The 72089-nt window shown below is 38.6% G+C and overlaps 1 protein-coding gene across 1 annotated transcript; it reads right to left on the bottom strand.

The window, feature by feature from the left end:
* Nucleotides 1-40938: 40938 nt before the first annotated feature.
* SHCBP1 (SHC binding and spindle associated 1) lies at nt 40939-58003 on the bottom strand (the record flags this gene model as incomplete). Its single annotated transcript, XM_082005468.1, has 13 exons — nt 40939-41261; nt 42018-42156; nt 42501-42587; nt 43756-43874; nt 44773-44904; nt 47907-48027; nt 49257-49425; nt 49527-49760; nt 52342-52434; nt 53508-53716; nt 54741-54856; nt 55456-55626; nt 57877-58003. 13 exons carry the CDS (start codon nt 58001-58003, stop codon nt 40939-40941), a joined length of 2040 nt encoding a protein of 679 aa, XP_081861594.1.
* Between the last annotated feature and the right edge of the window lie 14086 nt (nt 58004-72089).

The raw sequence follows: 72089 nt of genomic DNA, 5'->3' as shown, positions 1-72089 counted from the left end.
AAAGATCCTTTGCTATTTCAAGTTATTGTTCAGAAATAATCATGGCTTAAAATTATTCAGTCTTAAAATCATGCATTATTTTGAATGGCTGACAAAGTTGTCTATAGAAAGAACTAATTCAGGAATTAAAACAGTTAGAAGAAAAGAATATTTTGTTTGCCTAAATTTGTGGGAAAAAATACTAAACAAAAAAAGAATACCATGTTCCTAAAGTAATTTAGAACTTGATGTTTACGTGGAATACATGAAGGAAAGAATGGGGGGGGGAAATTACAAAGAAAAAAGGAAAATGCAATGTATGGACCTAAAACAGTTTCCCTTCAATCTGGGGATACACCTGTCATTTGCTACTGGTAGCAGAAGGTAAAAATTCTTCTGCCTTTCTGTTTGTTTTGGGGAGTGGGGGTATTTGTGTACAGGCAATTCTATTTTAAAGCCATTTTCTGATGCAAGTTACATCAAGGAAATCACTATATGCTGCTGAAAAGTTTTGATTCTCATCAGCCCACATTTCTGATAAGGTTTGCTGGGCTTCTGTCACAGTTCCTGCCCAGCTGTCCTGTAAGGATGTGATACAGGAACCCATTCTGTGTTTAGGTCACTGAGAGCAGGAGTCTGCTGCAGTCCTGCAAGTGCATGTGTGCACACAGACACAAAGCCCATGCTGTCCAACAGGCATTTGCCTTCAGCCATGTAGCATTCAAGACTGTAACAGCACTCCTTCTGGTATTTACTCATTGTTATAGCAATATGCCAGAGCATTCTTTATCATTTAAAAAACTAAGGAAGCTCTAACATTATTGCTAGTTAGACTACTCACAAAATTTTACCGTCATTATTCATTTCTGTCTCCATTACAGTATTCCTCTTCCACATTAATCTTGCATATCATACAAATGGAAGTGCTTTCATACCACCTAATGTCTCTGTCACTTGCATCCTTAAAGGTTGACTGTCCTCTGTTTAGGAGTCACTACTTCTCCCTGTGTACTTTATTTCATACCCGTTAAAAGCTGTCAGACCATGAAAACAGAGCAGTTATGTCTACAGGCAACAGGAAAACTTTCTCTCCCATGTCCCCCAGCCAAGAGCTCTTCTATAAGAACTGGTCAGTTACCTCCTCCTTTCTTCTTCTCCCCCATACAGTACTGTTACCCTTATTATTAATAAACTTTAATAAAAACGAGCTTGCTTTTGGACAGGAAAGAAATTCCTTCATACACATTAAAGCCTGGTCTATACACAGATTTTTTTCCACTGTAACCCATATATAGATGAGAATAAGAAAAACCTCAAGCCTTGATACAATGTTATCTTCACTATCTAGCACCAGTGGAAATAGAGAAGAATGTCTAGAGCCTGCATGCAAATATATTTATAGCTGTCATTACATGCACAGGGTGATAGTGCTGCCTAAGGAAGGATGAGATGTACCTCAACCATGTTTGTTCAGTGGAAGTAACAACACAACATGGAGCTACACAGAACTTTATGTTCCTTTTAATTATGAAAACAGCTGCTACTTGAACACATTTGCAATAGCAATTTATGCATTCATCTTGACACAGTAATCTTCAACCAACAGAGAAATATGGTAACTTCCTACTGTCCTAGATTAGGGCTGGTTTCAGAGAGGTTTGCACAGTATTACCTCAATAGAATTCCTTGCGCCTTCAACAAACATTTCTGTCAAGCAAGTTTCTTTCTTGTATTGACATGCATTGTAGAGAAAAGGGAGATAATCTGGCAAGACATCAGCGGTAATGCAAAACTGAATCCGGAAGCAAAGAAACATTTTATTATTTATTATTTGGTACATACTAACAATATTTAGAAAGGAACGGAAGCAGCTCTTTTTATCTGTTATTTTAAAAATAAACTCGGTCTAAAGTATTTAAGTGAAGAAATTGTCTTAAAACAATTTCAAAAGAACATTTCTTAAGGTTCACAAAACAGTTTTGTGATTATATCTATGTGCTATTTCATATGTACTACTTTAAAATAAGTGCACGCTACTTGAAAATTCTTAGTTACTAGTAGCTGTTAAATGTAAACAAACACCACACATCCAAAATAAGAATTCATTATTGTTTTCAGGTTTAAAAATAATTTACCCTAATAAAGTTATCATTTCTGTCTTTCATAATGAGGGAGAGGCCCAGTCTTCTGTAGCCTGTATTTCACTGTTTTTTCTTGTCTGTGCTATGTACCAGTGCAAATATTAGAGAAGAGTTAATGAAAATCCAGCAGCAAGTCTGACCTACTAGTTTATACTCCATATAGGAAGAACTATTGCTAGTTCTTGCCTTCATCCATCTATCCCATCAAAAAGAGCACTGAGCCATGCAATGCCTGTCTCAGATTTTTTCCTTAAACTAAGCACATTTATACTCTCAATACACGCAGAACCTCCAACAAGGGCATGGGCACATGTATACACATGGGCATATTCAGCTGGAGAAAATCTCTGCAGTTCAGAATTCAGAAGTTATGAGACTTTGTCTGGGTGCTACTATGCAAATGTGTTCTTGCTTTACCTCCTGGGCTGCTGCACAACATTTTTTTTTCCTGCGGAGTGCCCCATATACAGTGTTAAGTGTTGCTAAACATACAGGTTTGAACAAACTTAATTAGAAAACTCCGTTACCAGTGATATCTAACACTGGATGGGAAAAGGGAGGAAAGTTGCTCAGGTTGGGTGGAGGGTGGCTTTTTTGTTACCCCTCTCAGGGAGAATTCACTTGCTCTTGGGAAAACACATAACTGCTTAACAAAGTTCAAGATTGCAAAGACAAGGCCCTCCATTCCAGCAAAACAACTTGGCAAAGTTAACTTGTGTATGTCTAACTGTTCTTATGCTTGAGAACAATCCAATGCCCAAGTGCCAGACTGCAACAAGGGTGTTGAGCATCCTGCAGGATCAAGCCTTGAAACCTTGAATATAAATAAAAGCTAGTAATGAGTTTTCCAAGCATTTCATTGCTTTGGTTCTTCAAGGTGGCATAAAAGCAGGGGTTTTTATTTCTTGTCATATACTATACTATTTTATTCCTTGGATTTTATGTCAACTATACTTTACACTTCAGACTTTGGAAAAAAAAGCATATCCTGTGAGGTTTTAATTTTAAATGTCAGTACATTCTAAACAGTCCTGCACTTCCACAAAAGTGTTGATTTCAACTTTATCCCATCTCAGTAAGTGTTCCCTAGGAATTAAATGGAAGCAACAGCATCAGAATTGGTTGTAGATAATGTATTTGGAACCAGATTACGTAAACCAGCATGATATATAATTAATAATGCTTAATTATTAGTCCAAACAGAGAGATCCGCCTTTCTAGATTCAGTTACACAAAGAGAACCCTATGGCATACCTTTGCAAATCTGTTTTCCTAAACTGGGAAAAATTTATGTCTAAAAGCAATGAAATATGACATATTCCTCCAGAGCAAAGATAGCAACTTTATCTGAAACTAAACTGCATAAAGTTAAAAAATTACTATAGGATTAACATTTTTTAAGGCCTCCTAATATGCAAAATTATTTTACTGAAATTGACGGCAGTTAGGTTTGTCTCTTGACATGGTACTAGCTGACATATACTGAATTTCACCAGTCAGGTGATTTCTTCCAATGTGACTGCCTTTTCTGATCAGGATATATAGTCCTGCATATCCTTTCAGTAAATATTGGCAAGTACCAAATGAACTATAAATAATTTCAGAGAACACCCTTCAAAAATGTTGGGACTCAAAACGATCCAATATTGAATTCCAGAGATCTGGGATTTTTTAACCCAATATACAACACTGCAATGTATAGAAATAGAAAATTAGTCAACTACACATGAAGAAACGAAAAAAGAACAAAGTATGTTATATTATATTACATGACATTAGGTTTTTTAAATAGTGTTTTAACTTGAAACCTATTGTTTTCCAAACTACTCACTAAATTGGAAACACCTCAACCTCACAAAACAGAAGCAATTTCCAAGTGCAACCATGCAGCGTACAAAACAATTTAGTGTTACTATAGCAACCTATTCACATTTCTAGACTTGTATGTTTAACTGTGAATCTTAATACTGCATGAGTGTACTTTCACACAAACACACAATGGTGGAGTAACATCACCCTCACAGAAGTCAGAGAGATTCAGTACTGAAAGGTGAAAAATTCCACCTGCTAGCACATCAGCAACGTATTTAGTATACACATGTACAAACCACAGAACATGAGACAAGTTAACCTCTTTCTGGTTTCTGAGTGATACCTGATGAAACAGCAATAATCTACTATGCATACACATGCTTGCAGTATGTGCACATTTGAGCATAAGTTGTGGTGTAGCTGGACAAACAATAATTTGAAGGTTATCATCTCACATAAGAGTGAACACAGCTATCTTTAGAAGGATATTGCTTAAAGCCAGTCATGTCTGTTTGTTTATGTTTCGTCCTTACTTAGATGCAGGTTTTGTAAGCTGTTAAAGAGGAAGTTTTATACCAGAGTGCCTTCTAGTGGCTAAGGAACTACAAACCTCAGTTTGAAATAGAAATCCTAACATTTACCAAATAATTATTCAGCAAATTAATCAACACAAAAATATATTTATAGATGTCTTATTGGAAATATTTGTTGTGTGTCAGAACCACAGTTTTCCATTGTAATGCTGTTTATAAAAATTGAAACATAATTTAGGATTGAAAAGACATTATTTACCAAATGAGTAAGTGGGAAAACAACAGATAATAAATATAATAAATAGACTGCTCAGTTCTGTGAATATACTTGACCTGGATTGCAGGTTTATGCCAGGTGGTAAAAATTAGCAATATCATGAGCTAATTTCATCGAACAATTCTATAAGCAATATTTATCAGGATGACTTTTAACCATACCAGATACATGTCAAAAGTTTATGGAATACTGAACTATTAGAAAAAAAAAGACAACACAGAAGTTTATACTTGAAGCTGCTTAACAGCTTTCAGCCAGCCACCTGTCACCACAGTAATAGACCAACACCGCATTGAGCCCAACCACACAATTTTATTTTTTACATCAGAAAATAAAAACTTGCTGGTGAGTTACACATATAGTAATAGCCCATTTATGTCATCTAAATATCCATCTAAACTCCTGTTTGTTTTGGTCTTTCCTACAAAAAGGAAGCATGAAGTAGTGAATGGATACTGTTGGCTCCTATTTAGGAACCCAGCATGGGGGAGCTAGGCATTGTAAAGGGAATAACCATAGACCACCATCTGATGCTGTAGTTGGTAACCAAGTCCAGGCTGTAATAATTTGATCAGATTACAGAAGAGATTGAGAATCAGACCAGTACAGAATAAAGGCCCAAAAAGTACTTTTGTAACAACTTCCACAGGTATATCAGGCACTATTAAACCTTACAATTGGTCCTTAGGAGTTTACAAAAGTAAGTATTACAAACAACACAGTCACAACTGGAAATTCCCTGAGATATAAAATGGTCTGAAAAGGTGGAAGAGAAATAGTCAGATTGTTCAGGGATCGTTGCATTTTTCTCAGCCTATCAACCTTATCTGTAAAGTGTTTTGCAGAGACTTTGTATTAACTTTATATGCAAAGTGCAGGTGTAGATCCCTGGCTGCTGTGTTTAATGTGCTTTCACTAATGGCAGTAGGCTTTGGAACAACCCTCTAGCCTGACATGCTATAGGAAGAAACAGAAACTACTGGTGAGGGAAAGGAACTGTCTCTTCAAAGAGATCTGTACACCACCTAACCGCTGGGCTAGCTCACCAGCACTATACTGCATTGAAGTCACTACTTCAAGTATCTTTTTCTTTTCTGAGAACATAACAGACGAGTGTACAGAAGCTACTGAGAAACTGTGCCATATCCAAGGAAAATCAAAAGAGGTTATGCACCAAGCTGACTCTAAACTAATTTTAATGTTTTATATGCATTTCAGAAGTGATGCTTAATGGTTACAGGAAATCTAGGGAGAGAGCTTCGTTCAACTTCAGGTTGCATTGTTAAAAGTTAAGAAAGGCTCAAAGCCAATTGCAAATTAATTCCTATAGAAAACAGATTAACAATCCATACTTTCCAAAATCACTTCTCTGACTAACAACCAAGTTATCATACACACATCACTGATAATTATCTTAGCTAAGTTCAAGAGTAAATGCTGCTGCTCCCATAATCCCCAGTGAAGACTTCTCAATTAGGGCAGCTTTATACCAGAGAATTTATTTCTCTCACAAAACTCTGTGATTAACTTACATTTGTTGAAAAACATGACAAGAACTTCTAGTAATTTAGGGAATTGTGCATGTAGACACAAACTGATTAATTCTAACATCAACCGAAGTATAAATCCTACTAGAGTGCCCACGGATGATCTCCAGGCAAACCACCTAGCAGACAAAATTAGTTTATTTTCTTTTTCCCCCGGGGCCACCACTACCAACTGCATCTCGGCGCTCCCCCTCGTGAGGGCGCCTGACGCGGGCTGCTCACCCCTCAGAACAGAAAGCTGCCTTCCGACAGCGGAGTTACCTAAGGCCTCACGGCATCCCCATGCCCAGAGCGTACCTTGGGCATCCCACGGCCGCAGCGCACAGCCCCAGGCTGGAGGACGAGCTCCCAGCCACGGAGCCCGCTCGGGCCGACGGCCGGGAACGTTCTGGAAGCGCGGGCTGCGCGGGCGGGAGCCGTTGGTCGGCCGTTAGCCCCGGCACGCGCCCGCGCCTCGAGCGCTTGGCTGCTCGCGACTAGCCGGCCGCCACGCGGCTGCCCCTCCGCCCCCTGTCATGGCGCTGGGTGAGCCTCCCTCAGCCCGAGCCGGGGCCCGTCCCGGCAGCTCTGCCCCGGCACGCGCCGCTGAGCCCGGCGGGAGGCGCGGCCGCGGCCCGGGCCCCTTAAAGGCTCGGGGGCAGCTGGCAGCGCGGGTGGTACGCGGCTCCGCCGCCCCGGACTGGCGCTGGAACCGCGCTGGGTGCGCCCTCGGGTTTGGGATGCGGGAGCTCTGCTGACTGTATTTATTCTCTGTTGTGATGCCGGTGTTGTTCAGATCTCCGTTGTCAGCAGGACGCGGTAGCCGATGAACCGCAGGCGGGGAGGGTTGATGTGGGTTATCTCCAGCTCTCCGTGTATGCAGAACTCCGCTTGTAGCTTGGTGGTGGAGAGTCCGTGTCACCTCACCACAGCCCATGAGGCTGTAATAAATCACTTGTGTGCTTTGTTGTGCAACGTTCACAGAGCACAACGCAGCCGTTGCACAGGCTTCCTCTGTGAGGAGTCGCTGCCTCAGTCACCTGCATCGTCACAGCAGAATAATTCGGTTTACACCAATGAGCCCAATTCATCCATGCAAAATTAAACACTATGGAAAGTGGAATCTTATGCAAACGATATACTTAGCATATTATTAATTTCACTGAGACTCAATGAAGAAGTCACATAAACTAGTTAACTGCATACAGAGTTTCTTAATAGCTGTCAGGCAACTGAATTTCTTTGAAGAATGTTGCAGTGTAGCTCAGCGTACCTGCATTGGAATTATAAGCCAGGTCAGGTCTTCTACTGTCATCTACTTCGGCAACTGTTGTGTGGATAGGCCTGGGCCTCAGCAACATCTTGCAGGAGCTGAACTGTTTTCATCATCCTGTTCCTTCTCCACAACTGGTCCTTTCTCCTCTAAAAGCACTTTCTAGCAAATTCGTAAACGAAGGAGGTCGTCAGTGCATAAACATTCTGGCATCCCTTCCTGACATCTGTAGTTCTGTGCATATGACAATAATTTCAGGTTAGCTTTGATTAGTATACAAAGCCAAGGGAAATTTCTAATATATGACCACACCTGCAATTCCATGCTCTCCAATCCACTCTGTTCATCAGGAGAATTACTTTTTAATACCCCCACAGGAACTTGTGTACTGGTGATTATATATAGCCCTTCGAGGTAGAGGAATGAGGCCAAGATGAGTTTCCATACCAACACTTGAACCAACACTTTGTAAAAGAAGAATAATTCTCTAATCCCGTTTCAGTTTCTCCTCTTTCAATATATTTGTAATATATAGCGTAATATGTATTTCTTATGCCCAGGAACTATGTAATATGTATTGAATATGAAATATGCATTAGTCAGAGTTGTAAAAGCAGTTCTTAACCAGTGAGCCTCAATGGTTGTATAGAACACAATTTCTAAGACACATTTCTTAAAGCTCCCTGATGAAAGAGGGAAAGGCAGGAGGTGCCCTTCATAAAACTGGTAGTTATGAACTCCTGTATTCCCACCTCTTTGCTGGTGCCGTATAGTTTAATTTTTTTTTTTCTCCTTTCCCTACCTTCAGCTTTACTAGAAACATCTCCTTCTATGTGCTGGTTATGACTTTTAGCTTTTCCAGGAGGTTCTCTGCTAGACTCAGAAGTTCATCTTCTATAACCTTTCTAATCCTCTTGGGACCTCCTACTCTTTAATCTAGATGTGACCGTAGCAGATCCATTCCATTCTACAAACTGCATGTGAATCAGCTATTTTGTAGAAGTGCTAATTCCTTAACAATATATGTTGTATGTGGATCATCAAGAGACGTTTGTGCCCCCTTTCCTAGATTCAGTCTTTTTTTGTTGTTGATGCATTTCATGTCAATAAAGACACCTTTTTACTGATATCAAGTCTTGAGGGTGGGGACTCTTAATTTTAATAGATATGCCGACAGCATATTCTTCAGATTCATTTCTGTTTGACACCTTGTTTTTATATTTCATGCTTACAGCAGGTAAGTGTCACGGTAAAACGTGCAAGAACAAGGCAGTATTGTGACAGATTGCATTCTGGCAGCAATTAGAGAGCTTGAAGAGTGTAGTAGTATTTTGGGAACATTTCATTTCCAATCCAAACATGTTTTCAGAAGGTGTTTCTTTTCTGATTTGTTTCAAATCCATACAGAACTTTGCTGCATCATCATTATACTCTGTACTGCTGCTGGAGTGTTCAAATGCCCGAAGTGCAGCAAACAACCAGTAAAAGCAGCTTTTCAGAGCTAATCTATATCTGTCAGTACAGAGACAATGCCAGCCCTGGGCAACTGAAAACTTAAAGCGCTTGGAAATGAAGAGATTGACTTTCAGACATCAATGCTTTTTAAAATGGTGCATTATGGTTCTTTTGGCTACTTGGTTTTACTACTTTAGAGATGTGAAAGACAGCATCCTTTCCTGTTGTTTGCTTACAGTTAAATTGTCAGGAAGAGCACACCTTCCCTAAGAGCAACACGTATAGCTGGCTCGAAGGGCCTCCTATGATACACACATAGGTGAGCAGGAAACAGCACGGCAGCAAGGAGGGAGCCTGCAGCACAAGGGTAGGCTGGGAGAATCCTGGTATATGCAGGGCGTGGGTACACAAGCAGAGCATTGAAGTGGCGGTAGAAAAAACGCCTTTTCTTAGCTGCTCAAAATATGCATCAATTTTCTTTTTTTTAATGAGAAAACAAGGTGTTAACTAAGAATGGAAAGAGTCCATACTACAAGAACACAGGGGGCAAGGGGAAATAATTGCCAAAATGTTATTTTCACTCAATTCTACCCAAGTGATTTGGTTTTCTTTTAATTTCCAGATAGCTTGTATTCATAAGTGTTTTTTTATATTAGTACATTCATGCAAAATGTTTCTCACTTAACAAAACAGAATTTCCTGACAATGGCTCTTTTAAAAAGTTACTGATAAAGCCTAACAAAGTTTTTCACATACCCCACATATGTGGATAGTACTTCTAGCTGCATGTTGTGATTAATGAGATGACTCCCATCAAAGACAACAAGAAGAGGAGGAGTTTGTTTTTACTGAAGGAAGCAAGCAAATGTTATACAACACTAAAAAAAATTATAAAAAATGCAGAATTATCTATAATTATGGAAATATAAACAGTATTTAACCAAGTGGGAAAGTTTCAACTAGGCAGTGCATGGATTTGGCAAACACTTTCCTAGCACAAATAAATTCTGTCTTTTCAGAGCTTCAGTGAAGAGGAACAGCATTGCTACAGCTGAAGGAACACTCCAAAGATTCTGGACTGGGTGGTGTGTGCATTTCTTATATCAATACAGAAGGAAATGTTTTAGGTCTGTTAAAATGGAAGGAATGTCATGTTGGCCTGCTTTAGTAAAGTACCTGATGAAATCCCAGCTTTACAGTTTTGCTCTCTATCAGCATCTTTTATTAAATTGCTTCATAAATAGTCTTACTTGCCTCTGAAAAGAGCAAAAGCTCATACTACTGCAGGTAGTGAATCGATGGAATGAATATCCATTTCTGATTGCTATCAGGTAGACAGCAGTTTAGTAGAACACTTAAGCTTTAAAGGGCAAGCTTAAATCTTACTGGAGACAATTATGTCCTTTGCTAAATTTAAACTGAAGAAAATGGTTGTAGTACCTTTAATGGGCTCATGGTTATGTTCAGCAGTAAGATAAATAGTATTAGTAAAAGGTGATGATAGAGTACCCTGGACAGAAAAATACATAAGACATATACAAATTACCTACTGAATAGCAACGTGTTATATTAAAAAAAATACATATTTGTTCCTCTAGCTCAAACTTGAAACAGTGGGTCAGACTATGTATTTCAGGAAGGAGTAACATTTTAAAAGTACCCTTTGCTACACAGTAGCCATAATAATGTTGTGGTTTCTGTTTTCCTACCCTAATTTTCATGATCTTTTTTATAACAGGAGTTTTTCCAACAAACACTAGGTCCAGGACAAAATTAATCAGTGTTATTTAGCATTAGATTTCAGTCCATTTTTCAAACTGAAAGAAGGTTAAGTCTCTCTAAGCTTTTATGACATATCAGCCCAGAGAGAAACATGACATTAATAAAGGCCAGACTCTCAACAGGCATCAAGGCTATAAAATACAGTGCTACATAATAGGATCCCAGTCTCACAGGATGTTTCGTCTTGTACTTTGTGATACTGTTACGCCTCTCTGCTTCTTTAACTAGATCAGATGGGATTTGTAGGCATCTAATTTTATTCATGTGCTCTCTGTATGTTGGGTGACAGTTTTGCCACTCGAGTGTCAGTAAGGTTTTTTTATCCTGATGAAAACTTTTGTAAAGGCTTTAAAGAAGCCACAACTGTCTGATCAATTATATCTGCAATAGTGGTATAAGAGTAGGATTTTAGTTTCAAAAAAATAGTATTTCACTGTCAAATTATTAAGAATGTTGATTGAAAAATCACACAAACTGGGATGCTATCAGCAAATCAGAAAACAATTAAAGGGAGTATGGATTTATGTATGCAATATGGAAATACAGAGAAAAGTAGTTTATATTTTTCAAAGTAGTGATGCCACTTTCACACTAACTGCACACACCAAGATGTTTCATTTTACAGGGACATATTCATATTAACATCTTGATCTCCATTCATGTCCAGTTATTCTAAGTGCATGCTTATTTTAAAAAGGTACTTCATAAACCACTAAGTATAATTCATGACAAGGCACCTTCAAAAATATTTTGTGACAGTAGGCCAAATTTGCTACCAATTAATTTCTGGCACTTGATGGATTTAAACTAGAAGTGAATTTAGCCCAATGTGCTTTGTTGTCTTTGGATATTGATTACTTGGCTCCATAACATCCTTTTGTCAGCGCAGTAGCTTTCTATAATGCAACCTCTTCCAACAGCCTTTCAGAATAGCTTCCCATACCACTTCAAAATGCATGCCCTAGTTAAATTTGGATAGAGGCCACTGATAACCAAACAAGACAGGGATCCAAATAAAGCTGCCTAATCTTTTACTGCCAGTTTTCCCCCTGGTTCTATGATAAAAGCTCAGGAGTATGTCAATCAGATGAGCATGCAGCCTAAAACAAGCCTGAACTAGTGCTGTGATATGTTGGCTAACATGCTCACAGAGAGCTGGTCTAGGTTAAGTAGTTTACCATGGAGTTTCTGCCAGCTGTGATTTCCACTGAAAACTGGAAATTGCCCTCCAGTACAACAGATTGTTTTAATCTGTTTGTTTTTCTGGTACAGGTGGAGAGAAGACACAAACTTCTTTTCTAAAACAAAAGGATAAATACTTCCCTCAAATGTCTATTTTCTTCTCTTTTTTTAAAAAATACATGTACTTGAAAGGGAGATGTAAAGGTAATGGAATTCTTTCTGTAGTGTCAGATATCCTTCGTGATTCTTTTATCCCTTCAAAACTCTGGTTTTTATGGTGAAATCTGAAAGCAAGCAGCTACAGCAAAATCTCATTCTACTTTAAAAGCCAAACACAGTTGGAAAGTAAAACAAAACCCAAAGCATTTCCCTCCTGCAGAATTTTTTCTAATGCATTCACACAAGCTTTTGCACCATATTTTGTAAACAGGATTTCACAATGTTAGAAAATACAATCATATATAACTGTCAGGAATAGAAGTTTTCTGCCTTAGCAAAGATTTTACAAAGTAACATATTCAACATTATGAAAACTTCTAAAATACTCTTCTTTCCTTCAGATATTAAAATAGAAGTTAGTATAAGCCCATTATCTGCAAATTACTACTCACCTAAGAAAGAGATTTTGTAGGAACAGAATCACAATCTTGCTTCAGCAGGGTTTTGGCATATGTAAGACTAGAATTTGGCCTATGGGAAGTGTTAAACTAATTTATATTACAGAGAACTAGTGACACAGAAAATGAAAGCAGAGGCAATATCCATAAAAAAGTGCTCTCATGAATATTCAAGCTTTTATTTTAAGTAATAATATACATTATCCCACTCAAAAAAAGATATTCAACATTATCAGCAGATAAGTAGCAGTGGGTCAGAGTGCGAAATTGTGATGTGAGGCAAGGCAGGAGGAAACTGTACTTACAGAGAAATATGTAGATCTTGGGTTTGGGAACATACCTTATTTAAGAGTTTTATAATTCTGCCTGGATATTAATGGCCTAAATGTTTTTATTTGCATCTACAGCAGATGTTGGGCAGGACTTGCAAACCTTCATTTTCCAAAGGTTTAAAAATCAGAAAAGAACTTTTTTTCTACAGATACATACCACACATCCAAACCACAAGAATATATGCACTCAAATATTGAAGAAAATTAGCTGTGAAGCAAATTCCTATTTTGTTAATGTTGCTTATTGTTTGCTAATATTTGCTTTTGACCTTGGAGAGAGATGCCTTCACAGGTGGGAATGAATGTTGTCAGTACTGGCTGTTCACAAAAATATTCAAATTGCATCCCAGATCTGTGAATGTCTGTCCTGTACTGGACAAATTGGGAAAGGGGGAAAATAGCTTTACACGTAAGTAGCCAAGTACCACAGCTGTTATAACTTGGATGACCTTAGAGTACACCTGTGTTGTGCAAGCAGTCACTCAGTCCTACACTCCCCAAACTCACCTCATATTCAAACAGGGGCAAACTCTGGGGTATTGCAGGACAAAGTCCCACGCAACCCCTTTCAGCAGTGTGAACAAGCCAGGGAAAGCCCTGGGTAAGTCCAAATTCTCATCTCCCTTAATTCCCTGTTAAGACCTCACACAATTAAAATATAGATGGCTTCTGAGTCATTTTGATGTCTGGGTTACAGATCAGGGAGTATGTTATACTTGAGCCTATTACTTGGCCCATCCTCTTACAAATAATCTCTAGGTAATGATATGGGCACAGAGAATGTTCTAACACCCTCACATTATCCTGGAAACCTTGTTACTCCACAGAGCTTATTCTATGTCCATTTTCCATGACTGAATCCTGCAAACAGTCCTTTCTCACAATAGGTCCAAAACATTTATCTGTGGGAGCACAAGGGGCCGCATTTCTCCTAGACCTATTTCACATTCATTATTCTACAGTATGGTTTCCTCTTTCCATAGGAACCATGGCTTAGTTTCCTTATTCAAGGCTGTGTGGAGTGGTTCCCCAGAGAATTCCGGACACTGTGACAGATTGACATAGAGGCAACCAGGATAGTCAGCAACAGAGCTGAAGGACAGTATCTTAAACTACAATTGGGAATTCATAATTAATCTCCACTGACCCACATGTCAGAGGGCTGACCACAGCCCTAGCTAGTGTGAGAAAATTTGTAGTGACAGGGAACAAATACAATTAGATAGTCAGCTGTTCATGCCCCTCAAAAAAAGAATGTGAAAACAAACAACAAGCTGTATAGAATTCCACATCATCATGCACTGCTGCAGCTAGATCATTCCAGAAAAACCTCTTTGAATTTTATCACTGCAGCTGTTTATCAAATGTAACAGAAGTAAAAAACAAGGCAAACTAACTCCAAAACAAACAGCTGGCACAGAAAGATTTTGCTAATCCCTTCAAGTGTTCAGTTATTGCTGTTTTCAGAAGGAACACAGAACTCCTGAGGACACTATGGCTTGGCGCATTTCAAGTAAAGCAAATAATTGCCCTTCAAACAGATTTTCAGGTTATGAGATTTCTATCCACACAGCTTTTATGTTTTCCTTTGAGGAGTGGGGGGGATTTTTTTTTCTGGATGAGATTTCACAATCTTTAACCTTTCAACAACCCCTAAAAGTAATAAAATGTTGTTCAGTTCCCAAAGCCCAGGAACAAAGGAGAAAGAAAAGACATTGTCAGAATCGCTTTGCTCTTTATTCATTATTTGAGGGAAGCAGGAACGCATTCCTGGATAAGAAGATAGTATAAAGCACATTTGACCCTTTTACTGCAGAAGTCATCACAACTGGCAGAGAATCCATCTGTTCAGTGTAACACCAACGTATTTGCCATTCTGTCTCTTGATCACTAGAGATGTTATTTATTTATGCTTTCACGGTCCTCTGCACAAAGTATTCATCTGTGTCTTCAGTAATTAACATCACATTACCAAAGGGGAAAGCAGGTTCTCAGTAGAGTGCAGCTAACTCCCACCTTACACATTACATATTATTTCACAGACTTAGTCACGTAACAAAGACCTAGCCATGATGATGATGCATAAAACCAGAGAGCCTTGCCAAACAAGATGCCTGGCAGCCTTCCCTACTTGGGTTGTCCCTGAGGTAAGCAATGCAGGGTAAATCAGAGATATTCCTATTTCCACAGAGGAAATATACTTCACTGATTTATTTTTGCTCTCTCAATCAGTAGACACACGGTTCCAAATTTTAAGCTGGCGAGGTTATTTTCTTAGGAACATGTTATATTTATCTCCATCTCCAGGTTCAAAAAAACTCCCACGCATTGTTCTACTATGGGAATAATGTGTATTTCTCTCTTAAAAAGAGTGTGGTGCAAATATGTGGTGAGTGTACACATTTCACTACATATGTTGAAAACCTATGCTGAGAATTAACAGCCTATTGCGAAAGACGGTCAAGGGCATGGGTTTTCCTTGTAAAAGAAAGCACCTGTGCTTCCTCAAAGAAATCCTTCCAAAGCAGAAAGGCTCTTTAAAAGGGACTTTCCTCAACTAATGCACAAGAATATTGAGTGGATATCAACCTTCCTGCGTCTTTACCCACTGTGGACCAGAACCACGGTGGATAAACTCTATGCATGCACAACACAAACACTATTACAATTTGGTATAACTAAGCGTTCAATAGCTCTTGCTCTGCAGGACATTGTCTCAGCATTTATAAATGAATATTGGCCAAATACAGCTGATAACTAGGAGCAAGGCACGGGATCTCTAAGGCAGAGAAATACACAGGATTCCTTAACCCAAGTGTTCACTTACAGATGAGACAAACCTCAGGGGAGTCACAGAACTTTTGAGGTCTTAGAGTCTTTGCTCAAAGTGAAAACTAATAGGGCTGTCTCCACCAGTGACTTCACAATACACTCCAACACTGGCTGGTTGTGAAAATATGTTGATTTCTAGGTCTGTCTTGTTAAGCCTCATCTCTTTTTCTCTCACACATGAGCAAAAGGCATGCAGGATACAAGCTAAAATTTTAAGTCCTAGCACTGCATCAAAACTTTGCAGTTGCATTGATACTAACTTGCCTTTTATTAAGTGCTCAAATTGTCACATCAGGCATGCATGACAGAGTTATGTTTTTAACTTGCAGAACATCTAAAACTTGAGGTAAAAATCTTGTTCTGTTTGTTTTTAAAGTCAAGACAAAGTATTGATACCAGATAAGGTGAACAGGATATTTTACAAGGCTTCATACATTTCTTCCAGAGCAGGATCAATAATCACTGTATGAAAAAGACCATAAAACAATTGGCAGACACCAGATGTTACCCACAGATGTTTCACCTAGTCATCTTACGATATTATTCCCTCTACAACCCAAAATGTCAAATATAAAACAAAGGTAATGAAATACAAGCAGTAGAAATCTTCACTTGAGGCACGCTTATGTGCACTTTCCAGAAGCCAAGTAACAAGGTCATCCCATATAGTTTCACTTAGAAGTATTTCTGGAATTAAATCTACCTGGCTTGCTTATTGCTTCCTCTTTAGTACACCTCCAGTAACAATTTGCTGAAAGTATGCAGTGGAGCTACATCAGACAGTCACTAGAAAGCTGTAAGCACTTTAAGACTCAGATGGTATCACCTTTGTGATGGCCACAAAACCTGAAACTGATATTTTATGTTGCCTTAAATGTATAAATGTTTAAAAATAGAGTTAGAAACTCAACATCAAAATTCTGTGCACCGAATCTGAACAACTCTTACTGTCACTAGCTACCTAGGAAACTAAGGACCACCAATTCCCTGCAAAAGAAACCTGAGTATGATTTTGATAAGAATAATGAATCAAATTTAAAAAGATCTCATAAGTACTCCTGATATAATTCCACTGATGTCCGGAAGTTTATCTTAACCGTTCTTTTACTTCAAGTTTATTTGAATCTGAAACTGAGAAATAGGCAAACTCCCATAACCAGAGGACAGGCATTCTGCATTTGCAAGCTTCAGGATTCCTTATCCTTTTCCTAAACTGGGCAGGGAGCCTAAACATATTGACCATATAAAAATAAACCATCGACATGGCTCAATACCTGTGCAAACATTTTTCCTAATTACTTAACAATAGTAAATTGATTTAAAAATATTCTAACTTCTTTAGAAGTCCTTCTACTGCACACTGAGGCCTGATCTACAGTTAAAAGGTTTTGTCAGCATAATTATGTAAGGCATATTAAGAACCTACCCCTTATCGCCATAGCCAGCAAGAGCACTTTCCTTAGGAAAATGTTTCATTTGAAAAACAGGGAATGCTCTTGTGAGTATGAGGTCAGTTTCCATTAGACAAGTCTTCCAGTATTCCTTTAATCTAGACCCAAACTTAGTTTAAAACAAGCAAATAAATCCAGAATTACCAACTATTCTAAGCCTAGAGCTGAAGAATTTTCCACAGTATCTTCACTCCATTAGAAATGTGCCTTAAATATCTACATTTACCTTTGAAAATTCATCTTAACCTTTATAAACCTGCAGCTTTTCATTGCTTGTGCCTATGAGCAACTTAAAGTCCTTGTACATATGGGTAAAAGTTAGCCCTTAATTTCATTAGCCTAGAACTAACCAGTTTAAGATCATTATTAGATATTTTATCAATTTACTACTTTGGCATCTGCAAAACACTCTCAGCAAATAATGCTGCCTTCCAAACCATGTAAAGCTTCAGCAGACCATGAACACAGCTATTCGACATCCCAGATTTCTTACATACCCAACAACTTGTATGATGCAATTATACTTCTTTTTCATCGTCTCAATGTAATTGAATATATAGAATATGCTGGAAAAATAGGATGAGATTTAACCGATTGCATTAATTCAACCAGATTAATATGTGCAGTTTGCCAGGGTTGAAGTTGTTTTACAAAGAACAGAAAAGAACGTGTGTGCAGAGTCATTTCACTCCAGACATTCCTGGCACTGATTTTCTAGCTTAACCAACTTTCTTACAGTTCTCAGCTGGAATTGGCAGCTACCCAGATGTTTGTAACTGTGAGAGTTGCTGATGCTGAGCCAGAAGCTGGTGGTGCAATGGAACCCAGGAATCAGCACTTCGTCACAGAAGAGAGAGGATCTAATCTTTTTCTTTCTTTCACATACCACGTCTTAAAGGAGCAGAGATCCACTTCTTGGCATAAATCAGGATGATAGTGATGCATATGTGTTTCTCTGTCAAGGAAAGGGAAAAGATCATCTAAGAGTCCAAGGCAGTAGGAGACTGAGAAGAATTTTCTACCATTACCACTGTAATGTACTATCTTTGGTATGTTATAGCTGTAATGGTACAAATTCCTCCTGTATTCCACCTTTGACACATTACAGCACCAATACAGAAAGGTATGCAGATAGTCCCAGTGACTGCAACAAAACTGCCACAGCTCCAGAGGAAGAGGTGGGAATGTTTGCCAGTTGCTGTGCCACATGGCCAAAATATGCAAAAAACACTGGGCAGTGTTAGTTCTCCAATAAATTTATCAGTTATGTGCTAAGCCTGGCTGGGTATCAGAGCTTTAACCCAAGATTGTTCTTTCTAAATTGTGTTTACATTATATTCTTCTGCAGAAAAGGACATTTGTCTCTGATTTTTTGGTGTTAGCTTTTCTTTCCTTTGTATGTGTGCAGCTCAGATTATGATGGAGCCCTGCCCCCATATGGTGCTCTAAGCTTTACTAAATTGATTACAATTTAAATAGATGGTTCTTTGACTGATCCTCTTTTCTTAAGTAGAGCTAATGCAGATTAACTGTCCATAGAAAGAGGCTTTAAGCATGCGGTGCAAGAGAAATCTTGTATTAGACATTAGCAGTGGCGTCACCATGTATCACTATCGTCGTTTAATATGTTGTGCTGTTTGACAATATAATAAAAATGAGCAACTAAAAATATACTTCCATGCAAAAAGACCCAAGTTTTAACTCTCTCATTTGCATTTCATATGTGCTGTCTCATTGAATGGCAGTTCAAACTACAGCAAGAAGTAATCCTTGGGTGTCTTTCTAGAAATGAACAGAGTTATATATACTGGAAAATTTGTCTGTCCACAGAGCCATAAATTTGAAATTTCTTAACACCTTTTCATTATTAATTTTGTTTCTAAACATATCTAAATACATAAAATGAAGGAGATGTGGAATATTAGAATGACTATTGAGACATGACAAGCTCTCATAGTAGAGCATGACATTTTTGACAACTCATTCCAAGACATAAAAAAAGCCCAAAGCATGAGCATGCATAAATTAATTAAAACACAAGACTTTCAAAAATACATTTCTTAATTTTGAACATGGGGTTTATTCTGCTCTGACAGAAAACTCATGGTCAAGGAAATAATTTCCAGCATAAACAAAACAGAAAAAACACGAAGGTTTGTAGAAGACAAACTGTTTACATAAGAAGCAGATGGATGCAAAGGACTGATTCGGAGGTTACTTTAAGTGAAATAAACAGTAAGCCTGCTTCACTGTGATTAGTCCTTGCAGAACAGATTGATGAGTATCTCACTAGCTGTTGAAGGCACAACAATAAATGACTGTGGAATTTATGCAATTTATAAATCCACACTGCTACAAGCTTTTTTAAATATTCAATTGCTCATCTCCATTTCTCCTCCAGGGACTTACACAGCTTAGACTACAGCTATTTAAGCCCTCCAAAGATATTCCTGGATACAAGCATGAAAGGGATGAATGAAGCCAATGCTAGGGGAAAAGGAGCATGTTTTGATTCTTAATGTTCCCAGACCTGAATACTCGTGAATTACTGAAACATCACAGAAGGGTTATTCAAAGGAACTTAAGCAGCAGAATGTTTGTTAATGCTTCCATAAGAAATGCGCTTGCTTAACTATGATGCAATGTCTAGATGAATAGATGAAGATCTGGCCCAGTTTTGGGAAAGATTCTCGCTCCCAGACAATTTCATCCTGTATATATTTCAGTATATAAAGAAGTCTATTAGTTTTTAAAACTACACAAAAGTATGTCTTAAAAAATGTTTTGCAACCACTACTTTCTTAAGAAAAAGGATCTTTGATGAATAATTCTGCAGAAACATAGGTATTTAATTTGATACATACTTGATACTCCACTGCCTTTCAGGGACAGAGGGATGTTAAGAATGCATTGAAACAAATGCCATCGCTAAACTTAGTCGGACTCATGTCAATATGAGAGAGCAACCATGACTGTCATTACATCAGTAACACAGTACATGCTCACATTGACCTGGAAGGAAACGCTTTTTCAAACTGGTTGTACTTGGAAGATTTAGGTCTGATGACGTTCTATCTCAGCTGAAATTTGGCCAGCAGTGTTAGGTTAGCTATGCTGTGTCAGCAGAAATTACGTTACACCAGTTGTAAAGGTTTTTGGGTGAAGACTTAGACATCCTCCTAAATTGCTTGTCAAAGCATTTTGACAGTACCCTACCTCCTAGAAGAAAGTACTGTACCACCGTGAAAAGCAACCGCAGCATGCAGTGACTTCTAAGTATGCCAGTCTTTTTAGCAGTCGCTATACTGTATCTGTTATTATGCAGCACACATGCCACACACTGTACACTTGGTATTGTAATTTAACTCCCATGCATTGCATGAGTATCATTTTCAAAAAGCCTTTGCATGTGGCAAAGAGTTTTGAGAAGCAAGAACAAGCAAGCCAGCAACTGTTCTTCAGAACATACAAATATTATTACTGCAAACCAAACAGCAGTCCAGAAACCAAGAGCACATCAAGTTATTATACCGTCTGATATTTTTAGAAAGATTTTTATTCAAATTTAAAAATCATATAACCCCTCTGACAAAAAAAAAATCGTACATCATGTTCCTTTTTCCTTAACATAACCTTCTGGCTGAGCAACAAAGTGCCCAGCAATAATACTCTTTCATGCTAATGGTTTAGACTTGATAACATTATAACTGGCAAAGAGTCCCTGCTGAAAGAAAGAATTGTGACAGATGGCATGAGATATTGCAGTAACTTTACTGACAATGCTGTAAGCATGTGATAGAAGTTCAAAATCTATTCAATATATTCCAGTTGAAGCAAGTTTTGCTATTAACTCGGAAGCTTGATAGTAATTTTATTCACAAAAGAGAAGTTCTCTACACCATTGAAAATACATGTATGACTATTTTGTTTGTTTTCTGGATGAAGACTTGAAACTTCAATTTGGGAAACAAACAAAGGGTCAGTTTACAAGTTATCTTCATATGCTAAAATAGGATTAAGAGGCCTGAAGCCAAGCTTTAGAGCACTGAAAGAACAGGTTATTTAAGGTAGTGTAGCTGATAGACATTGTGGATTTGATACGAATGCTTGGATTTGAAGCAAATGCTTCTAATAGTTCATCCATTTAAACCACTGAGAAATCCATACGCTTTTGCTGACAAATCTGAATTCAGCTTAAAAACAAGTAAATGTATCACTAAGTCCACCAAAATTGTTTCATTAACACATTAATTCTTTATGGATAATCAAATGTTCACAGATAAAAGCACTCATGTCATATATTCATACCAAAACACTCTTGTCCAGCAAGTGGGAACTTAATCAAGGATGATTGCATTTGCTCCCAACTCTTCTACAATCCTCTTGTGTGACCTTGGGAAAGCCATTTTATGTCTGTTTATGGCTTGTCATTTACCCTCTCTGCTCCCCTTTGTCAGTCTTATGTATACACAAGTTAGGGATCAAGCTGCAAGGGAAATAATCAAATCCTTAGAATAAAGCTGTATGATTTATTGCAGAAAGAAAACCTAATACAGAAAATTATTGGCATGCTAATAGCTGCATTCAGCAGCATATTACACAATACCAATATTTGTTCTCTTAAGCAAAAGCTTCCACTGTAGCACTTCGGGGGAAAAAAATACATAAACTTTTATAGACATCACAAAGTGAGAAACTAGGCATCAGGACAACAGGAAGGATTTTATTCCAGAATTGTATAATTCTATTTTAATTCTCAGGGCTATAAAATTTATATAGATTTGGGGAGGAGGTTAAATCTCAAAGATCTTTTTCTTGCTCATTCTTATAGAACTGAAATGCACATTCTGCTTACCAACCAACTTTTGTGCGCTACCAGAGCTCTAATCTAGTCTACTGCTTAAAAGAAAAACCCACTGAGGCATGGCAAAAGACACCTAACAGCCTAGAAATAGTTTGATCACATGACCATCAATGATTATTCTTATAAGCCTGTACACTGAGGTTAAGCAATGGTGATTGTTCCTACATAAATTGGAAGAAATACCCAAGTTCTTCCCCACTGGATTCCCTGAGAAATTTTTACTCCCTCTCCATTTTCAAACGATGCTATTAGTTGCTCCCAATATTTTTGTCAAAGACTAGAAAGACTGCAATCGGAATTCTTCACTGTCACTACCATTCCCTTACTTAAATGTTCTGATTTTATGAGACATTTTCTTCCATTCACACAATCCTGTGGTGCTCAGTCACCCTTGGAAGCAGCCACAGACCAAGATGATTGGGTGTTTTTCCCAGTTCTCAGCATACTTAATAAAAGATATCACGTCTTCTTGCAAACCTTATACCCATCAGATTATAATACTTCTACTGCTTTGGCAACCGTATTAAACAACTGGGTGTTAAACTATGTCAGCATAGTTTCAATTGTCAAAGTTCACTCGGGGCTTTTTCTCTTAGTTGCCAGAATTCCTATTCCAGCATATATGGGATATGTCATATATGTCACTGAGATACATTTCCAACGTCTTTTTATTCCAGCTAAGCCAACACAAAAATACAAAGTTTTTTCTACTGTTTTAGCTCATTCTGCCTCCTGTTGCAAACATTCAAGCATATACAATACATGGAAACAAGACTAACTTTATGCCCTTTGCCTATGTGGGAAACTGAAACTGCTCCAAACTAAAGTATACTTTATTCCAAATGCCAGTTGTGTCTTACCAGCTCTCTCATTCCTTTAAGCCCTTTGCTAAATCATTACCAGAAAAGGATGATCAGCAACAAGCCAGAATATTCTGTCTCAAAATTATATTCAAACAAATGTTACTGAAACAAGAATTTCATGTCTGGACTTCCACAGGGTAGAGCTTTACAACAGTTTTAACTTTCTGCAGCTCTATAACTTTCAGAGTAAATCAGGTTGGAAGATTGAAGTGAAAAAACTTTATGTAAATGTAAAATGTTAGGAGTTTACTTTGACCAAACAAAAGTCAGGTCTGTTCTTGCTAAGATTTCACTTCAAGAGATGAGAAATAAAACAGATTTCCTTGTTCATTTGTGGCCCTCATTTTGAAGTTGTCTCATAAAAGGCATTCCCACCTCAAATATTATGGTGCAGTTATAAGCTTGTTACTTATGTTCAAGATCTACAACCCATTCAGATGTAGTCCCCAGAAAGTCAGCTGCCCATGAGCACTGGGGGATGTCTTTGTAACAGGATGTTTCAGCTTTTCAACAGCCAAAGCAGGATATCAGCCTTAGCTGAAGCTGTAAGTGAATACAAAACTAAACAGGTTTTTTTCATATTCAGGTATGTTTTGGATGATTATCCCTCATAGATTAAATTTGTTAAAGAAACAAAAACATCACATTACAACATTGTAATTCTAGCAATGGGCATTCTACTTATGTGCGGGTAATCCAAAGGAACATTTACCCCAGTCCTCCATGTCCCCCATTGCTGCTTCACCTCTACCACCGCCTACACTTCTTAAACTGTACAAATTTTCTTGTGATAAGGATTATCTGAAGCTAGGCTTTTAAGAAACAGTACTTTTACAGGATGCAAAAGTCTTTGCAGATGCAGATCACATACCTGAGAATAACAGAAATATCACTGAAATCAACTGAAAAAGAAAATATAAAATATATAATATTTCTATTATAATATAAATATATAATATTTATATTATAATTATATATTATTATTATAATAAAAGACAAAATCTTTTCCTAGTTACAGCAGCACAGCCGATAGTTTGGTTCCAGAAAACTGAGTAAGAAGCACTAAAAAGATAATACATTAGTTAATGCTGATGTTGATCACAGCTAGTTAGCTGTTTTAGAAATTATAGGAATATTCATCAAAATACAAATAGAAAGGATATTTTTCAAAATTAATAGACATTTAAAAGAAGCAGACAGAGGAAAAAAGTCAACAGGATCATTGAGGAATGTGAATACGCTAATAGATGAGGCTGATGTTGCTGAAGGCCTGAATAACTTATTTGCTTCAACATTCATGAAAGAATTTGGAGGACATCCCTGAGACCAAAATACATTTTCACTGGGGAAGGTGACATGGTAAATGAAATCTGAGACAGTTTTATTATTCCAGAGCTCAGAGAAATGTTCAATAATTACGACAATGAAAAGCTGACATTGCATCTGCTTACAATGAGAATAAGAAAAAACCTGGGTGCTCCTAACTTGTTTTTTCCAACAGCAAAGATGATACAACAGCAAAAACTAAAAAATGACAGTATTGCACTTAGACCCATCAGAAACAAAATGGCTGAACTGTTGGCTAAAAATAGTTCCTCACTTCCTAGCATGGAGGACAGGAATATTGCTTGTGCTATTTCTAGTCTTTTGAGAAGTATCATGGACTTTACTTATCCAGCTTCCAATAAATTGGCTTAAAAACGAAAAACAAAATTATAGTGAGTATCTGCTGATGGACACAAACAGCAGGAAGGAGCCATGCTCCCTGCAGGCCACTGTCAGCCACATGAACTTTATCAGAGTAACTACACAAAAACCATCTGGCAAGGATCTGCTCAGGCTCACAGAAGGCCTGTGACAGAGTTCTTCAACAAAAGTCTGTTAGAAAACCCAAATAACCATATAATAAAAAGCAAAATACTAGCTCAAAACCAGATACAGTACAGGGGATATAAATTAAAGCCGGAGTTATTTGTTTTTCTATCAGTATGGCTAAAGAATAGCAGTAACTATAACTCAAGATTCTGTACAGCACTGTTTGGCAATTTGAGAGAAAACATGAAATTTTCATAATATTTGGACAGCTTATTTAAAAAAACAAAACCAAATGGATCATTTGGAGAAGAGCTGGTAAGCAACATCCAAAGACACAGATCTGTGGTTTCGTTAGGTAGATTTGACCATGTCCTACACAGGGAAAAGTTGTTGGGCCTGTTCCTCAAAAGCGCAACGGACTGTGCTGTGGAGTTACGGCACCATTGCTGAAGAGATTCTGACAAGCTTTCTCCGATTGCCATGGCTAACGTGTCTAATTCCGTTTCCAAGCTGCAAGCTGGCCAACTCAGTCATAGATTTATACAATTTACCTCCTGAATAAAGGAAATGTTCAGTTAAGAATAGCTAGTTTATCATAATCACAAGATGAATTTTAGGCAAACATTAGATTTTTTTTTTTTTAATTGAAGAAAATTACTCCTGTTCTTTTCTGAATTAACAAGGTCATCCAGGAAGCAACTTTCACCTGACAGTCTTCTGAATCACAGTGTTGAGCTGGATTTGTTTGAATCCCACAGGCCATTTTTAATAAAACGAAAAAGCTTTCCATGCACATTTCAGCATGAAAGCCATATGACTCCCTATTCTTTGTACTGATTGCAGCACTTAGAAAAGAGAAACATCTGCTAGAGCACAAATACTGCAGAATAATCTTCTTTGGGTTAACATTCCGTATTGCCATTACGAAATGCACTTTTTTCTAACCAGATAGCCAGAATAAAAATTTTAAATCTAATATACTATGATTAAATGAAGGAGAAAATTAAGTTAAGACCATACAGACCTCAAGGCTTCAGCAGCATCCATTCCCTGTTGTAGGTGCAGAACAAGGGACTTGTTATAGATGGGAAGAAATTGAAACTTTCCACAGACTCTTGAAATATCAGAAAGATCAGATATGACTTCATGTGAAGTAAATGTAGATTTCATTACATAACAGTAAACTATTTTGCATTGCATTGTATGCAGATAAGATCTAAATGAATTATCATTTTTGGTAGTATCTATCGGGTTTTTCAAAGATGCTCACTTCTAGTGGCTGAACAGCAGAATCACATAGAACAAAGAAGGTATGGCTGGTTCTCCCCACATAGAGACTTTAGGTCACTGGGCCATAGGTATGTGGGTCCTTATGCAAAGCTAACTTACACACAAGAAAAATATCTGCATTCATCATGCCTTCCCGTATTTTGTAGGAACTGTTCAGGCTACAACAACTGTCCCATTTACCTGTCCAAAAACTACCACTGTTCTGGTGGAAAGCCCCTAGCAGCTTTGCAAAGTCAGTTGTGAAGTTCTTTCTCTTGCTGTGAACTGGTGTTTTTCAGTAGCTAAACATATTCCAAGGAAGAAGGCTCCATCCAAATCTGCAATGGGTATAGATATCCTTCACTCATTTTCATTCTTCTCTTCCATTGGAACTTGCCGTACGTTTTACTACTTGTCTTTTTCAGTAAAAGTACTATTTCAGCTAATGACATTTGCTCTGCGCAGCGTGCCGGTATGGCTTTCTCTTCTGTGCCATAATTTGAAAGACCTAATTGTGTCTTGATACGTGAAGTTGTCTGGCTTTACAGGTGACTGTACTTCTTATGTCCACCCACTTGTCCTGATGTTTTCACCTTGGTTTAGTGCTTGTTTTTGAAAAAATAGTTTTGTGATATATGTTACAGGAGAGAAGGAGGACAAATACATTACTAGTGCCTATGACATTATCTCCGCAGGTTTGCACACAGAAAAGTGAGGTAACTTAGAGGAATCAGGAAGCGTTATGGCAGACCATTCGCACAGGTACGCGATTTACACAAGCGGAACACGCTGTACTTCCCAGTGGACTGGTTTACATGAGGTTTAAATTGTTTGTGTAGAGAGGTTACACCAGCATGTTTCCCATCCGAAGCAAAATGCCACAAAATAGAAAGCCTCTCCCATAGCAAACTAACATTTAAAGCAGCCTCCTTTGCCTGTTGCTATGGAAACCAGCTGCAGTAAGTGCTGTACAGAAATTTCAGGCACAGGCTATATGAATTGTTTATGTAATGGTATTTTATATGCAGAAATCTCTGCCTGAATAAAAAGAAGTCACTGTATCACAGGAGAGATGTGTGCTTTACTGGCTGCATTAGCAGAACAGATGTAATACATGACTAGTCTTTAGCAAGAGACTGAATTTTCACTATGAATTTTTGGCAGTTATGGCATATCATTAGTCTATGATGTATCTGTTCCGGGACATGACATAGAGCATTCTGTCTTTAGGGCTGTCAGTCAAGCACATCAGCCAGCATTAAATTCACTTGTAAAACATCTGGATTTTGTTTCTCTTATACAGTAAATATTTTCCAAAATTACAGATATTTTTATGTAATGATAGAGTTTAAAGAAAATAAAAGCTTTGTTAGAGGAACAGCTACAATCTGGAGTGAAGCCTTAGGAATGTCCTCAGAATATATAATATTCAGTCAGATATGACCGTTGTGTCTGTGAAGAGAATTTGAAATCTGAAGTCCCCTGTGGATATTTTGTTTCCCATTTTAAAAAGTTGGATTGCTTGTAAAGAGGGATATACTCAAAAGCTTAAATCTAAGCAGATGCAAAATAGGAAAATCATACTTATTTCCCTACATGCAAAATGCAGTTTTAACCTCTTTTCAGCATTGTAAGAGGAGATTCACAACAACACACATTACAAAATAAAACATCTAATGAGAGCCTTATTTACAGAAACGTGTAGCATTTTACCACTTTACACCCAAGATGTGATTAATGCAGTCCAAAATACTATTTTCTTATGGATTTGAAGACATTTAAGCAAGAGAAGTTATGATTTATTTTTTGTTAGTTCTAAGCACGTTACTAACTCATCTAAAAATGTAGTCTCACAAAAAAGAAATGCATGTATAGCACAAAAAGAGAAAAAGCCTGTATAGCATTTTGGTAAGATAGGTCAGAGTAGTTCTGTGGTCATTTTTTCCCCACTGTTGGCTGAAGCATTTCAGAATAAAATTTAGAATAGAAAATTACACATATGAGGCTAAGCTTTATTTTTAACTCTTGACATAATTTGGCATTACAGTAATAGATTTAATATAAATTGTGATCAAACTCCCTTCAGACACTTTGCTTTTGGGACAATTCACCCTCCTATTTTAATCCTCTGCACATTTGGTGGCATAACTTTGTTTCAATGGCTTTTCTTCCACTATTTCTTTTTTTTTCCCACTTACTGACACACTTCCCAGGTTAGAATTTTACTGACTTAATTATTTCAGCATCTATCATTTAATTACTTGTATTTCTTTTTAAAAAATTAGACTACTACACAGGTCAAAAAGTTGACTTGCTGCTTTGGTTAGCAAGAACATGAACTATTCACAATCCACTTGCTGACTCTGAAAGTGTTCTCCTTTTCATTAACCAAATCATACCCAACTTCCCTTGATAAACACAATAGCATGCATCAATTAAGTATGTCCATATTTAAGGAGGCAAATCAGCCTGCTTTCAGATGATTAAAATTTTCCCCAGTTGTTTGTTATTCTGGTCTGACTTTTGCCTGTCTCTTCAATGAAATGCTATGGGAATTCTGTTAAAATCTATTTCTTTCTATTGCATTTGAAAGCACCAATTCTTTTCCCTGATCTATGTCGCTAAGAGGTGGAACATTGCCAGAAAAAAAAAAAGATTTCTATTATATCTCATTGCATTTGTACCTCCTAAAATACTTTTAGAAGCTTTTTGCCTGCATTTGTGTTAAATGACCTGGGGATGGGTTTTCTCCCTTAGTTATTTGATTAGTTAACTTCCACTCTGAATATGCATTTATATATTTACCTGACTGTAAATAAGTTTATCAGAAATAAAATTATCAGAACATGACCCACTTAGGGTATATGAGCTTAAATTTCCCTTTTTTAGGGAAAAAGCTAAAATATTTTAGAGGGAAAAATACAGATAATTTTGAAATCATCTAAGTATACAGTAGTAAACTACTACCCAAGTAGCATAGAGGGAAAATAAAGGAAATAGATGTTGGTGACAAAAATCCCTTCAGTGTGTTCCCAATGGCTTTTTAGTTACTGGAGTAGGAGGAAAAACTCATTGCAAAACATTTTTCATGATTTTTTTTTTTTTCACTTCCTAAAACCATACTAACTAGAAACACTTAACACAAACATCATAACTTTTTGTGAAAACATCATAATGTTTTGTGAAAATGTTGTTGCTTTTGCAGGGCAGGGGTAGTTTGCGTTTGGTACAGCCATTCACAGCACACCTGACTAGCCCTGGCAGTTGGGGGATTATTGGATTGCTGCTCCTCATAAGCAGCCCCAGTGCTTCAAGTGCCCTCCCCACGGTTAGCACCAGCTGCTGCAGAAAACTGGTGTCTGCCAGTGCAGGAGTGAGACGAGTCTTCACTGCAAGCTCCTGAACGTAGCAAATACGAGCAACTGCAAGGCAGTGAACAGTCATTTGTATGAGCCACCGCACGTTATAGCGTGCGACAGTCGATAGCACCTCTTGTTTAAAACTGGAGCTTCATCCTCCATAACAAAACAAAAGCTTTTCAAGTATATATTTTTGCCAGTTCCCTTCCCAGTTCTCTTCCTCCTCCTTACTGCGTATGTGGCTGTTTCTAGTGTCCTGCTGATATGGTATTTTGAAATGATGAGCTAGATATGGATCTGACCTACTTGTGAAAGAAGAAACGGAAGCTGTAAAAACATAAAGACTACATAATTTTTTTAAAAAAGAAAAAAGAAACAGCAACATTTACACTACTTGCAGAATTGTTAATGCATAGCAGGTAGGGAAGAAATACTGAAAAATGCTACTAATCTCACAGCCATGTTCCACCAGAGCTTTCTATGGAAAAGAGCTTGGCACAATGTATTTAAATCAAATCAATGGTTATTCATCAAATGTTGCAACCAATATCGTGTTTCTGATCACATGGCACCACTCTCCACTCAAACTGGTGCATCCTTAGAACTAACTAATAAAGACTGAAGATCACAGATCACATTATTTTAAAACATGCAAGAAATGCTATTTTTTACTCTCGATTTCTGCATACTGCTTTTTCCTGTCCAAAGAAAAACGTTTTCCTTCAATTCCATTATTTTCCTTTTACATTTTGCAACTAATCTAGAAAAAAATATCTTGTCACCCCTTCCTAGTGCTTCTGCTGAATATTTATTGCAAGATCCTTCAACACCTTTAAAGCCCACCCTTTTTTTCCTCATTTTCCTTGTAAAGTAAAATTTGATCTTATTGTGTTCTGAATGGAGGAATCTGACAAATCTTTACTATGGATTTCTTGTAATTTAAACTTCACCTTTAAAGCAAATTTTTTATTTCTAACCTTTATCTTTAAAGTGTCACCTTCCTTTTCAGTTTTTAATTTGTTCCTTTCTGCCTCTTTTGCTAATTCTAATTTAAAACCTGAGATTTTTTTCTCTATGTCACTGAATGAGTTTTTTCCCAGTTATTTGTAAAGTTGCTATAAAAATAAGATAATAATTCATTCTATACTTCAGATGTAACTTCTGAAACACTTTGCTGGCTTTATCTGAAACCTGTGCTCCCAGATAATTCAGGTACTTAACTCTAATGCAATCACATTTAAAAAAGCAACATGATAAAGTATGGCCAGACTGCTATAACCAATAGCAAACACACAGAAAAAACAGAATTATCAATTTTATACAAAGTTTTGTAGAAATAGCATTATTACAGTTGCAAAACTAAGAGAGTATGTTTCCTTGTTTCAAGATACAGCTTAAATTAAGCTGGCTATCCAACCTATGATGAAATTATTTTCTAAGAAGAATCCAAACATCACATGAAACATGTGAATGGAACAAGGTGGATTCTGAGAATACTTTCCACATTAGCTATTTCTGGAATTGTATTGGGAAGAGAAATGGTGAATTTCACCACAATGAAGGGCCTCGATACATACTATTGGTCTCATCAAGGTTCCTGTCACAGCATTTTATGTACTGTAACATACATTTATCAGAGTGAAAGATAATTTCCTCTATGCCTTTACCATAATTTGCCCATAATAGTAGCCTTAGATGAGTTTTCCCACCAATATAACAATACAAAGAAAATTCTATACAGCGCTAACAAAATAATTATTGTTTGTTCAAATTACTCTCAGTCAGTGAAGAAAGATAAACACAGACGATGTTTAAATTGAAAACAGGAAAGTAACATCCTCAAACAGTAGGAATGATCAAAGTTACCTTGCATGGAAATGTTGAAATTGATTTGTCATTAGGAGTAAAAATACAAGTACTTCATATACCTAATAGGAAAAAACAAAATCAATGTTCATCTGTGTGGGTTTTTATGGCAAATGCGCTATTGATTTGAAAGAAATTGCAATTTAAAAAGTCAAAGAAATTAATTTACGGTATCACTTAACTACTGTTCAGCAAATAGCAAGCGTAAGACTGGTGTACATGGCCAAAGAGACAATAAAAATTATCCTAACAGAATGTCCATGCATAAATGCATACACTGAAATAACAACCTAAATATAGTTAATTCAGCTGCTCTTTCTGAATTTAATTATTCTAATTAAAATCATTCAGCACCTATCTGCCACAAGACAATTACAGTCTTGCTTCTTCATATCCAAAAGAAAATACAAAGCTTCACAACTGAAAAGCAATCTATTACTACAGGATACAATACCAAAAAGAAAAACATGATTGTCTATGAAACCTCCCAAGAATGGAAATGGAATCTAAGAAAGATGTATTTGAACAGTATATACGTGAGGCAGTTGTGTGTTGACAGTATGTTTCCACGTAATCAGGTGGCACGAAGGACAGACTTTAAAGACCAAAAAAGCAGTGACATGCACATAAGACAAATGCTTTCACACCCCCTGTCATCCCATTTTAAGGCCAAAAGGTTCTTGATTTTTATTCCTATATTTCAAACAAGTCTAAAAAGGAAGAAATCCTTATGTGCTTAAAAAAAGGATGAAAATCATCAGGAGTTCTGTCTGCCCCCAGAGTCAAATACGGACACCCAGAATGAGGGAAAGGATGGCACACTCTCCTAGGCTGCTTTGTAATTCAAGATCCAATCTTGCAATAGCTTATTCTTTTTCTGCATGTTCAAACTTACTTTCTGTGTCTTGTATCACCGTGAGCATGAGGCAGACTTTTTTAATTCAACAGAGTAACATAATACAAAAGCTATAGCTGTGAGATAGTCATGGAACCCAGCGATGCACAAACATGAGTTTGTAAACAAGTATCAAGACTTGTGAATAGCATTAAAATCATAATCAAAAAGAATTACACAGACAGTGGTATAGCCCCTCAGAGAACTTAAACAAGCAAGTCATATGTCAAGGTCATATCCTTATCATCCACATTTTCATGTTACCTTGCTCTGTCTATATATGAACATGTATGAATTTAAGTAAAGCATGTCTATGCCCCCCATAGAAAATCTTCACTTGGTACAAACAGTTAGGAAACATTAATTGCAAATGCGCTCAAACTTAAAGAATGTGTTTGAGAGATGCTGAAGAAAAAACAGAAGCTGAATCTCATTTCAGTAAGTATTTCTAGAAGGACTTGTCTCAAAATAATCAAGTCCAAAAATCCAGAAGCTTTTAGATAGAGGAATGTTAACTACAGGAAAAGTGGAGATACTAGCACTGCAACATCTTGCACCCCACGCAGGAAAAAAAGTGTATCAAGCTTCCTTTTTAGGTAAGTGCATTGCACTTTGAAATACTAATTTCTTTTTTTTTGCATTTTCATTTCATTTTTTTTTTCACAATTTTCATAAATTACATTTATGTAATCTGCTCCCAGGCCCTGATGACAATAAGAATTATTGTCTGCTACTATTATGAAGTGTAGAAACTAGGATAAACTGAAAAGATGAATAAGGCAACACCACTAGAGCAAAACATCATGGAGTAAAAAGGAAAAGTATTTTCAGGCTGCAAAGGTGTCTGAAGACAACAGACAGCCTGACATGCAGTTATAAACAAATCTACACTGACAGAGATGTAGATAGGAGTTAGACTCAGGTATTGGAAATACCTTCCTAGAGTCATGAAACATTATTTATAACCTAAATACCATTATGTAAGCAATATTCCAGTCATGATCTCATTTCTGTTTCAGACTAACAAGAAAGGGGTTGGAAAGCTTTAGAAGCACTGAGCATTAGTCCACTTCATTTCAGAGAAAAGGTACACTGACAGCCAAACATGAACTTTAATCCACAGTATTTCTCTCCCAAACTGCAGTAGGCACATCAGTGAATAGCATTTCTTTTAAAAATAGCTCCACAGGGTGACTTTGTGTGGACCAGCAATGTGTTAATGTGATAAATACCTGTGACAAACATGTTTCACACTATTAAACAAGCACACCAAACCAGAAGAAAAGAGTTTGAACAAAAGGCCAAGTTTTAAAATAAGCTTTTGAAGGAAAGATCTGAAAGACTCTTTGAGGACTCTCAAGTAAAGTGGTACTTCTGTCATACTATGCTTTCAAGTTTTAATTTTCTGTTGAGATTAAGGCTTTACCAGAGTGCGTTAAGACCTCCCAGTCATTTACCAAAAATTGAAGTGCATCATACAGTGACTCAAAAAAATGCAGTGTGCAGGCCATGAAACATGCTGGTGGACCTACAGAGCAGTAGTCAATCATAGGAGGAGTCAGTCAAGAACAACTAGAAACAAGCATGATGAAGAAGCTGAAATTAATCTGAACAATTTGCTGGTGTTTCTGTATGAGCCAAAGTGATGAAAGCATTTGTAAAAAACAGGAAAGGGTAACTACTCCTGCTAGAATTAGATGATCAATTCACTAAGTAAATTAAGAAATCTGCTTGTCTATGTGCATAAGGAAGAACTGAGTCGAGGAGCTTTTCAGAAATGCAGTCTCTCACTGCTGAGCACTAAGTCCAGCACCTCCAGCCTATTACCCTGCACGTGACATTGAAAAGTGCATTGTCAAGTTGCCTCAATATCTATCAAGATCTGGCCTGTTACACATTTCAATGATGTGAATTTTGTCTTCCGAGGCATTTGAAATACTACAAGTATTTGGACAGAAATGATAGGAGCTGCATTGAACTGAACATCTACTGAACACATACATCAATTTCCATTTCCTCCAATTCTTTTTTTTTCCTCAATAGATCAATATAGTAGTTCATTTATATGCTGTCCTCTAACCCATCAAAATTACTACCCTTCTCCATCTTCTTTTCTTTCCACCCTTCCTTTTAATAAAAAAAATAAAACATGAAAACCAACAGGTGTCATCTAAACTGAGACTACTCAATCACAGGGGTTTGGCTTGGGTTTTTTTCCATGAATTGGGACAGGGCAATCACATTTTGTAATTGTTTTAGATGCAACTCTGGCTGAAGCTTTGGCCTTTTATTACAAAATCCCCAAGCAAAATATTTTTTGCAGATCCTCACTTAGCAAAGGCAGAGGTGCGTCTAGAAACAGCTCTAACACCTCTGGCCGTGACAGTCACTTTTAATGGCAACAGTTACCTCTATTTACAGTGTCATTTTGACATCTTCCCACAGATCACATCTGCAGCTTTAGAACTGCTAGCTCAGACACCTGCGACAACGTAGCCATACGGCATAGAGATCTCTGTGGCCTCGCAAGATCAATCTGAGGCATTGGCTATTGAAGCAGTTAACAACAGCTAAACTGCTGCAGCTACCCCGGCTACACGTATATTAGAAAGTGAAAATAAAGCTCCATCAGCCAATTCACCAGAAGCTGTAATTGCACATTTGACTGCTCACAGCCATCAGCCAAAGAACCTTCCTCCATCTGGGCTGTCACCAGTTCCTGCTTGCAGTGAGTCAAGCTCACGGGAGTTAGGCAGACCATTCCCTAGGCCAGCTCCTCAGCCCTCTGCTCAGACTCCCAGGTTTCCAGTCTTTGCAATAGCACTTGCAGGCCATCAAATTCCTTCTCACATCACCACACGTGTACCTAACCAGAAGTGAGGATAGATAGGATGGGACGCACAGCTAGCTTTCTAGCAGTAGAAAACACACCACTTAACTGGTGCAAGAATGGGCTCAGCCAGCTCTTGCCTTCCTTATCTTCCTGTGGGCATTGATCAATACCTTCTGTTGTTACTCCTTATCCCGCCGTAACAAGTTCAAATATGACTCTAAAAAGGGGACTTCCAGATACACCGAAGAGTTCTTAAGAAGCTGTAATCCATCCTTGAAAGCAAGGCAGCTCTCCTCTTAGAAAATAGCTAGGTCATCCAGAACAGTATTCGCTTTAAAATTTAACACAATGTCGGAACATTGATCTCTCAACTCCACTTGCTACCAATTGTAGGTAAAGCATGGTAAACACAATTACATATATTATTACTAAAAATATTTTTAAAAACAAACCACTTTATCAGACACTTCCAAGCAAGCACATTGAGAAATTTCTCATTCTCAGACATTCTGTAAACAGTGCTTTTGCTTTACTAGTAAATAGATGAAGCAAAATAAACAATAAATTGCATGACATTCCTTCAAATTGCAATATACAGAAGATATGCCCAGCCTACAAAACATGAAAAACTGGCAGTTTCATTTTGGTTCCCATGTTTTAACTCTCAGCCTTTTGCATATTACCCACAACATCTATGCTTACAAACAAAAGCCTACATGAAGTAGTTTCAGCAGAAGATGAGGCAAAACATTACTCTAAAAAGACCTCCAGCCACCTGGCAAACCCCAAAGCCACCCTCCCCCTTTCCACCGGGAAAAAAAATCTTCCCTGACATGCAATAACATGCTGCTGCTGGCAAGCCTGCTGCAGTGTAGTACTGAATTATCACTTTGACAACATACATCGATGTCATATGATCTAATCTCACATATTAAAGGACAGAGAGGCTAGACTTATCTCAGCCCTCCTTTATTTTAGAATAAGAAACAGTCACCTTACAACGGCATTGATTGCTCCTCTAATTGAGTCAGATTAGCAGTCGTTGTGCGCAGCAACTTCTTTTTTTGCTCTAGAAGTTATTATTATTGAGCTGAGTTTTATCACTCCCGCCCCACCTCCAGAAAGCAGATATGAAGTCTGGGCCCATAATCTACTCTGATCCTTCTCTGGTGAAAATAGTATGAAAGAAACTTTAAAGATAACAAATTCTCAGAAGCATTCCAGAAATTGTCTTTAGATCCTAAATTTCTTTTATGAAAAGCGTTTCCAGATTACTTGCAGATCAAGTGCTGAAGTAAAGCATACCTGCTTGAGTATATTCCAACTAGAATATTTGTGAAATAATGGCAATTTAAATGTGAAATTCCAGAGAAAATGCTGAGGGAAAAGGAAAAAAAAGTATTCTCTGTTCCTGCATAGATTCCCCCTGCCCCAACCCCCAAGGGTGGGATGGGGGAAGAGGAGCAGAGGAGATGACATACAGAGAACAAGACAGACCTCAGACTAGCCAGTGGCACTAGCAACAAACCACTCAGACTAGATTTACTTTCAAATTTGACTTACCTTTAGATTCTTGTTCTCTTCAAATCAGACCTCTCCCATGACCAGCCAATTGCCAAAACCCCTTAGCTACTCACTCCAAGGTTAAGATTTCAGTCTCTTGCATAAGCATTCTATTTTGTATAAATAAATGAACATTTATTGGAACAGAGTTGAATGTGATTCTCACACTTTCCAGGTGAATGTAATAACTGTTGTTTGGACCATTTTGGAAGCCATCTCTCTCTAATTTTATACTGCTGGTTTACTAAAACAGGCTTGTGATTTAATCACATTACACACAGGGAAACACGACTGCTGTAAGGCATAGATAAAACAAAACAAAAATCCTCCTGTGAAGAAGATAATAGGGAAAGATTGTTAGCATTAAAAAAAGTTTACCTCTCTACCACTCCAAGTATATAAAACTGCAAGTATTCTTCAGACCAGGAATATACTGTTCTGTACAACAGCTAGCTGGGTAACTCCCAATACTTTTGAAACCAGTCTGACCAGCGAGGAGTAAAGCAGTGTGGTTATCTCTAGCAAATGTAGAGCTTATCTGAAGCTCTACAGTTGCCCTCCTTATCTGAAGTGCTGCAAGGAGCACACTCATTGATTACAGGGAAAGGCAGCAGTTATTTCAGACTTGGCTTTGCACTCCCCAGTTCATGCTGAGGGTTTTCCTTCTGCTGTAACTCTCCACAAGCTCCAGGGACAGCACTGCCTCACCTGAGCGAGGAGGCTGCCTCTGCTACATCAGTGGCTGGTTGTCCCACAAAGGGAGGAAGATTTAAAATTAAAGTAACAACACTGCTGAAGAATAATGATGTAATTTTCTGACTTGTTAGCAAATGACTTTGCAAACTACCTAGCTGCTACACAAGGCCATTGCTTGTCAAGACAGCGCTTCAGACATGCCTCCCCACTCCCTGGCACCAGGGCCTTCATCTTCTTGCCTGACTACAAGCATCTGCATGTAATCTAGTCATGAAGGCAAAAGCTTGCTCACCGTAAAAGCCCAGCCAGGCAGCACCAGGAGGTGTCACAGCCACAGAACCACCCATTGCACCTATGCAAGATGCCAAGAACACCACAACAGGAGGTGAAAGGCATGGCTAACAACTAGTCTCTGTGGGCTTCTTGGGTAACGTGCGACAGCCCTATATCTACATGTACTGCAGCAATATGTCCCCATTTGGCAGGTATAAGAGTGGGGCATGGAGCCATTGTATGCCGTTCCCAGAGAAAAATAATGGGAAAGTCTAGTACTATAGAAAAGAACATTTTAAACTGCTGTACTGCTTATGAGGTATTCTAGGTCTTTTTCCTCCACTGATGCAAATTCAGAGTTCAGAGTCTGGCATGTCTTCCCTTACACCAATAAAGTTTATCCCAATATAAAAGAAATTATAGAATAAATCTGTTACCAAAAAAATGAGGCGGGTGGTGAGCTAAAAGTTATGACAAACCTTGCAGCACTTTAGCTTTTCTTCCCATGTGGTTTTCCACAAAAACATAAGTGAATTTTTTGAACTATTGTTTAAAGTTGAGTTAATATATGTCCAGTTATTGATTTCTCTTTGTCTAATTAATCATTTACTGCATTTTAAACTAGAAGTTCCAACTCAACTGATTTGCCTCAAAAGCTGTTTCCATATACTCTAGGCTCACAGCTACAGTCACAAAATCTTTTGCCTAGAATGTGTAATTTTTAATAACCTAGATGAAGACACATAAATACCAATGCTTAATTACCAGAATCCATGTTGTCTACAAATCCTTAAGGAAAAGTGAACTCAGAATACGGGAATAAATACTGGACAGGCCAGACAAACAATAAAATGGGGCCAGGACCAACTAGATAAGCCTTGGGGTAAACTTAATTGCACATTTAATAAGTATAAAATGTAGTAAGTCCAAGAACAACAGGCTAGATACATAGGGAGAAAGTTATTTTGCAGCTGCTTAAACATTTCTTGAAACTAAATGTTTTCACCAGCTTTTCTTTGACAGCTATGCAAGAAAGCATTCTGGAATTAGTTTCTCTTTTGGAGGCAGGGAACATTCACAGAGAAGAGAGTAAATCATTACTCATGGCTATAACATCAAATACCTTTAAGAAAAAATTAAAATTTTTAAGAAAATCTACAAATGTAAGAAAAAATTAAAATTTAAGAAAAATATTTACAGAGAAACTGAATTTATAATTTCAAATATATAATCCGCTAACAAAATGCATCACTTCAAGTTGAGTGTACAAACCTTGTGTTAGTCAACAGTTCTTTCCCTTTAAACATTTCTCCTTCTGCACTTCAAAGGGGAATTAAAGCTGCAAAATAAAGAAACTTACATTTATCAGTGACATAAGTGATTGAAAGGAAAAAACTCTGAGATGAGAAGGCTCCATTCAAAGCTTAGTCCCTTGAGGCTCAAGCGTCATCAAGAATTTAACCGCAATTTTATAATACAACTCCTACATGAAGGAAATTGCTGGAAGTTGTATTAGCAGCCTCATCTTTTCACATTTTGCTCCTTGACCTACTGACATCCTGCACAATAGAATCCTGGCTGGCATCTGGCACAGGCAAAACCATGCTGGTTTTGAAAGCAGAAGAGTTACATTCCCATTAGTACCTTCATAAATGTAAAGACAAATTTTTAAAAAGGGAGACAAGAGGCTGTCAAGAGATAAGACAGCCTCAAAATGAAGTGCAAGAGAAAGAAATGCTACCTACACATCATGAAGACAGCTCACTCAGAACTATAGTCTTGAAAAGATGAAAGAACAACAAAATTATTTTAGCCTCAGTCCTTTAATAAGGATTACACTCAGGAAATAAAGGCATAACATCAAAGCATAAAACATGGCATGTGAGCTGATGAAGAGCTTAAGATACTAAACTACTGGCAGTCTTAGCATTAGGCTTTCACTTAACTCAAGTATTTCTTTACAGTCACTAAGTGGTAAACATTTGTTTGTGCATGTTGAGGTACTGCAATGGCATTTCTGTTCATCAAAACACAAAGGTTAGTCCTGAAGTCAAGTGTCCTGAGCAGAACAAAAGAGAAGCAGTGGGCTATGAAAGCTGCAGTGAATTCTGTGGTTCACATAAGGGAGAGAAAAATGCTTGCAAATTACATCTTTCTCTCTTCCTTTCTATCAGCTGCTCACACTAAAACGAATAATGTACTGAAGTGAATTTTGATTGTCATTTTCAGTTTAAGAATGGCTAGAGTGAAAAATCTGGAGCAGACTATTCACATCCACTTCTAGCCAACACATTCATTTCTAGTGAAGGTGTACACCTTCTAAGCTACTTTCAGAAATTATTCCAAAATCAATTTGCTGGCAGCATGCTTTTCCCTTCTTAAACCCATATTTGATTCTGTTTCATAGGATGTCCTGAATCACTTAGGAGTTAGTATTTTCCTACATACATTTCACACACCAGTTCAAAAACTGACCTACAACTCTTGAAGACAGTGCAGAATTTTGAAGAAAGCATCTGGATCTGTAATTAAAAAATCAGAGAAGCACTGAGAAGGAAGAGTCCTCAATCAGGCATTCCTTCCAATTTTTCCCTCAACTAAAAACTAATGTGCAACAGTGAGCCACTGAAGTGCCTTTGTTTTACTGAATGTTCCACAGCTGTGGGCTGATAAGATTGCAGCAGAAAGTAATTTTTAAAATATTCCATTCATTTCCAAAACCTCAGCTGCTACAAGTGCCATACAGTCCTAAAAATTTTAGAATAATGCACTGAAAGGTACAGTATCAATACCACTAATAGCTGGACACACATCTATTTTGAGTTCTTTTTATTCAAATTAATGGCATTTAGTGAGATGCTGTCCTCCCTAAGGAAAAGGTGCACAGGCACTGGTGGCTGTTGGAAATGCTAAGCTTTCTAGAAAATCCTTCAAGTATGACACATGGCAGCCAACCACCACATTCCTAAGGATGAGCATTTCACTAGCTTCTGTTCAATGTAAAAAATTAAAAAGTATGTCAATCTCTTACAGGAGTCAGCTGCAGAATAATGACACTTCAAAAAAATATGGAGGAAGCACCACTAATTACTGCATATTTGTTGTCCATTCTTTCATGATGAACCCTATCTATACCTTCTTTCTCTGAAGATTTTTTTACAATGAGAAGTTACATAAATACACTAAAAAAAATCAGAGAGCAAGCAAAGCAGCAGCATGTAGATTACCAGAATACACACACAGTGCTAAAGTTCAGTTTTCTACCACATTATCCATACTTGCAGCAAGAAAGCAAAGTTTCCACATGCAATATATGCTATTAATAAATATTTGTCATGTTTTAGCAACATTGTGGAAGGCTAATGGAACAGGTTAACTCCTTGGAAAGCATCAGCGAAAATAACAGCTTGTGCAAATCTCTTATTGCAATGCCATTAGGAGTCAGGACAGTCAGAAAAGAAAGGTACCAAAACTTCCTTTCCCATTCCATTTGAACTGATTGCCCACAATAGAAACAAACATTTCCTGTGACATTAAGTTGTCATCAGCTTCTGTAATTCCCAGTTCACTCAGTCTTTTCTTGTGCATCTGGCTCTTCTTTGCAGAGGTAGCCCCGAGTTCATTTGCAATTTCATAATTGCCTTCAGTTTGTTCAGAAATCTCAGCTTGCTCATAAAGCACCAACTCATCAGTTACACATTCAGGTAGTTGTTCTTGCCTGAAGCCCTCTACACAGGCTGTCCCATCACCTGACTGGGTAGGATGTGTATTCCCTAAGTCAGGAAACAGTAAGAGTGTCATCAACAATCACACAAAACAGCCAAATAATTTAAAACTCCTGGAATTCAATTTTCTTCAGGCTTAACATTTTCACCTCAACACACTCACTTTTTAGATAACTACTTGTGACAGCCACATATTCCAAATACAGCATAAGATGCTTAAGGAAAAGGTTTCTTCTTGAGATGACTTCAAGTTGCCAAGTGATAATGATATTAGAGAAAATTACAGTGGGTTTACATGTTGCAGTTAGTGACAGTTCTTCTTGAATAAGACATAATATGAGAAAAACAGTTATCTTTTTTACTGCAGACAAAAATTCTGTGCTGGGAGCAACTCTCAGCTCTAATGCACAAAAGAAAAAATGAGCAGACAATTATCATGAAAGAGAAGAGCTGTAAGAGAAGCCGTATCTGCCTTTCTTGCTGGTCACATTCTTGTTTCTGTATGACCCAAGGAGGCCATCAGTCATACAGGGTCTGCTTAGTAGGGAGCACAGATCAGGTACGTAAGGACTTTGCAATGAAAGTGCACACATACCATGAAGCACAGACATTCATAGTATTTCCGTGCAGCAAGTTCATTTGTTAGGAATTTCCAGTGTTCTGGGAGTTACTGATTTATTTCAGCTAAATCATTCTAGACATTATTAGAAAATTTAAGAGACTTGATTATGAATTATGCAATCCAAAACATGGGTATACTAGATTTACCAGTTTTAGGAGTTTCTTCTAGGAAGAGAAAAATACCTGTTCTCTCTGCTGAAGCATCCTTTACATCAGAGGGCATTGCTGGTCTAACCAGGACCACACCATATCCTTCATTATTATGGATCATATTATTGACCATGGTTATCTTGGGGATGTCATAATGTTCATCTAAAAAGTTCTGCAGCAAAGAAATGGAAATCCAACACGTTACATCCAGCTAAAGGGATGCAGAATATTCCAGTTTTAGGTAGAATCAGTTCTATGTATTGGCTAGAATTTTATAATTTGCCTTATACAAGTGACATTGCAAAAGGCATTTTCTTTCTGGCAGATAAGAAATAAAACAAGTATACTGGTTGGTGGACCAACCCAAGGCAAACAAGTACCATCATCATCATACATGACATTAAAATTTCTACCATAAGGCAGTAAGGTTTTAAGCCAAGCTAAATGCAAATCATTTGCATTAATTCTAGCAGCTCTAAGCTTTTGAAAAACAAGTACATTCTGCCTTGAACTGACCTTTATAAGTATTCCCTCCTTGCAGTGGTGTATGCCGTTGTTTAACAGCGTGCACGTACTACCTGGATATATTTCCACACCGGCACCCTACAGGATAAAATTGATTACAGTTCACAAATAGTTTGGGCACATTTCCAATTTAACTTATTTCCTTATTTAACTCCATTGCAGATCTTTCACAGAATCATTAAGGTAAAGGATCTTCGAGATCATCAAGTCCAACCCTTAACCCAACACCACCATGCCCCCTAAACCACGTCCCGAAGCGCCACGTCCACACGTTTTTTGAACGCTTCCAGTGACGGTGACTCCACTACCTCCCTGGGCAGCCTGTTCCAACGCTTGACCACTCTCTCGGTGAAGAAATTTTTCCTAATATCCAATCTAAACCTCCCCTGGTGCAACTTGAGGCTATTTCCTCTTGTCCTATCACTAGTTTCTTGGGAGAAGAGACCAACAACCACCTTTCAGGTAGTTGTAGAGAGCGATAAGGTCTCCCCTCAGCCTCCTCTTCTCCAGAATGAACAAACCCCAGTTCCCTCAGCCGCTCCTCATAAGACTTGTGCTCCAGACCCCTCCTTTGTGTTCATCTACCAGTTTGTGCAATGCAAAATTGTGTTACTACTCCAGCTTCACAGCTTTGTTAACCACTTCAGCAGCAATACCCAAGATTGAGGCCCTACAGATAATACTATTGCCACCAGTCCTTAAAAGCTCTGGTAAATAGTAACTGCACAGCCCTGCATTACTTTCCTGTTCTTTAGTCATCTACCTCAATACTCAAAGCCCCATCATTCTTCAAAACGTCTAATCAGAGTTCAATTCTGTGTTTATCATCTTTCTGTAAGAATCAATGGACAAAGTGTCCAAAAAGGGCATTTCAATTGCACAACAAATTCAAGGTTTAATGAGAAAATTATTTATGGGCAGAGAAAACAGAAAATCACTTTAAAAGTATTGCAGGACATGAATCAGTCCAGCACTGCAGCAACACATATTTCACAGATGTCCCCTGTTACTACATCATTTTCATATCATCACACAAATCAGCATGAGATACTTGACTGGATACTATTGGAGGCTACAAGACCCTTGGGACCAACCTCTTAATCAATAACATGTAGCTGTCCAAAATGAATTTGTAAAGGTTGTCTCAAGAGCAACCGACATCACCCCGTTACTGACTATATTATTTCCAAGCAGAAACCTTTATTTTAATTTAGGAAATAAGCCAGAGTTAAGAATTTGTTTGTACCTTGGCACCATACAAATCTGAGTTTTTCATTAGCAGCTCAGCTGATGTTCGTATTGTTATGCCTGTAGTTTCACATTGTAACACACAATTCTCCAGGGTGGTTTTCCCCTGATGGACATCTACACACACAGAAAAACAAATACTGTTAAATGAACCAGTTACGCAAAGGCAAACCCCTCCTACAGGTTGATGGACTTGTAGCATTTTTGCAGTGTGATAAAATTGCTATTTTAATTTTACCCACTTCAGGTTAATTTTACCAATTTGCTCATGCATGGTTTGGACTCATGCTATTTTTCTAGTATAAGCAGGAACACTTTGACACTAGTCAAGGACTTGTCTTAGAGGTTTTTTGGCTTTTTTGAAAGTGACAGCAACTATTCTTTTCATTACATACCTAAGAGACTTTTCGATTAATAAGATATTAAATACATGTATAGAGGTGTTAATAAACATTTTAATATGTTTAAAACCACATGTCTGTTGAGGCAAATTATTAATTAGCACCTTCTGCAAAGACAGAAGGCCACAGTCAATAAACTCATTGGTTACAACTTAATTATTTGAGCCTCAGTTTGAATGTGCTGTCAGCAAAGTTCTACGCTACTTCTACAGCCCATGTCATTCCTCGGCGGAAAGCTGGCTGCGTTCAACTACAGTTGGATATTGCCATGGGAGTTCTTTCATGGAAGGAGGAATTATCTCCTTTTCCAGGTAGCCTGACATAGGCAGTGCAGCAGAGTCAAGTTGCTTTAACAGCAGAAAAATGATCAAGTCAAATGATCTTATCCAAGTATAAGAATAAAACGCAAGAGTTGCAATAGCTTGAAAATACAAAGAAGTTATTTTGATGTCCACTTTATAAGCAAGTTAAAAAAAACAGGAAGCCTTGATATTTATACCTCCTCTTTACAACATTTTGTTAAAACTAGTAAACTCTAACACTGGGTCCCAGATTTAATTCTAACAGTGAATTATGAAAGACTCACAAAAAGGCCAAGATGCTTTTATACATACTTAAAATCCCCTCCACAGCATCATGTTGCACCAACTTCAAACTGGAGATCCTTATATTGGCTCCTGTACAGTCCACAAAGTTGTCTCCTGTCCCTTGTTTTTCTATCACAATATCATCTGGCAGGCCATAGCCTTAAAGCAGAGATGAAAGACACAAGTTTGATGAATAACTGGTAGCAGTCAGGTGCTCAGTATATAACAGGCACTTAAATTAAATATGGAGGTTTAAAACTTGAGGTCTAATACATTGAATAGGATTTTCCACCAAGTGGCCAGGCTACACCTTACATCTTTTCTGTACCAAGGTACAAGCACCCAAAACCAAACTCAAAAATTAGCTTACTTGAATGACACACAATAAAAGGCAAAGTTATTTTAGACAGTTGAACAAAAGGGTAACTGAGCTCACATTTGCCAAGGCCAAAGTTTTCACTCCCAAAAGTTACAACAGAGCAGGGAGATGCAATAGCCAAGGACACACAGGCACCTGCAGTCTGCTTTCAAAGTACGGAAATTCACTACAGCAGAGGTTCCAAAGAGCACAAGGGAAAAAGCAGTCACCACCACAATACAAGGAAGCAAGTAGAGATGACTTCATGTTGTCAGTAAGCTTTACTCCACTTCCCTATTTAAATGAAACTTGGGTCAAAATGTAATGTTCCTGTGCTATATGGGCTTCCAGATTAATTCATATTAAAAAGAAACTTTCACAAGCATATGCCAACATTGATTTACTAAGCCATCCACAGTTGTCAGCATTCAACCACTTACAGGGAAATTTATGAGCATGTAAAGCTTTTATTACTTGTCACTGACAAGAATCATGATAAGGAAAGCAATAATGCAACATCTATTAAAGCAGCATGAGTTCTATAATTTTCTGAAAGCACACACAAACTCAGATGAGAAGTGCCTGAGCAAGATGCTAGCTTTTAACCAAGTACATAAATAAATACTGTAATGTGCAAATAGAAGGGTTAAAAAAAGAAAAAACCTTTGAACAAGAATTGGCAGAAAGTTTTAAAGACAACAGATTTAATGCAAAGTGAAGTGATTGATACTTCAACACACTATACTATCCAGAAATCTTTTCCCAGTGCGACTGATTTATGGTCACCCGAGGGAGGCAGTGGCATGGGGCAGTTTACTTCCAGTACATTAAAAGAGTACCTTGGGACAGCAAGTGGCAGATCTAGTTTAACTTCACAGCACTACAGAAAGAGGTTATTATGCAAGGCAAGAATTTTAGGAACAATTGTCCTACAGACTACCTGCAGTTTTCTAACCATGCTCTTAGCTTGCTTTACATTTCACCTCTGAAGCAGCAGCTCTAGTAGTAAGGAAACTGGTGACAAGTCAAGGAATAGAGAAGGAAAGAGTCACCTGCTGTCAAGTGGCATTCAATACACAGCATGATCACAGCTGTACGACCTGCCTGTAAGCTACGTGACTCCACAGGAGCTAAAGGCAATTGTCGTCCAGTAACACTGATCACAGATATCAGATGGACCGAAGCTACAAGTTCCCATCCACCTTGAACTACAAGCAGAAGGGAAGTTCTTAGGCGCCTTTGCTACACATTTTTGTCAAGTGTTAAAGTTATCCTTACCATGATTTCCTGCAGCTGCTGCTGCTTTAACCTTATTTAGTTCTTGTAAGATTTTATTTATCCCTGATTTACTAATCCTCATACTTTCAACCTGAGTACTGACTTGCACAGTGGCTGAGAAAAAAGCTCTACTAAGCAGTGACATTACATCTTTGATGAGTCAAAATGGCCAGCTGCTCAGATCAGTGACAGCAAAATTTTTCTTGATGCCCCTACTTCAAATGTTTTTGGCTGCTACTATTGCTATAAAAACTTCTCTAACAGGAGTCCGTACAAGAAGATTAAATACCCTGACACATACTCATTATTCAGAGAGTGGTTTGTACTAAAGATACACATTTATATGCCTTGCTCCTTAAAATAGAGCAGCTCATCCTTTAATAAGTGTGCTATTGCACCATTTGTATTACTGTTTCCTCAAAGCTAGAAAAGCAATAAATACCACCCCACACAATTTTAGAACATCATTCTTGCAAATAAATAAAGCACTTTACTGAGGTCCTTTATCCTGCAGGGGTATTGTCTATCAGCATGCATATCTATATAAATCAAACATACACAAGAGAAAGGTGAAAAAGAAAATGACACTCAAAAAATAAGGGCAAGAAAAATAAAGTCCAGAACAGCAGGATATTAAACTCCCAGCCTTCTTCCCATTAAGAAGTTTTGACAAGATAAAAATACAGCTAAATAAGTATCTTAACAGCTGCACAAGCCCCCGTGATATACAGACTATTACACTGCAACAGAGTGTGCATGCCTAAGGCAGAGGAATTACACTAAGAAATCAAGAATGGTGAGGAAGAGTTAGCAACATACCCTAGACAGGGCAGAAGTTTTTCAAACAAGTATTTTGCAAGAAAAATGGAATCACATATTCTGTGTCTGTTTCTACAGAATAAACACACATGTTAAATCAACAGTTCCTTCCTCTACCCATGTACTTCACACAATGCAGATTCACAATGGTAGCCCCCCCACACATTGCTGACATGCAGTAAGTGCCATAAATGAAGTTCTAATAGCACTTGGCTCTTTCCCTCTGTATTCACCAGTGCTATACTGGCAGTGAGTCTCAGAGTACGCCTCTGGAGCAGATGAAGACATTCAACGAAGAACAAGGACATCTCTCAAGTACTCTTAAGTTACTGGCTCTAAAAACCAAAGCCTCTCAGAATGACTTTTGTGCTTCCTAGATTAAAAAAATATCAAGTCCCTCAGGTTTCTGTTGAATCCTCTCTATTGTCTACATAATCAGGATTTATCCAGACAAATAGTGAGGAGGAAATGATGGATTTGCTATTAGTCAGCAAAATTTGCAGTTTATTTGCAGAACTAACTATGGCTAATGAAACTGCTTTCTCCGTCCTGCATTAGATGTGGCTCTACAAGCAGAAATAGGAACACTCTGAAGAAAAAAGCAAATGCTCCTGCCAAGCTACAAAAAGCAAATCCTTATGCAGAGCTAGTTTAAGACATATACTTTACTTTGTTTTAAGGACTTTTATGCTAGCAAACCTTCTACCTTCTAGTTCAATTGAATCAGCAATGCAGAATACGCCATCTACAACATAATGACCAGGACAGATGATGACTGTGTCTCCTTCATAACAGGCATTTACAGCTGCCAGTGGATCATTGTGAAACTGTAAAAGGCAAACAACATAATCAGTTCCTGAAGAATGCTATAAAAATGGATGTATTTATGTCCTTAAAACTTGCTTTTCAATTAAACGTTGCTGCTTTTGCTCAAAAAAAAACCCTTCTTAATTGAATTCAAGAATCATAGCACACTGGACAAAAACAGCCTTAAAACATTCCTTTGATGTGTGTGTCATGTCTGTTCCCCCATGAGAAAACTGGGGCAGAGACACAGATTGAAGAGCATATGCACTGGAAAGCAAACCTCAATATGGCCTTGGTTCCAGGCCAATATTTGAATTGTGCTTCAAGTGACTTGCCATGAATTACTAAAAGAAATAGAAGACAGAAGGTAAGCAAAATAAAACACACAAACTCAGCAACTGGATTTGAGCTGGTCTGAACACCAACATAACCCTTCGCTCCTGGTGCAAGTCACCCCAGAAGAGGATACAGATATTATAGTGGCAAATATATATGGTCCTTTTTCTTGCCCAAAGAAGGCAGGCTGATATCCTTCACAGATATCACTGGGGGATTCTCTATTGAAGTATAATAAATAGTACAGAAAAATTGCACATTTATTGCTTCCCAGCAAATTCCAGGGCAAGCGAGAGCGTTTTTCAATTGTCAAGTCAGAAAATCTGATTTATAGCCCAAAAGTTAATCCAGGACCTTCCCTGTGGCTCCATTTTAGCAATCTGTAATTCATGAACTTGATCAGAATACAGCAAGCAATTTCAGAACATAAAACTTCACTCAAGGCATTCAGACTGTTCTTAACTGCTGAAGTGGCAAGTCCTGTCTGAATTCACTAAAACTACACATAATCACTCTAAAATAAATGTATCTCCTACACAGAGCTGAAGCAACAGAATAACATTTCTTTCTTCAAACTCTAGGTCGTTATCAGTACCAACAAATAACACAGGTATTTCAAAACTAAATGTAAGTATTATGCTTACCATGTTTCATCGTAGATTACAGAAGGTTTCTCTCATTTCCTACACACAGGAAGGAAACTGCTTGTACAGGGTACTCAGAAACAAATGAATTTAAAAATTATTTGTATCATCCATCTTGCCAATTATTGTTTAAGTTAAAGTGCTTTTTTTGAACTAACAAAAAATAACACTGTGCAAATGTAGTATCTTGCACATGATAAATTAACTTATTTTTCCACATTGTTTCCTAAGGAGGAAAAAGTATTAGCAGGCAATTACTGTTCCTGTACCTGTATTTCTAGTTCTTCACCACAAGATTCAGGGCAAAGTTTGTCCCTTATCAGTGACTGCAGCAGACTTGCCATCATGGTTGAGGATACAACATGAGTGATCTTGGTACCCGTTGGTCTCAGTCCTTTAGCTTGGAGACCAATGTATTTTTGGTAACCAAACACATACCTAAAACAAGAGCAACAAAGCCATCAGTTCTTTCTTCAGTAAAGAACATACACATTTGGTTTCCTATGTGGCCCTCCTCCTTGCACAAACCCACTAAGTACCTCAGCAGAGGATTCTCAATTAGTTTTAGCTTTTGTTTCAAGTGCTCTATTTTCTCATACAATTTTATTCCTTCCACCATAGAGACGTTTTCTACTTCTGAGTCCGAATCGCTGCTTGATATGCTGTTCCTCACATTTAAAAAATTCCTGTAAAGCTCTTCACATTGAGACAACAAGTTCTGGTAATCAGCTACAAGCCCAGAAGGCACACGGTGTTCAAGGATGTCATAATGCCTGCAATTCAGAGCAAGGGGTCAGTATACTTCGCATTTACAATTTTGAAAGATCAAATACAAACCCAGAGAGAACCTGAGGAGTTCTGCATCAGTACTTTAGTCAAGATTCTTTGCAGTCTATATCAACACTGCTCAACTTTTTTGGAAGTAGCAAAACCAAAAACCTTAACAGACAAAAATTACTTTCTAAATAGTTGCCCATCCACCTTGAAGAGTTATACACAATTATCAGAAACTCACTCTAAAACAAAGGCATAAGCACAGCTATAAAAAAATAGTAAGAATTTAGAAGGTAATTAGTTCTAAAAATTAGTCTATTTTTAAGCATTTATTAAAAAAAATAAGAAAATAGTGTCTGAAATAGAAGAAAAATCCTACAATGTGAAGTGTCTATTATCAACAATCTAACCAACTACCTGGACGAAAATGCAGAATGAATAAGAAAGGTCTTATCAGCACCAGATGAAGATGTGAAGGTACTACAAAGCAAATTTTTCACCATCGCAAGAGTATCCTCTACAAATGAAATTGCAGGCCAGAAAACGCCAGCCCAAAGTTGCATTGCCAAAGTCAGAAAGATGAGGACATCTGCCAGCTAGACAGTGCGTAGAACTCCAGGGCCAATCACGTAGGACCAATCACGGTCACTACAAAAGCTGGACCACCATTAAAGATATTAATAAAACAATATTTAATTATCTTGCACCATTTTTGTAGGGAGCCAAATGAACACAGTCTAAATAGCTCTATTCAAGAGGCTACATTAAATAAGGACAAAGATATTCCCTCAATTTCCAGAGGTTCTTTCAGGTTGCACTTAAAGCATGCTACAAAGAGCAAGAAAATTTGTAGTCAGAGCAGTCAATATCTATGCAGTTCCAATAAATAGGGTGTACAGAAACACAAAGAGCCTCACAACATGTTGGCAATGGGGTTATCAGAGGCAGAGGAAGCCAATGCAGCATGACTAACAGCAGAAGAATTTACAGCAATATAGAAATATAAAATATTTGAAGGAAACTGAATGCTGTACATAATTTGTCCTGAAATGCATGCTCTATATTTTAGATCATATGCTGGTCACTATAAAAGCACAAAAAAAAAAAAATCTTGTTTTTCAAGCTTTAGTCAAACAGTTCATACAGCTTTACTTGCCTCAGAAGACTAGTACAACCTAATGTGCAGTGTAAAGATACCGTCTGCTCTCCTTAAAACAGTGCACATCACAGACCTGAAGTTTAAAGCATCATATGTTTCCATGCATTGAAGACCAATGTTATTCTGAGTTGACACACCAGTGCTTAGATCACAACCCAGGACAGCATCAACATCATCAGTGCAGTTTGGAAGACAAGCTTTGTACCAAGCATGATATGGGAGAATAAGAAAGGATAACATTTACTTTTCTGCTTGAAGACATTGTTTAAGTATTTTGGATTCTCGCTAAAATGGCTGTAAGGCCATGTACATTGTTAAAAAAAATAAAAACATTATCCAGTGGCACATCATTGCATTCTGGTTTCATTCCATGCAAAGTCTCCATAAGGCTCCAAAAACTCAACAACAGAATAGCCATTTGCTGGAGCGTACAAATGAAATGAAAAGAAACCCATATAATTTCCATATCCTCTTAATTTGCACAATCTCAGAAAAATATAGGCATATCAGAGTCCTCAAATGTCACATTGTGTCCTGTTTGAAAGAGAGCCTGCAGCTACCCTTATAGTGTGCGTAATTATACTAATTTCTTCATAAAGCACACGCTATATGCTATATTCTAGTGCATGTAATACCGTATTCTAAATAGCATTTGCGGGTAGTTTATAAATATTCACTGATGTAGTTCCCCAGCAGTATCAAACCGGGATTCGAATGACACACAAAATTCCGGGTACTCATGACACTAAATTATAAGTAAAGAAAAGGAATTGAAAACTAACTTTCATGAAAGACTTAAGGAAAAGATGTCAAATCTCAGGGGAAAACCTAGAGTAAAAATAACTTGTCAATTATTCTTTCCAGGCATGTTTTATGGTGTGCTTTCATTATTTAGCACCCTCAAAAATATAACCAGACTGTCTTGTGCACTGCTTCAGTTCCATATGGCAGAACTGCATTAAAAACGCACCTTCAGAAAGCCTAACGCCAATTAATCCCACTAGGGAAAGAAATACACACATTCCTCCTTCCGCATGACCAATTTACAAGGTTTTGTTTACATTGAATTCCATTCTGGCTCTTATTCTACACCCAGAGGTATCAGAGCATCCCACGCTAGCTTTAATTAGGATTACAATTCGTACAGCTGCGTTGAAGGAGGCTATAGCTAGGTTTGGAGCGCCATCTGATGGAAGGTCAAGGATTACAGGGAAAAACTGAGGGCTCGGAAATCAAGTGGTAACCTCAGTTGCACCCTCTTTCCATACAAAATTTTGACCAGACAGTGAATGCTCTTAGAACAAACTTGCTCTGATTTCCTAGTGAATGTTTTTTTTTTTTTAATCCCGTTGTGCATCACTATTCCCACATCACCCTTTCCTGTGGTTCTACCCCAATAATGTGAAAGGTGTTGCACTTACAGTCTCAGTCGAGGCTCAACACATCGCACAAAGTAATCAAAATCATCCTCCTCCTCCTCATCCCAGGTCCTCCAGATGCACTGGTAGAAGAACCTTTTAAAGCAAAGTAAGCCTTTAATCACACAAAGGAGATCACATTTGCCTGGAGCAGGGACAACAGCACTGGAAACACAGAAGTAACCAATTTGAGAATTCATGTCAAAGCATCATGTCCTTCCAATTCCATATTACTGTCCTGTAAACTATTTAGTATACACAGAAGTTATCTTTCTTGTCTGTTGTTTACCTGCATAAAGAGTTTTATTTTGTGTATCTAAGTTCAAAATTTATAATAGCCTCAGTCCCATTTTCATCAAAAGAGTGATCAGCTACAAGCTGGATTTGAAAATGAGACTTACACTCTGAAGATCTTGAGGGTTTTTTTGGTTGTTTGGTTTTGGCCAGGCATCCTTCAGCTAAGCTTTCTTTTTGACAATGAGTATGTCACCTCCATCATTCAAGTTTAGATCTCTACTACTGAGCAATTCTCAACAGAATGTGTCTCTTCTCCTTTTTTCCACCCGTACCCACCACTTCTGAAATGGCCCGTTTTCTAGACAGGAAAGTCATTCCTCCTATTTTAGCTTTTTCATCCAACTCTACTGCCTATTGGTAGACAGCTTTCAAACAGCACGTAGTATATGAAAGCAAGGGAGGTGGAAAAGAGACAGATAAAGAAAGGAAAAGAAAACAGAAGAATAAAGAGCAAATTTTAGGGGAGGAGGCAAAATGCATAAAAAAGAATGGGACAAAAATGGAAAAATATCAACCAAAATGTTATAGAAAAGAAAGGAACACTGCACTAGAACCAGCAAGGTGATATAAGCCAAGGAAGTCTGGGGTGCAGAAGAGAGGGAAAGCAACACAAATTCTTTTCCCCCTCTTTTGACACAGAAAGCAGCCTGATAACAAGGTGCAGCTAAATGATTATGTGATTACCGGTAGCTGCAGAGGACACCACAGATTTTCATAAGTACTCTCCTCATAGTACCAATCATCAGATTTACTTCGGAAAGCTTGCCTTGTAGAGCTGCCAGCATGACCACAAGAACTCAAGGCACCACCCATTGGATACTACCAGAATGTAACTGTTCAAGACAAAAAATAAACCTTGAGCATTTTCCTACCTGACATGTTCTATGGCTAGTGCTGTCTGGTCAAACTCTCCCGACTCATCATACACAACCCACAGCTCCTGCAGTGGTATCTGACGCTCCTTCAGCTCCAAGAGTTCCTGCATGCACTCCAAGGTAAAGGTGCTATCCCGTGACTCGCACAGGAAAGGCTCACTGAGTTGCACAACTGCTTTCAGAGCAGAGTACTCCACATCAACAACCTGTTGGAACCAATATTTCTTAAGATTTCTCAGAACCTTAGATACAGCTGAGGAAGGCTAATATGACATGCTTAAGCCAGCAGGCCATACTGCAAGTGCCAGTGACCCACACAAACCAATGCACATTGCATAGTACGGCAAAGGCAATCTATTCAGCTGAAGTGATAGGCCCAGAATTAAGCTTCTCAGAACCACACATCTAGAGGTTTTTCCACATTCAAAACTCTGTTCAAATCCCTCATAATAGTTATACAAGGACACTAAGCTGCTTCCCTACTTTGGTCTGGTTTTTGGTTGGGGTTTTTCTTTTTGATTTTGGGGGGACTTAAAAAAAAACTAAAAAAAGGCAAAAGCAGTTATCCTCAAACAAGTGAATACCTTACAGTTCTTAGACACTCCTTTGACGCTCATTTTTCACAGTGCCCACATGACACAATCTAAAGAGTTAGTCGGGCCAGTGAAAGCCATTTTGTCACTAAATGGGCTGAGAAGCTGAGAGGGTACAAAGATTTTTCCCTCTTCAAACATGTAATGGAACAACTATTTTGAACATCCAAGGTTTGCATAAAGATGTACAACTTGCACTTTGAGAGACCTAGAAAAGGAGTATCCCAAACCAGCTATCCTCAGTGAGTCTACGACAGGACTATGCAATGCAGAAGAGTTACTGTCAGTACCAAGGTGGGTTAAAAGAAAGAATTTTACTGATAAAAAAGGCAAATGATCAAAGCCTGATATTTGAAAAGACTACATTACAACAGCCAGCTCTGGACCAAGTACTTATCCCTTCTGTGCCCACAGAGTTCTACCTCACAGCTCACTCGCACTCATTTGGTGTTCCCCCTTCCTGTTTAAGGCAAGGAGCCCTTTGAAAAAATTCCTATTACTCTAGCCATCACTGGCAATTAGATGTGAAAACATTACTATTTTCTACCAGCTCATAAACTTCATAGATGAATGCTCTGTTACAGAAGTAAATTATGTTAATTGGAGACAAACACCTGAGCAACTGCATCATATTTACCTCAACAAGGACCTCAAACACATTAGTGCGCCAGACCGCCTGCCATCCAGATGGTTCAAGGACCTTCTCCAGGTACTCAGCTGTGAATTCTTTCACTTCAGAAGCTTTGCAGTCAGCTAAAACGAAATTGAAGACAGTACATTTACGCAAGGAAAGAAAGTCAGTCCTCCAGATCATTGGAAAATGAAAGCCAACACAGCAGAAATGTTCCTTTACCACATCTAAAGTTGGACTTCATTCTGTTTTGCTCATGATAGCCACCAGCATTTTTGCTGTCTCTTTCAGTACTGAGCGAGCTCGACAGTCATCTGTTTTGTGCTTCTCTGGAAGAAGAAATCCCGTACTCAACCTTCCAGGTACTGAAGGTTTCAGTGTCAGTGTATTAAACAGCTAACCTGTGCCTCATCTTCAACTGTCTTACTTCACACAAAAAAGTTCTAGTAAGATCAGTTAAAACAGGGCACAGGTATTAGCACTTTTGCCTTTCAATCATTCAGATTTTATTTACTTATATTAAAACCATTGCCTCCTACTCCACCAGCTACAGCAGCTAAGGTTACAGCATAAGTGATGGCAGGATACTATATCTTTTCTAGTCCCCGTTAAGACCACCTCTTAGTTTAATACAGAATTGAATCCATTTAAACTGGATCATTTAAACAGTCACTACAAGAAAACTAACTGCATGTTCTTTTTCTACTAAGAAATTACTTACCCAAGATGTAATCCTGGTAAGCTTTAAATCGCTCATAAAACAAAAGATGATTGGTATGAAAAATATCTGGAAAAAGCACATTCCCATCTGGCACAGTCCTTCCTAAAGCAGTTCCTGGTTTGTCACGACTGCCATAATCGCTACAGGAATCCTCCTCTTCCTGGAACAGATCTGGGGAGAGGAGTGGGAACAAAGCAAACCCCCACAAACTGTCAGTTCAATGCAATCATCACTCACTTTATTCCCAAAGAATTCCTGTTCAGCCCAAGATCTTTCACAAATCTGTTTTCTACAACAGATCTCTAATTATCCTTCATGAAGAGACTTACTTGGCTACTACTTGCTCTTTTCTTCAGAATATTTACCCTGTCCCAAAAGAGGATCTCCCTATTTGTTGCCACCTGCCCTGAGCTACAGTTACATGCTAATTTACTTTATTCTATATGTAAGATTTAAAATCCTTTAGGTAATACATTACCATACATGTACATATTATGCCTTGTTAGTACACTGCCTGCATCACCTAGACATGGTATGAAGCAATAATCAAAATGATTCTGGAACATGTATACAACCAGCTGATCCCACACACAACTGATCGAAAATAATGCACAGAATTATTGTGAGCAAAGAGCAAAATATAAGTAAGATGCATGATAAAACTCAGCTGAAGATGTGTTTTCACAGTTGCCCTTTCCTTCTCTTACGCCTTTTCCTGTTCTTCACTACAAGCATTCTTTTGTATTTTACTGAACTAACAAATAACAAAGTCTCCACATCCAATGTCTCCATGGAAGTTCCAAGCAACATACTTAGAAGAGACACAGCATTTTAATTTTTAGCCTGCTTAAATGGACAGTGGCTGAATCTTTACTTTGAAGGGCTTAATGCAACAATAGCACCTCTTTAGAAGTCTCCATAAAAGTGTCTCCACTTGTGTTCCCATTACAAACTCAGTGAACTCAGTCACTGTTGATTTTACAGTGTCCTCAGGCCTAGTCATCTGTAAGTTCAGAAAATATCAGAGTGATGACTGCAGTAAACCAAGGGGGGGTGATGATCCAGGTCTTTTTTTTTTAATTAGTATAACAGCTCAAGACACCCTCATTGTCCATAACTTGATTATATAACAATCCATAGGCTTCTGCATTTTCATTAGACTACAGTCTGATCTTTACTATATATCTAAAAAAAGATTTTTTTAAATCACATTCTATTTCTAACACATACTTTACATTTCAGGATGTTATGAAAGTCAGTAGTTTTGATCTCAAATTTGTTAAACTTCTTACATATTTGGGGCCAAATTCAATGAGCAAAACAAAAATCAGAATCATTGTATGAGGCAATTACAAGCGCTTAGACAATTAACTTTTCTTTGTAGCAGAACCACTGTAATAACATGTAAAGAAAGGAAAATGTGATTTTAATAATATGATTTATAAAATACTTTAAAAGATTCCTATAAAACTGTAGCTATGTTACATGTACATAGTAAATAAGAATTTTTTCCTACACACCCATAATCAAATCCAGCAACTACCATAGCAACAATCTCTACAAGCCGCACTATGAATTCCAGGACACAGCATACATTCCAGAACAAGCCATTTAATTTAACTTGCTCTTTGTTTACAACATATCAATAATGACGTGGCACTGAGCAATAACATTCAATAGATACTAAAAGCACCAGTATTACCACATTGTGCTAGTAAGGCAGAGGGCAGAGAGTCACTTCTAAGAAAGCATTTTTCCTCCGTCAGTGTTTCAAACACGCATGTGCTCCTGGGCACTGGCTTAAATGCCTGCGGTGTGCACCTGACACACGCACCGTAAGTTCATAATCAAAAGAAAAAAATACTTTACTGTGTTTATTTCCAAAGACATCCCTAAATTGCACCCCGGAGCACCACTTCTAGCCCAGTGCCCACCCCACGCACCAGCAGCCGAACGAGCCGGGGAGCGCCGAGCTGCTGCCTGGGGACGGCCCTGGGCACCGCAGCCGCTGTTCCGACACCTGCGCGGGAGCGGGCTGGGTACGAGAAACCCCTTCCCGGTAAGGGCGGCCTAGCTCCAGTACGGGTTGCCCGAGAGATCTCTGCCGGTGGAGGTACTCCCGCCCCGGCCGGAGCAGCGCTGAGCAGCCAGCGCTGGTCCCACAGTCCTTGGCCCCGCCGCAGGCCGAGGCGCAGGCCGAAGTGCAGTCCGCAGCGGCGGCCCCCACGGCTGCAGTACCGCCCCGGGCAAGCCGCACGTCCCCGCCTGCGCCGCCCTAAAGCGGGGCGTGCGGTGCCAGCGGCCCTCCCGCGGCTCGCCTCTCCCTTTCCGAGCGGCGGCGGAACCGGGGCGCGCCCGGCCGTAGATGGCCCCGGGCCCTTCCTCCCCGCCGGGCGGCCGCCCGGGCCGGGGATCCCCTACCTGGCTTCGCCCCCTGGGCGCGCTCCTGCAGGCCAGCGCTACTCACGGCCGGCAGCGGGGCCCGACCTTCCCTCCGTCGCCCCGCCACCTCCGCGCTGTCCGGCTGCTCCGACCCCGGCTCGGCCATGCTGCCCGCGCGCGGCTCCACCCGCTGAAATTTCAAACTTCCCCGGCAGCTAACCCTCTGCAACGTCACAGGCAGCCACCGCCCTGATTGGCCAGCGGCAGCCGCGGGCGAGTCCAGCCGCCAGGGGAGGGCGGGCCGCGGCGGGGCCGTTGCGCAGCGGGGCGGTTGCTACCGTGCCCGCGGGCGCGGCCCTGCTGGTCGGGCGCTGCTCGCGCGGGTTCCCGTTGCGCGCAGCTGTGCCCGGCGGGGGGGATGGCTGTGACCGGTACTCTCCCGCTCTCCGGAAGGCTGGCCGGGCTCCCTCTGGAGCAGGGCAGCAGCGGGAGAGGTCGGAAAGGGAAAAGAATGCTTATGCTTAAATCTTCCACCTGTCAGTCACAACCAAACCGATAAATTGGGTCCGTCCTGACTAGCCGAAACACAGGAGTGCCGGCGGGGCTGGGCAGCGCCTCTTCAAAGCAGAGGTTTGCTTCCAGAGGTGTTTCCACAGCGTACTAAGGGAAGATCGGTCAAGCATGGCCGCAGAAATGTAAAAAAAAAAACCAAAACCAGTGTCATGTCCCGTCCCCCCGCCCCCCAAAAAAGGTATTTCACTGAACGACTTCTTCACATAACGCCAGAAGACATGTTTTGCCTTTAGGTCCGACCGGTTGCCACACAAAAGGCATCAGACCAAAATTTAAAGCACCGTGTTTTTCCCCTCTGAATTTCCCAGTGCTTTTGGCTTTGTGCCTCAGCCGTCTCAGCATCTTTCATTTCTGTCTTGACATCTCTTCACAAACTGTTTGATGACCTGGCTCTTCTCTTCAAGCCACTGTTTGTGTTTTGAGCTCTGATACCACAAGTGCCAATAAGGATTAAAGTCTAAACAACATAAGTAAGGTTGAGCTAAGCAGTTGGAAGACAGTAATATTTAACTGAGTAGATACTTAGCAAAGACGACATGACTGCAGGTCATTACAGGATTTGGGGACAGGCAGGAACTAAAGAAAGACAAAAAATATCAAGATGCTCCAGGAAGAATATGCAGCCCTCTGTGCAACGCAATTCAAAAGAAACACTATTCTGTCACTAGTGTCCTGTGTCAGAAGACAACCAGGCAGATTGGGGACAGTACAGATCTTGCTCAGATAACACACCTCTTCTGCCAGTACTGAAGCCGGGTGTGCAGGATTGCCACTATAGGCCAGGCTTTAGAGAACTGGCGATTCAATCACTTCAGATCAATATCACACAAAAACTAAAGGTGTTATCAACACCTTTAACAAGTGTAAGAGTACACAGTAGAAATTTTAAATTAGGAAGCAGTCATTTCTCCTCCAAACAATGGATATTTTTAAACGGTTTTTGAAAGAACAATTGCTTCAAAACATAAATGGCCACGAGGGGGCTGCCTTAGATTTCTAACAACATGATTAAACAGCTGCCAGGTTTGAGTTTCTTCATGTTTACTTTCCAAATAGTAATTGCTTTTGCAGCAGCAGCGCAGTGCTTACAGCGGTTTACATACTCAGAGCAAATCAACAGTCTTATTCATCCCAACATCACATGAGTCTGAGGTGCCGTAGGTCCACTGAAATCAACCCTTGCCCATCATAACCCCAGAAGAAAAGAGTTATCTTAGTCCCCAAGACTTTTCTGCAGTATGCTATCAGAATTCAACCATCATACTGGACACACACATTTAACCATACTCATGTAGTTTTCATCTATCATAATTAGTTACAAAATTACACTAGAACATCTAAAACTCCCCCAAAAGCTTATTTTTTCAGTAAGGTCAGCCACCAAAGCAGAGTGTGTTTGTAAATTAAGTTTTTGTAAATTATTAAGTTTTATGTAATTAAGAATTGGGAATTTGTCCCTACTAAACATGCAAAATCATTGTACATGGTATTATATTTGAAACGGGATCCCCCATATTTAAAAAGTATCACAGTTATTCACATAAATTCTCTGTTATAAATCCACAGCATTGAGATTCTGCAGTAGGCAATACACATTTGTTACATTCACACAGAAAAATGTCTCTGATATGAAGGAAACTTCACAGAATGAGTAAGGTTTTTGAGTCCAACCTTGACAACACATACTAGCAAAATTGTATTCAAGCTGTACACTGAGTCAGGAGGAGTAGAGCAATGGTCAAAAAGAGAAAAAAAAAAAGTAAGAAATAGTGTAACAGAGAGGAAAGATAATGCAGGAACAGCAATAAGAACTTTCACAACAGGAATGGAAAGGAAGAGAGTATCTGCAAAGTACTGGAAAAGGGTTATTCCACCAAGATGAAGAAGGTCATCTTTTGGTACTTAGGTCTAAGTTACCCTGGTGGGATGTTCCTTGTCTTGTACCTTTTTCAACACCTAGAAAGAGAAGAGACTATCAGCATGAAAGGAAATAGCAAACACAACAGGAGAAAAAAACTGAGAAAGGCCAAATAAAAGATAAGAAAAGCAGAATGCTGAAGATAGCCTGGAAGATACATGAGAAGCCAGAGTGAGTCTCAGAAAAAATCAGAAAATGTTGTTGTGACTACAAGAGCACACGAACAAGCTTTTTTCCTGAACAGAGGAAGCTAAATAAAGGATTCAATAAAAACCATGAGGTGGATACAAAAGGATAGAAAAGGGGTAGCAAGTGAATAACAAGCAAAAAACCGCATTCCATTATATATTTTACATATCTGCTGTTAAATCTCTTCTATTGCCTATTTATGTATATAACTTTAGGCCCACAGTCTTGCCTGTATGTAACTTTATGCATAACTGTATAACCATAGTAACTATATAACTGTAAAGTTACAGGTATGTAATTTCCCATATTGTTTAAATGTTCAGATTATTTTTCCTCTGAATACATACAATGAATTCAGGGACTCATCAGGGCTTACAACAGGAAGGTCAGTTCTTTCACACCTAGGTGAAACACTGTCACAACATTGCAAACAGGATGATCCATTTACCACCATTTGTTCAGTTTTCAGCATAGCTGGGGACAGAATGTGTTCTATTATATAAGACAGTTCCACAATGTTCAGTTAATTATCCCCAATCCTTGCAACAGAGCTGTTTTACGTCAAAGAAACACAGTCCTGGCAGGGATTGCTGCTGCAGGCAACTAAGTCATAGACTGATCCTCCATTGTGTGAACACTCCATTGTATTCAAAAAACTCCACCGCAGTTGGTTTCTTTCCCCTCATATTGGAAATAGACACTCAGTCCTCTTATTGTTGGAAACCTTCCGTTTTCCAGCTTGAATGTGCATGCACAATGCAGAACATAAGTTATTTTCTTGAGCTTAAACAGTTCTTTTTCTCCCTACAAAGTTTATCCACCCAATTTATTCCTGAGCATGAATTAGCACTTCCCTGAGCTTCTCTGGGTAAGTCACAATCTCTTTCTCCTTTTGCACAGCAGGCTCTCCATTCCCCTCATCTCACTAGTTGCCCTCTTGCACTTTGCTCCAAGCTCATTTTTTTTCTTAAGAGTGGCCAGGTCTGTGTGAAGTGCAGAGGACTGGCAAGACTTTACATGGAGCATTAACGCTCCTCAGTTTGAAAGGAGGAGGAGAAAGTGGTTGCCCTCACATTCTCTACCCAGCGCTCACACTTTTGAATGAAATCTCATTTGATGTCAATGAGATGTGTGCACTCCAGTCACCTAGATGCTTCTAAAACCCCTAGCCTTATCTTAAGCCCCAAATGTATTTGCTCAGCTGCCTTTCCCTTGAAATATTAAAACAGTGAGGAGTGCTAGTATAGAGAACTCTGACTTTTGAAATTTGAAATAGACCTTCACTCAAAAACATGATATGGCAAATAGTTTGCACATCATGGAAGACCATTAATTGCTTTACAGAAATTAATGCAAGTGCAGTAACATAAACCTAAGGGAATGCAGAGAGAAAGTAGTGTCTTAGTACTAAAAGATAATTTTCTTTTGGTATTTCACCAGTTTTAACTGAAGGAACACAATGGTAAAACAGATCCCACATGTGAGATTTGGCCAGTCCGGGTGTCTTGACAACACACACATCACAAGCAGTCGAACTACAGTAGCTCCAATGCAGGTGCCACGTAGGCATCAGTAAGACTGTGTTGGCTCAAAGTCTGGTGGTAACCCACAGCCCTGGCTAAGAGAAGCAGCAAGCCAGAAGGGCTGCTGAAGCTGACATACGCGAGTCAGCCTACAACCCCTTGTAGAGCAGGACTGATGTGCAATGGAAAATTATTTCTATGTAAAATTATGCTGAGCTGTTGCTTCAGCTCTCCACAGTGCAAGTCTGATGGCTACCAGTTATTACAAATAAGAGCATGCAGTTCACAGGGTCAGGACAGCCCTTCCTTTTATATGTGGGCTTATGAAGAAAAAACACCCATCTACAGAAATATATGTAACATAACAAACTAACTTGGTTACTTCGGACCAGAACTTCATTATGTGCCACTGATTTCACTGGAGCAATGTCTGTTCATGCCAACTGAAAACTCGATTCCAAAGTTAAAAACCTGAAGAAAAATAGAGTGTTTTACCCAGTGTTCCTATCCGAAGAAAAAATATCTTAATTCTGATTTGCTGCTGGAAGATAAACCCCTTGACATTGTCCCTTTTGTGGACATACATATACCTCAGTTATAGACAGCACAGGCTATTTCTGCTTTAAGATGTCTTAAATAATATTTTGTCTGTCATGTCTCTTTACAAGGCAACCTTAAAACACAAATAGAATCAAAAGATCAAATTATTACATATAATGAAAAAAAAAAGTTAATGTAAGGCTTGCAAAATCAGAAAATGACTATCAAATGTGTGGAATAAGTAGTTGGGACAAGCCAACAGAGATGTGATAGTGCTAGTAATGGGAAAGAAACAATAACTACGCACAAAAGACAAAAAAAGTCTAAGACGGCACTGCTATGTAAGACAGTAAAAAAAATTCTGTGTACTTTTCCTTGTCTTGACACACATTTTCTTTGTTGCCATGGCAATCACTTTAGTCTCTCTAGGCCTCCATTTGCCCACTATAGAATGCAGATAATATTTTTTACTGCATGTTTTATTAATTCATTTGCAAACCACTTTTATGTCTGGGGATGAGTGGTGTCACATAACTGTAGATAGCTGTTAATTAGTTGCGCTATAGCTATAACTGATGTTCTTTGACAAGTATTTCATCAGTCTTTAGACTTCCTTTTATAGCTGTATAAACATAAACCATTGTAAACCTAAATAAATTTAATCTAACCAGAAAAGCAATTAAACTTCTGAAAACCTGTACAGTTTCATTCCCTCAAAAAGTCAAATCCAGTTATTTTTTATAAATTATTTGGGAGCTTCACATATGAGTTCCCTCCTCATCCAAATGTCTACATTTATCAAAGATGGAGCCATATCACTGAGATCAATATATCTGACTTCCAGAAGTCGAAAAACTTAAGGCTGGAAATCACCTGCTTGCATCACTACTTCTCTTTTTATTAACAAAAGATGCTTTCTTAAGTGTTTTCTCTAGTGTGATTCGAGTAGTTTTCTGAATCTTCTCAATATTGGCTTCTTCAGGAAGGTACTGGGTGGCCTTAGAATTGGTCTAACAGCCACCTTACATTTTAAAATCCCAGTAACAGCATTGCTTATTTGGATTTTCCTGTTTATAGACCCTTCTTTTCTTGCAATTCACCTTAACAGCTTCCAAGATTCTTACTACTTTGTCTGCTGAGCACTGAGTTTCTCTTAACCACAAACATGCCTGGTATTGCTAACTCCTTAATTTTCAGAAATGCAAGTTTCATCTGATCAACCTTGTAAATTGAACCTTTGCTCCTCTTATTAAAGAGTTGGTAAAACAGATTTTAGCCTTTTTGCTCATTAAAGAGGATAATGCAGTTCTGTTTTCACTCACCCCTGCACATGTTTTCAAGTTCCACCGAAGACCAGGCAAGGTGCTTCCGCAGGATTACAATTAGGTCCAACTGAGGACTGATCTAACTTAGGTGGGTTTTTCTCCCCCCCCACCCCGCCTTATTTCACATATCTTGAGATGTATTGGCCTCTCAGCCATGTTTTCATCTCAGAGGACATTCAATCTAGATATTGACTTACAGAAAGAATCTGCATAATGATGGAAAATTCAAGTCTATGCAGATTACTTGACCAGGACTCATCTACAACAAAAGTGCTACTGATTGTGCTCCCTTAGTATTGGGTAGGCCCCTTGTCCAGATACTCATCTCTCTGGAGGAAGGTCTGAACAGAGCCAGGAAGCAGTCCTTTCTTAGATGTTTCAAAGTTGTCAAGAGCCCCAGAAGAATAGACTGAGCCTTACATAAGGTGTTCCTCAACTGACTGCAGAGATACAACAGGAACCACAGCCCATAACAAAATGTTTTCTTTATTGGAGACAAACAATAGGCAGGCAGATTTTCCAACAGATGTTAAAATTGATATTGAGTGTTGATGGGAATAAATAGAGACTTTGGGCAAAAATGGAAATTGTAAACAGGCTTCAGCTTTATGACTAACACTGTGAGATTTATTTATCAGACAATTAACGTTGTATAACAGAGTGAATACTGTATTTTGCTGTATTACTGTCAAAATTTTCCTTGGCATTAGTAAGAATAGGCATCATTGCCATCAGTGGCCCCTTAACTTTCTGCCCCTCTGCTGCTGACCACATCTTTGAAAGAATAGCAAAGATGCAGTAATTAAAGATAAGGATGAATTCATGATTACTGCAGATGCAGAACACAAGAAATCATCAGGCATAATTATGTCAGGAAGAAGGCATGCTTGAAAAGAATGAAAATCGCTTGCACTAGTGATTTCATATGATCATTGCACCTCTTCATTCACTGTAAACAAAACGAAATTAAATTTACTAATGATGCAAAAGAATGCAGCTGTTGGTGACAGGATATGTTGTTTTGATCAACGCTTCCTTTCATTTCAGTTAAAATTTTGAACATGGCTGTTTAAAAGCGATCGTCCTATAATTTTGTGATAGTTCAAGTACTTTAGGTTCTTTTTTTCCAAAGGACAGCTGTGTCATTATCTTGACAACTAATGTGTAGTAATGATGACTCTCAGGTCTTAAAAATTAGCTACTGAACTGTGTCAGAAAAGAGATCAATTAGCATGAAGTGATTTCTGACAAACACTTGTCAGTGGGCTTGTGATCACGTCTTAACAGATGGTAGCTTGAAAGGCTGGAACTATCTGAAGTGTGCTACTTCAGCTGATAGAACAGTGATAGGCAGCCAGTTCATTTTGGGCATTATAAGCCTGAATAAAGTACGCACAGCCACACTGGACTTTTCTAGTTGCTTTTCTGCTCTTTACTTGGTTTTCCATGCTCTGCAATCTGCTTAGCAATTTGAGCATCATCACAATAATTGTAATACATACTGCATACATGTGTATATGTAATAATGATGCAACATAATAACTAGATACACGCTCAAATGATAAAGTCAACTCTTTTTCTAATGGAATTGTTAAATATTTAGGAATTTTAAAAACATGTTGAAGGCCTTTCAGGGAAAAACGTTTCAGACAAAATACAGATTTTCTGATCAACACAGCAGATACTGGAGTACACTCGAAGGTCTGTGGTTTATAAAACAATAGAATATGTGACCCAGTGATCCCTAAAGACTGCAATCTATTAATCTAGATAAAATTTGTATGAATCTTGCTTAATTTTGTAGGTAGAATGGCATATATGTTTGCATTCATAGGTGTACACATTTCTGGATCCCAAAAAAACGTTAGTAACAAATGACCAGGATGAAAGTTAGTTTGTTGGGGTGGGGGCTTTTTTTTTTTTAAGTAAATAGTATATAATATGGAGCTTCTGGGAGACCAAAACCATTCACAAATTGGATCAAATTGAATTAACAGAACAGTTTGTATCAAAAAGGAGCTTTTCTTCCAAAATACCAAAACATATTTTGGTTACTTAGTGAAATGTTTTAATTCAAATATGACGATGCATTTCAACCTGTATATACTATCTTTAAATGATACACAAGTTAATATATAAAATAAAGATTAAGTAGTCTAAAATAAAGTATTATTTTTCTTTTGAATGAACTTTTTAGTTTTATCCAAACCAGTTTCTCCTCTGGTGGCCCTTTAAGTAGCTGGAAATCTTACCCTTCAAAAACAGGGCCTTATTTCTTTAAAAAATAAAAATTATAAATTTAGAAGTATTTGAAGCCACTGTATTTCTTTCCTTTGTACACATCACCACTCTGTAATGGTGTCTATAATGCAGAACAGATTTCCACTGAAATGGAAAATATATCTTGTCCAGCTAAAAAATAAAATCTAAGTTCTTGATGTTGTTTGTATGCTCTTTTTTTAGATAAGCCTTTTTTAGATATACCTTTTTTGTTTGTAGCAAAACAGAACACTGTGTGCTGATGAGAATCTGTTGCGATGTCTGCACAGTCAGGCTTCTTCACAAAATAACTAAAGAGTGTCCTTAAAATAAGACTACTGCTAATGAATTGTCCCCCTTGCTAGCTTTCCAATACAGGAAAAACACATAGAAAATATGCATCATTGCAAGCAGACATGCGTGAGTAAAAATCCCCAATGTGAAAAATAGTCTTAACTGTTTTAAACATGTGCAAAGCCAGTAATTTTGCAAGCTCCCCCTTACACATAATATTATGCAGGTAACACTACTGGATAGCAGGGTCTCCCCAGGCTCAATCCAGTTCACAGCTTTACCTACTGTGTACAGCCACTATCACTATGCAACAATGCCTACAGGAAATGCATAAGCGTCTCAAAACCATGGTGGATCGATCCTTACCACATCCTTGTGGGGCCCAGAAAATCTTATTTGCCCAGAAGACCTGATTTCCCAGACCATCAAACACTCATGCTCCACTGTCTCAACTAGTAGGGACTATGCTCAGGTAACCCCTGAGCAGCATTACAAGAAAACCAAATATTTTAAAACAGAGCATTAAAAGTTTACTTTTCAAGTTCTGTATACTTTATGTGACCATCTGCAACTAAAAAGAAGACAGAGACAGCTTCTAAGCTTCTGCATTCCTTAAAACTATGGGGATGTATGAATTGGTACTTTAGATTATACCCAAGGAGAATGGACAGCAAAATGGCAGATTAAATGCCCTGGTGGGAAATACAACGTAATGTTGATGGAAAGAAAACTGAGACACTCAAATGCATCAGTGGTTTTTGAATGAAATGTAGCCACTCAGCAAACCAACCTCAAAAAGCAGCATATCACCAAAAAGAATGTGTGTGTAAGGAACAGGACAGAAGACAACAGGCAAGTTAGCATGTTCTTACATACATGGAGGAGAAGACACTGAAATATTTGTGGCTTGCTCACCACATTTTTTAAAAATGAGGGGGAAACGGAAGAGATTCTTTCACTGTGTGACAAAAGTGAATTAAAGGAGAGATTTTGTACCAGGAGACTGAAATTGGGCCTGTCAATTCAAGCATTGAATTGTTTTTTACTGTTAAAATGTATGGCTTTTTCACATACATAATAGTGCACAATATTCTATGAGGAGTTGGTCCTATCTTCTGAAAGAAGACAGATTACTGTGATGATAAATATATTGTGGAAGAATTTACAGACAGATCCTGAGATACAGAATGTCACATTACTATTCTAACAGGAAGAGTTTTCATCCAGATTGTTTGGCTTTGTATTTCTTTTTCCATTTAGAAACAGAGACTGACCACTAAGAATTTGTTCTCCTGCTTCTTTTCACTAGCATAAATCATAATTGCTAGCCTTCAACATCAGCTGCTTTTGCATATTCCCGCAGAAAATACTGCATTTGGTATTTCTCCACTGAGAAGACAGATACAGAGGATGCCCGGGGTCACACCAATCTAATTCTCCAGATGCTGACCGGTGTCCTCAGTATACCAGATAGCACATGCCAGCTGTGCTGCAGCACCTGAGTCACGTCACAGCTGCTTACTAGTACAAAAGGAACATTAATAAATAATGGCAGCACAGCAGGTTTGATGGAAGGACAGAACTAAAGCAGTCAGTTTAGTTCAAATGCTTCTTATGCCATAAACCAGCATCCTCTCAGACAATGTGACACATGCTTTGTATTGAGTGTACAGCTCAGAGTACCTGTTTGTACAACTTTCTGTCTGTGGGAACTCGCAGCCTGGAGGCTGTTAATAGAGTTAATCAGGCCCATTTATTAACTAATTCTTAGAGCTTTCAAGGAGGCACATCCTGAATATTTCTAGGAAGTGACAGAGCCTGCAGCAGAATCAACACGAGTCCACATCCAGAGCTCTACAGCTCTTACCTGCAAAATGAGTGGTCAAAAAGGCACTCCCAATGTTTTCTGATCTTTCAGAAAGTGAAAAGCAAAGTAAGAGTGAGTGGGTTTTCTCCCATTCAGTCCCATTTCTGTAGCCAAATTGATATTCTCATCTCTGAATAAGTGACCCAATATTCAGCTGTTGTAAGCTATCGCGTCCCTTCCAACATTACTGAGACGATAGCATAAGCTAGCTGAGCCCCTCTGTATCTGTCCAGCCTTGTAGGTCAGTATAAAGCCTCCCCTCCAGGTAAGAAACCAACATTTTATGTTATTATCTCTATGCTAAAAGTACTGAGTCTTTATACATCTTACACTGTGGAAAAGTGCAAGGAACACATCAGTATTCCATACCACCATTCAGTACCATGACTTTCACAAGCTGGTCCTCATGACTGGGCCACTGCTTGTGGCCTTTTAGTTATGACTTCTGCAGGTACAGCAGAAAAATAAAACACCAACATGAGTGATGGTATCCCTGATGGCTACCACCCTAAGCTGTTAGAGGTCTGATAGTACAATTGGACCTTTGCGTTCTTGGTAAAGTTTGTCCAAAAGGAATCAAGTGACAAGACAGGGCTGGATATGTCTTTGGCCTGGTAGTATCTAGAGAGGTCAGCAGCAAAGGGCAGTTAATAACACAAAATAGTGGCACAGAGTAAATGGCAAATGCTATCACTGTTTTGCATAATACTTTGCGACACCCAAACAACATTTTCCATAGCAGGATGTTTCTTTTAAAATATTTCCCTTATGTTATAATCCAGAGGACCAAAACAATGGTTTACACCAGCTGTGAAGAAGTGAACAGACTGAGCTTTTTATGTTAGGCATTAGGAAAAAGGATTCTGACATCCTTTTGGAAATTGCCTGGGAGGAGGTGAGAAGTTTCCAGTATTAGATGTTTGTACGAAGAAACATCCAAGCATCTGTCACTAATGAAGTGGTTATAATGAGCTCATCTCTGAGCAGACAGCTGATGAGGCACAGTCCAACTTCTCATGATCCAGTGTGCTATTTTGTAAACTGAGTTTTGAAATACACTTCCAACATACTAACGCTTTTTCATCCTCTAAAAGGAGATTAAGATACACTTCAGCTGTGATCTGCAGGCCTCTGAGAGGAAAAAAATGTCATATGTGCTTGACATATTGTGTAAGAGATCCCAGATTTGCTTGCGCTTGCTTTTTGTTGAACCAGCTTGGGATGTTAGTATTCCTTTGCAAAGAGCAGTTTTCCCCCTCTTTTCCTATCTGCTACTATGCACACGGAGCTGGCTGTTTCTCTGTCAATGCTGAACTAAAGCAGGTGGAAAGAAAAGCCTCAGTCCTCCTCAATGTAAGCAGCTCAGCTAGGTGCTGTAGTGATTTACAGGCATACTTACTTCCAGACAGCATAGAAGCATTGTAGGCTACGATTTTACCTTCAGGAATCCCAGGCCCCTGAGGCCAGTGGGAAAGCCTCGAGCAAGGAAGACATACCGTCAGTGGAAGAGGAACAAATCAGGGAACATTTAAATGCAGTGGACATACACATGTCCATGGGAGCTGATGGGAAGTACCCAAAAATGCTGAGGGAGCTGGCCATTGTCACTTTGAGGCCATGCTTGATTGTCTTTGAAGAGTCATGGTGATCAGGGAACATTTCAGGGAAGAAAGTAAATGTCAGTCCTATCTTCAAGAAGGACAAGAAGAAGGATGCAGGGAACTGCAAGCCAGTCAGGGTCCCTCCATGCCTGGGAAGGTGATAGAGCAAATAATTCTGGAAGCCATTTTCAAACATATGAAAGACAAGAAAGTGATTTGGAATAGTCAGCATTAGGAACAGGAAATCATACTTGACCAACCTGAAACAACAAGGAACTTACTAGCTTGATGGATGAGGGACCAGCACTGGATGTTTTTATCCTGACTTCAGCAAGGCATTCCAGCACTGTCTTTTATTATGAACTAGATACGCAGACTGTGGATCAAAAACTGATTGAACTGCCTGGGTCAAAGGGCTGCTGACAGCAATATGAAGTCCAGCTGGAGGAAGTCACTAGTGGTGTACCCCACGGATCGATAGTGGGGCCGACACTGTTTAACCTCTTCATTACTGACCCGGATGATGGGACAGAGTGCACCCTCAGCAAGTTTGCAGATGATACAAAACCAGGAGAAGTGGCTGATAGATGGAAATGCCCATGCCATCTCATTTTGTGCTTTAAGCAAAAAAATCTTCTCTGGCTGATACAAGGGCAACATTTAAACTAATACCAATATAAGAAAAAATTACTTGTATTGTTCAAGTCCTACAAAAATAATGAGATAAATGATTGAGTCCCAAACAGGATTCCAATTTAAGTTTACAATTTATTAAGCGAATAGAGGCAAGCAAACTGCGCTGGGTGCGCCGGGAGTCTCCGCTCCACCAAGACACACGCCGTACAGTTCCTGTTCTTGGTTTATATCCTGTCTGCTAATACATATTCATGAATAGGCGTGTCTTCTTCGGCGCATGCCCTCTTCTCCTTCTAGAGTCTTCTCGAATCTTCCTCAGCGTGCTCCCAGGATGACCCTAAACTTTATGCATGCACTTTACAAGTTTCTCTTTACACAATACTATGCGGTCAGTGGTCAAACTGGTTTGAGCTGATATACCAGCAAAGTAGTTTAAGTTTCTCCTGTAAAATAGAATTTTTGGTGGGAACGGCCGAACGGGTTACCCCTTTTTATGGTGCAGGAGAAATCCATAAAAGTACAGAAGGTTACACTTCATCACACAAATCAGATGAACATATTTCACAATAACAATATTAAAAATAATTATTAGATAGCTAAGGCTTTTAATTATTATATTTTAGCTCTTTTACTACTTCATTTCAGTCCCCCCCTCCTCTGATATCAGTGTTTGTTGAACAGGATAGATGTCATGCAATTTGAAATAAAGGGCAACTTAAAAGCAAAAATTGTTCCTTAGATAAAAAGCTCAGCCACGTACATGGTAGGACAGTGGTTCCATCTGTTGTCGGAACAAAGCTTTGGGGAAGCGAACAATAAAACCCCAATTAAAGCTGCATTAAAACACATGCAGTAGAGGGTGGCCTAATTCCCACAGCTCCCAGGCAGCATTGCCCTGGTATACTCAGCACCTGTCACAGGGAAGCGTGGATGTGCTCAGCTGGGTGGGAAGTGGCTGGCAGCATGGTGTTCTCAGGGGATGAAAAAAATTTCTTTGTCTTCATGATGCTGCTGATGAATAAAGGCTGACTGGCTAACAGCATGCCCATCTCCTATCTCATCTTTAACCTACTAAATATGCAGCTTTCTGCTAGACAGATAAGTACTCCAGCCCTCTCAATCTTGTCTATAAAAAGCATCTTTTACTAACTTCCCTCTATTGGTATCAAGTATTCTGCAACACTCATAACCGCACCACTAGCATGTGCTTGTCATTGATGTTTTTATTCCCGTATTATCTAACTCCATTCAGAGTAATACGGAGGTTCGTATGTTGTCAGTGGCAACAAGTATGTTAGTCAACAGCACCATGGTGCCCTGCATGGCACACTATCTCTTGTTTTCCTGATGAAGTCTGGAGGAGTGAACCTCTTTCAACAGGCACTGAAATACAGCAGATGATCTGAAAAGCCTTTGCAGGTATATTATCAACATGCTTCTAATAAATGTGCCAGTGAGAGATCAAACTTCTGACAAGACTGCAGACAGACTCCTCTCAAAGACTTCCAAAAAATGGCACAGTCCCAG

The sequence above is a fragment of the Phaethon aethereus genome (genome assembly GCF_964289735.1).
Source record: "Phaethon aethereus genome assembly, chromosome: 13".
In the NCBI taxonomy this organism is placed as follows: domain Eukaryota; kingdom Metazoa; phylum Chordata; class Aves; order Phaethontiformes; family Phaethontidae; genus Phaethon; species Phaethon aethereus.
The sequence above is the reverse complement of the archived record's forward strand: the minus strand, read 5'-3'. Positions and strand labels throughout refer to the sequence as shown.